The 52226-nt window shown below is 32.9% G+C and overlaps 1 protein-coding gene across 2 annotated transcripts; it reads right to left on the bottom strand.

The window, feature by feature from the left end:
- Positions 1–3931: 3931 nt before the first annotated feature.
- LOC132744008 (E3 ubiquitin-protein ligase RFWD3-like) lies at positions 3932–27595 on the bottom strand. 2 transcript variants are annotated; one of them, XM_060732612.1, is made up of 16 exons: positions 27548–27595; positions 24043–24185; positions 23312–23408; positions 21845–21923; positions 20245–20355; positions 19211–19310; positions 16918–17198; positions 16208–16293; positions 15557–15659; positions 11773–11951; positions 10620–10737; positions 9968–10069; positions 8998–9161; positions 7958–8161; positions 5886–6261; positions 3932–5166 (listed from the first exon to the last, which is right to left on the bottom strand). In XM_060732612.1, the coding sequence occupies exons 2-16, from the start codon at positions 24164–24166 to the stop codon at positions 5017–5019; spliced, it is 2274 nt and encodes a 757-aa protein (XP_060588595.1). In that variant the 5' UTR covers positions 24167–24185; positions 27548–27595; the 3' UTR covers positions 3932–5016. The 2 variants fall into 2 exon arrangements, with proteins under 2 accessions (XP_060588595.1, XP_060588603.1); XM_060732620.1 differs by having other exon boundaries at positions 27511–27588.
- Positions 27596–52226: the final 24631 nt, after the last annotated feature.

Raw genomic sequence — 52226 nt, 5'->3', positions numbered from 1 at the left:
ATTCCTTTCTAGATTTTTTTTCTTTCAAAATTTCATTCCATTTCTCTTTTTACTGATATCAATCAGTTCAATTAACTGGTATTCAATGACAAGCAATCAACTGGTATAATTAAAAACAATTTATTTCTTCTAACAAAATTGCATATGAAGCAAGGAATATTTACTTTTTACAACAATGTCTCCTCTGTGAATTTACAATAAATATTTTGGCAAGTACATGTAATAACATACTCTTCTTCACCCTCTCTTAATAATCCAAATTAAGAAAGATCAAAGTCCATTTTTTACTGTGCACTGCATAAAAATATTTAAGGACGTTTTTGGGAGTTTTCATATAGGCAAAATTAAAACTGTTCAATAGAATTTTTTTAAACTTGGCATGTTATTAGAATATGATAACAGAAACATTTTAAACGGAAAATAAAGGGGTTACCGTTCTCATTTTCGAGTTATATGCTCTTGAATTGGACTTTTTCGTTGAATTCAAGGGCAGATAATTTACAATGAAGGAAACAATGCAATTTTTTTCTATTTTCATGAAGCTTACCTCCGTTTAAGTCGATATGCAGTTTCAAGAAAGAATTTAAAGTGGATATTTTTTTCCCCACTTCCTTTTTACCTGTGCATTTTTTCTTAAAGAATGGCCTATTTTTTAAGAATTTAAAGTATCTTTATTTTCATTGAAAAAAAAATAACAGAAACGATATAAGGAATTGCATGTTGTTATCTATTGTACTCAACAATAAAAAGAAAAATATAATCCAGAAGTAAAAAGAAGAATTCATTTAAATATGTTAATATAAAGTTATCTGCCCTTGAAGAGACCTAAAATAAGAAAATTCTGATTCAGGGGTAGATAACTCAACAAGAGCTGTCCGTAAGACAGCGCGCTCGACTTTTTTATTGCTTGCCAATAAAAAAAGTTTTTGCAGTAAAAGGCAATACAAGAATCTCTGTATTTTTAAAGTGAACAATGGCCATGAGCATTAAGATATTTAGTGAAGAATTATTTTACTGAATTGTGTGATACCCTTACAGCAATGTTTATATGACATAATTTATGGTAAAGTGAACAAGTGGATAGGAATGAATTTTTTTAGATTTTTTAAGTTTTTTAGTGCTTGCCTATAATACAAAACATTGACAGTTAAGGGCCATAATTCAAATAAAATCTTTGACAGAATTACCTTCTCCTGGACATGTTTGGGAATCATGATTGTAAACAAGTATTCCAACTTTCAAATTAATATCTCAAACAGTTCAGTCAAAAAGTGGACTGGTACTAAAAACTTAACCAAGATTCTAAGTCGATAAAAGGCCTTAATTTTTAAAACAAATCCTTGACAGAGTTACCTTCTCTTGCGTACAGATGGGGGTAATGATGTGAAATAGCATTAAAAGTTTCAAAGCAATATCTCAAAAGGGTTAAGGCAATAAGTGGATTTTACCCATATTCAATGTATTTTCTAAGTCAAAAAGGGGCATAATTCTGTCAAAAACCTTGACAGAGTTATGTCCTCTTGTCTGTTGATGAAGGTCGTGATGGTAAACAAGTATGGTCAGTTTCAAAGCAATACCTCCAATGGTTTTGAAATAAAGTGAGGTGGTACAAAAAACTTAACCAAGCTCAATACACTTTCTAAGTCAAAAAAGGGCCATAATTCTGTCAAAAACCTTGACAGAGTTATGTACTCTTGTCTGTAGATGGAGGTTATGATGGTGAACAAGTATGGTAAGTTTCAAAGCCATACTTGTAATACTTCTGAAATAAAGTGGGGTGGTACGAAAAACTTAACCAAGGTGTGACGCCGACGCCGACACCGACGCCGACGCCGGGGCGAGTAGGATAGCTCCCCTTTTCATAGAAAAGTCGAGCTAAAAACGAGACGGTGATCCCAATTTTTTTCCCCGCACATTTCCTGTTAAGTTTACTAAACAATATACGACAGGATTGGGTGGCAGAACAAAATTATGGATTATTTTTATTTTCTAACAGCACCAATGAAAAACAAACAAAAATGCCTATAGATCTAGTCAACACCAAACATGTATATGTAAGCTTTCCAAAGTAATACAGCATGTCAGCAGTTTTAAAAGGGTACCCAAATTCATAAATTTATTTACAAATGTAATAATTCTTAAATGAGTAAATATTATAATAATGTTATCAATCTGGAAATGCCACTTTTATGAATTTATTGAAATTAGTCACACAAATATGTTTTAACCCTATATTTTTATAATGGACTGGCCTTGGATTTTGTCTAAGGCAGCCCGTTATTAATTAAAGGGATTTTGGTATCAAAATGCTTAAACAGGGCAGGTCACCAAATAGAACCTTGGACAGGTTACATACAAAGTGAGGGTTTAGTGCTAAACAGCTGTATCTCATATTACATAATGAAGGAGTTACGTTCCTTTCACACCAATCCATCAAAATGTATTATTGCAGGGCATGTCTAGTTGAATACTAGTGGCATTGGGCAGTGGTACATGTAAGCCATTTCTGGAACACACTTGAAGTCAAAGAAATAAGTAATTAATGAATCAAATAAGTAAATATTGATATTTAAAGTTAAACACTACTAAAAAGTTAATCATAATTATGCCATTAGAATTCAGGCAATTTCATATGAGGTAGCTATAAAACTATTTTTCAATTCATTTTTAGGAACACAAACCTTTAAAAATTACATCAATGAAATTATACCTTTGGCAAACAAGAATCAAAGTACTGTTATCACCCAAAAAAATGAGCACCATGGAACACACAGAACTGAACACATTAATTAAATTTACCCAATGTTTAAGAAAGTTCGAGCATATATTTAATACTAATAAGTTTGATAATTAAAATCTGCCTATCAAATATGCACATGCATTCATTAACAAAAATCTTTAACTTCCATTAAAGTGTACTTCTTTCATGACAAAAATGGACTACTATTCTAAGTGTATACCTTTTACACCTAAAATGGATGATGAATATGAATTCCACCAAAATGTGCACCTTCACACCAAGAATGGACTAAAAATATGTAGTCCTGCATCAAAATGTGCACCTTAAAGCAGCAGGCCTCCAGATGAGCGAAAAATATTTCAGTAATTCAAACTTGTGAAAAATGTACAAAGTAGAAAGATACAAGATTCAAGTAATAATTTACATGTCAAGATCGATTAATGGTGATTTTTTCATTATGTGTAACTATATTTCTACTGCGTTACTAACGCAGTAAGGACATTTTTTTGCATATTATGACCTCTTTTTGTAATAAACGTGGGTTGTAAGTGCCACTGATTATGTATAAAATGATTCCTTTTGGTTAATAAACAATAATATACATTTAATTTCATTTTCAAAATTTTCATGAAAAGAAAATTATAAATTTGGAGACGTGCTGCTTTAACACCTTAAATGAACTACAAATATGTATTCCATCAAAATGTAAACCTTTCACACTTAAAATGGACTACAAATATCACCGCATATAAACCAGTCTACTTCCTGTCCTTGCAAGAAAGGTACAAATTAAAATACATAGGCTCCCAAGAAGGGTACAGTGATCGGAAGTAACATGTGCTTGAACCCCCAAGACAGGGTCCTTATTGAATTGTATAGGCTTCCACGATAGGGTACAGTGATTTCGTTTAAATGCTGTGAATATGTATTCCATCAAAATGTGCACCTTTCACACTTAAATGGACTACAAATATGTATTTCATCAGAGTTCACCTTCCACACCTAAAACGAAATACAAATATGTATTCCATCAAAGCACACACATTTTTCATACCAAAAATGGACTACAAATATTTTTTTAATACATTCCATTAAAAGTGAACACTTCACACCCTGGGAATATAGAATATCAATGTAGACCGTAGCAATTCAATTCAATGAATATAAATTTTCTAATATATTCATTAAATCATAAATGTTCAGTTTATAATGAATGCATCAACTAATAGACCCCACTTCCCTGAAAGAACCATGGTATAAAAATTTTGACACAGTATTTACAAAGCATGCCTCCAACCTGACAATTTTATACAAAATATATGTATATACTTTACATGTATAATGTATATACTTCAGGCATAAATGGTCACCCAAGTAGAACCAATGACTGTCCATAAGCTAGCTGGGTGAAATAATCCAAAGTTCCTGGTGGGACTTTAACCCACAACAGTGAGACTGAAAGGCAAGTGATTTGAAGTCAACGACCTAAACCACTCTGTCACGAACACCACTATATATTACTACACAAAGGTAAAGCCCTCTGGATTTCTTATATGGCTAATAAAGCAGTAAGTTGTATTCTTTTTCCAGCAAATCTACTTGAACACTTTCAATTTTCTTTCTTAACACTTTCACTTAACAAGAGCATACATGTATGAGTACAAAGTATTGTAAGTTCTGAATATTTTCCAGGAACACATGTTCAAAGATATTTCTCCCTCTTAAGCTAGTCTCTTCACAGTTACTCCCCTAGTTTATAATTCTCATTTAGAAAATAGTCTGACTACAAAGCTTTTCAACAAGTCTATTTCTCCTTTCAATTGCTCTCCTGTAGCCGGAGGTATCCATGTTCATTGAACATAGTCCACAGTTTCTTCCCCTGCTATCAGTCTGATTAGAGTAACTTCCCTTGTTTGTTATTCTTATTCTGCTGATGAAATCTTGTTTTTAGGTCCATTTGTAGACTTTAAATTGGACACACAATTCATCAGTTACTTCCCCTGTAATACAGACTCTCACTAACATATGCAATAGTTACTTCCCTTGTTAAAATGACATTAACAATTGAGCACATAATGTATCAAGTCCATTCGTAACCTTTAAGTTGTTTATCTCTTAAAGCTACAGAGTATTCTGAGGTAATGTTTAATTTCCTTGAACAAATTTCCCTCATTCACTAATATATCCAACAGTTACTTCCCCCTGTTATATAGTTTCATTCACTAATATATCCAACAATTACCCCCCTTGTTAAAAGGCACACCATTTTATGTTTATCAGGTCCATTTATAAACTTTTAATTGTTTATCGGTTAAAGCAGCCAGGTATGAGGTATTGTTTATATTCATTGAGCACATGTCTACAGTAACACCCCCTGTTATAAGTCTCTGTGATAGCTGACCTGTGGCAGAGTCCCAAAGATGGACCTGAAAGAGAGGGTAAAATATATCTGCATTACTAGGTATATAATAAAAAATTGTCCTAAGCACTATGGAAGCACTGGTCACATAAAGACATGATTCCTACAAAAGAACACAATCAAGGTATACTTAATTGTCATTTCAACAGAATATTCAGGTTAAAGATTGACAGAACTATTCACTTCATTTCTACCAGTGATTTTTTTTAACTTCCCTGCTAACAACATAAGTGACGACATGGCAAAATGGTTAGGATATCAGAATAGTAATCTAAGGATTACTGGTTCTGTGTTGGTTCAAACCCAATCAGGGGAATGTCTTTGTTTCCTTGAGCAAAAAACTTCATATATATTCATTACTTGGTAATGGTTGGTTTTAGGAGCAGATTTGTGAATGTATCAATAGGCTTGTAGCTTCCTACACCATCAACAAAATTTTATTTTGTAACTGTCAACATAAGCACTTTAAATTTGAAAAATTAAACAACCATAAAAAACTTTTAAGCAATTAAAACATGTTTTTATTCATATGATGATACACATTTTAAATGTACTTTTTATAAAATGACATGATCCAATCTGCCTAAAATATACAACTGATTAGAGCAAATCTGCACAATCTTTGTGATTTCTAACGGCTAAATATAGAATTATCAACAGCTTGTCATATTGAGAAAGGCCTATTTTGCCCCTTCTGTTACATGCAAAAATTCACCGCCTACTTACACTATTGTTAGTTTCATCTCCAGCACACACCAGTAACCTGCTCTTATCAGCTGGATGCTGCTGCACGATTGTCTTTGAGAGGACGGTCTGGGTACGACCCCCGTGGAACGTATGTATCACATTACAACTACAAACATTATCTATCACAGTAGGCTCCGTGCTAATATTTCTCGAGATCAATTCACACAGCTGATGCCGTATCGTCGGGTGGCGGACAGTCGGTCGATAACTGGCGAGAATATGCCGGGTGTTCGGCTCGATGTGTAAACTAGTCAGACTGCCCTCTAGTGGCAGTAAATGAAGTCTATGCTGGTTGTTTGGCAACTTTTCAAAGAATGATAACTTATCCAATTGTCCAATTAACAAACCACCAGATCTGAAGAAAAAAATACTAAATATTAAAATACTTGTATGTAATTTATTATTTTATCAACCACTATAAAGATTCCTAACAGGTGGAATAAAATTAGTTTGAAACTAGATATTTTCATCAACAGTTGAATGTCTTCAGGTTTATTAAAAAACTTTCAATCTTTGGGAGATTATAACTTATTTAAGAAATGTACAACTACTAAGAAATGTATAACTATTCAAGAATTATTAATAAGCCTAAATTCAACATTTATCACCATTTTATCTACACAATTACTAAAGAAGCTTTTCATTCTGAATAAGACTCTTCCAGGTACCATTTTTAGTACTCTCCACTATAACAATTTGGGATATCAAGAGCAAATTTTAATTTGTCACATAAATTAAAAATTATAGAGCTTGGGCAGATAAAATAAAAGCAGTATTAAATTTGCATGTATCTATTCATACAGGGAAAAACCCAATCCGCCTTTCAGGGGGAAAAATAGGGAAAATTCAAAAAAGACAAGGCCATAATATGAAACCAGATAACTAGTAGTGTTCTAGTTACATCTTCATAAATGTCAAAATATTTTCAATCTTTCATGGAAATAATTCCAACTATTGTCAAAGGGAGGCAACTGCTTAGTTTTCAAATTGCCTTTAAAACTTAACTTCCAAAGGTAAAATTAAAGATACTACTATCTTAATGCTCTATGAAACAAGGTGACAACTGTCCTGCTTTTTTATGAGGCAACAATGCTTAAATACAAACCAGTTACATTCATAATTTCTGTTACAGGAATGAAAATGTTGCAAACAATTTGGTACAACACAGTAATAAATATTTTTACTCCCTTTGATTTATTCTCAAAATTTGATTTTTTTTACAGTTTTTGACTTCAATGAATAGCAGACGACACAGAGCATGGATATGCACGGCCTGTCTGATTCTTCATTGGTTCAAACTATTAAAAATTATTTTTTTCTGCGGTGACTTTATTTCTGCGTTTTCTGCGGTCAGTTTCAGCACCGCAGAAATAAAAACCGCAGAATATTTCTCCATGTTTTTTGTAACGATATGTGTCCTACATTATGACCTGTTTCCTCTAAAGTAATAACGACTAACGGATTATAACGGTTAGCGGGTCATCAAGTTATATAAAATTGTTTTCAGCAAAGTATGTAATCTGTGCTTGTAAGGATGTACCTATTGTTAACTATGTCAAGTTATGAATAAAGATATTTAAACATCATAGTGTTTGCCTGTACGCTAAAAGGTTTGTTTACCCCTTATACTGCTAAATAATCGTCGTATACATTAATTGTTGTCTGATTTACAATAAACTTCTATCAATTTTATTGAATTAAAGATACTACCAGGGTATATTTTTCACACGTCATTTCACACTGATCAAAAGATGCATACTGTCTTATTGTTGCGCATTATATTTGTTTGCAAGCAAACAACTATAATTGTTTGTAAATACTATGTAGTTTTGTGGTGACAACGATAAACAAAATTTTAATGCGAATGTGTACATGCAAATAAATTAGGTAGAGTAATTGACTTAGACTTTGATAAGATGAGCCGCAGAATTTAAATCATGCTTTGTCCAAAGAATGTGCCGCAGAAATAAAGCCCGCAGAAATAAAAACATGCCAAAATTTGGAAAAAACGCAGAATTTGGAGCCCGCAGAAAAAAACACTTATACTGTACCTGAAATCTGCACTCATATCTTCTGTCATATAACACAGTGAGGCAACTGGAGATCGGCTACCCTCGCTGTTAAATTCTTGGACTGGACCCTCGGTATTTCGGATATCAAACTCTAGAACGAGTCCATTTTGTTGACCGGCATAGAAATAGTTCCGGTCTTGAGCGTTCCATACACAACTCCATGCTGGCATAGCAGTCTCGTATCTAAAATATGCCAATATATTATATAAAGTTTATCTTCATTTGAAAATTCTTTACAAATGAAGTTATACGCTATGAACCCTTACTTTGCTTAATTTATTAAATGGGCTATTTTGGTTTTTGGTTGGACATTTACATCGCACCAACACAGTTAAATTATATGTCGGCTTTCCACCTTTTTCGGGAAGATAACCTCAAGTGCCTCTCAATACATAATTTGAGGCACTGGCATTCATCTGTTGTTCCTTAAACTAGCTGGATAGCTTACTCACATGGAAGCATTAGAACCTACAGTGGAGAGGGACAAGTGGTCTGAAGTCAACAACTACAATTTTTCAGCCATGGTTGCCCTTCAGACTATGAATCTGGAACAATCTGCTTGTAGTTTTAAGATTTCACTCTCATAAAATTTACAAGCAGTTTGCAGCAGTTAATTGGGAATTTATACAAGCCAAATAGAAAATCTACCATCTTTCTGCTGTTGGGGGTCGTGCTAAATTTTAACCACTGATTTATCTAAATACTCAAACATAATTATGCCAACAATAGCATAGATACTGCTCAGAAAGTATGGAATTACTGGCTAGTCTTGTTCTTTTGATCACATTTGGTGTCGGATTCTAGCATGTAAAAGTGTAAATAATATTATGATAATGATAATAATAATGTCACATTGATGTTACCACCTGAGTGGATAATACATCAAGTAGTGATCTATTATCCTTTATGAATATACAGCTTTAAAAAGATTGTAAGACTCATTTAGAGTAGATCTGTTTGTAATTACCACTTGTGTAAGGTCCTAAATATATATAACCTATACTAAAACAACAACTTACGTTTGAACGACAGCGTTACTAAGCAGACTAGTCATCTTCACTTTTTTATCCAGCCCACACGATAGCAACATGCCGTCTTCCACAGTGGGATGAAATGCCACATCTCTTATTGCTTTATTGTGAATCGTTATGTACTGAGATGTTTTAAAATCTAACGTGCATATCTGTTGAAAAGATCAATAATATTTTGGTAAACAGTAAGCAACTTTTTTTGTAAAACTATAGTAAAGTAATTGGACACAATTCCATTTTATTTATTTTTTTATAAAATCAATTTTGGTCAACTTTTAATCATAAAGGGAGACACAGGCAAAAATTTTCATTTCCTCCTTTTGAATTTTTCATTCATTATTCTGTAAATGATCTAAAAATGAATATACTAGGCAGTCACAGGAACAAAACTTTTCTCCTTATAAAAATAAAATGGTTGTTTCCTAACTTGACCCACATGGGTCAGGTTGGAGACTTAAGATTTCACAATAGTTGTCACAGTGAACTCTTGAAACGTTAAAGAACATGTCAAATGAATTACTTACAATTGTTTCAATCATACAATATCCATAATATCTGTTATTGTAACTTCACTGGTTTGTTCAAGTCACATGATTTGTTTTAAAACTTAACTACTTGGTGATTCTGTCGGCGTCTAAATTTCATTCAACATGTATGGATATATTTACTTTTCAAACCCAAAATATATAGAATATATATAAAAATTCATGCTGGGACTTTACAAAATGTCATTTTAGCGTGATTTCAGTTTTACTTCATGAAATGTAAATACCAAATATGAACGTTCCAATAGTCTGCAACAATAGTCTGGATAAACATCCAATTCCAAGGCATTTAAATTGAAAATCACGTATGAAATATAAGATGGGAAGCATGACATGCAGTACAAACAGAACTTCACATAAAATAAAATTTCACCCGTTATGAATACTGTAAAATGGTTAAAATCTGATATTACCTTTTTCACACCAAACCCTGGAAATAGTGGGCTGGAAGATGGCTGTGAAGCAACTATGGTGGCCAGTGAAGGACAGTGTGCCATAACACGACAGTTACCAGCCTGAAAAAAATAAATTAACATCGGTGAACTTTATGGTTGAAAGAAATAAATTATATCAGGTACATCTGGATACCAGAATAGAACCATCAAACTGTCTTTAGCGATCTGGAAAGCTTCCTCATATGAGAAGATCCTTCATCCCTGTTGGGAATCACACAGCAAACATAGCAGAAAGAGGGAAAACATCAAACAATGATAATATTTCTGTGCAACTATGCTTTGTTTCCCTACATCAATTTTAACACATATTTTTGGTCCTATCTTGATCCACATAAATGGCTTTCCTTCATAATCAGTTTTAATCAGCACTAAAAACTAGTATTTAATTTACCACAGCAGGTTTTCAACAACCCTTTGCGTTTTCTCATTTAATTTAAATTCAATGATAAAGACATTGTTAAGGAGGTATAACTATTCAAGTTCTATAATGTCAAGCTTTTAAGTACTTTGAGTACAAAATTGTCATCATAAATTTAAATTCTCAAACATTAGTATATTCTATAAATATAACAGCAAAATCATTTCAATATTTTCTATATCATAAACTTACATCCCATATTTTGATTGTTTTGTCTAGCACAAATTGTCCAGCAACTTGTGACAATTTCAACCCTGTAAGAACACTGTCAACTTTCTTCCCTACATTCAATCCCGCTGCACCGGTACCACTATAATGAGATAAAATATAAAACATGTTAATGACGTGTTCCTTACAACATGTATATGAAAGAATTTACTAAAACACTTAATTGTTATTGAAACTGTCAAATATTAGAACACAAACATTGGTAACTTTGATGGATGCTTCACAATCAAGCTTTGACAAAACAATTACAAAAATATGAATGTCAATTTTACAAGACCTTGACCCAATTTTGACCCAAGATCCCAACACAAAGGTAGCTCACAAACAAAAGACGGTATCAACACAAGAAATATCACAATTTTTTTTTATGCAGTTGAATTTTAAGCCACAATGCCACTGTAAAGGTCATAAGGTGACTTTCAAGCTGAACTGGTGGATGATGATATATAAAATAACTCTTAGTTGATTATTTCAAGGACAAGTTGGTACTGAATAGAATCATTGTCCTTCCGTAAACTAGCTGGATAATTTCCTCTGACATTATAAAAGAATTAAGAGTTACTGACAGGATTCAAAGGCACAGCTGTGAGGGAAAGTGGCTTGAAGTGGCAACCATGTCCACTTGGTCATGGAGAACCACTCAAATATCTTAGAATTCACTCAATAAATGAAGGTCATACAAAAAAGAGCAATTGTGAAGTGTATTTAATATTATAGAAATCTTTAACTCTTACCCCGCTAAATATCTTAAATGGACTTGTCTGTCTTGCAATCTGGACAAAACCATTCATCATTTTTAGGGAACATTGTTTAAATACTGATTGAGAAGTGAACAGTGCAGACCATGATCAAAGAGCACCGAAAAGCCTGCAGTTTTTTTGTCTGCACTGTTCGCATGGGTATATTTAGTTTCCACCAGAACGCCAAAGTTTAAGCAGCTACTGGTACAAAGCAGACTATCTATCTCCAAGGTAACTGTTTAAGGCAATAACTAGGCTTGATCTGATATGCAACAAAAAGAAAAGTTTTAAATCAAAGCCATCATCATTCTATCAGCCTTGTGTATTTAATCAAACTAAATATTTTCATAAGATATTGAAATAATGCAGTAAAGTACCCAGATTTTCGGAGTTGTGACTTCAACATTTCTATTTCCAGCTTGAGCCTGTTATTTTCCTCTATGGTCATTTGGTACTGTAAGCGTATTTGTGCCCCTTCCATTTCTGCTTTACGTTTTGCATCTCTCTCCTTCTCTAGGTCCTTCAGTGCCCTGTCTCTCTCTGATGTGTCCAAAGCCTGTAACACATTTTTTGTTAAGTTCAAAATTATCCATATAATTATAAATGGGGTTGTGATAATATACCTATGGAAATCTTGAAAAATGATTGCTCCGTGTCTTTTCTTCATATTTTGTATAATATCTGTTTTTCAAAAGGAATTATTCCTTCTGCATGGAATAAGATAATAATAAGCCCTATACCGAAATCAAGTACTGCCGATCCAAGAGATCCATTGTCATATAGGAGGCTTGTCATTGTCTTGCACCATGTATAAGATATACTGTACAATTTTTGAATAACCGTTTATCAAAATGGGCAGAATCTAACAATATACTCAGTGATGAGCAAAATAGTTTTAGGAAGGGTCGCAGTACCATTGATCATTGTATCATCTTTAACTAATATTGTAGAAACTAGAAAGAAACAGAAATTATCAACCTTTTGTGCATTCATTGATTTCCGTAAGGCATATGACTTTATCGACAGATCATTGTTATGGAACAAATTAGATAGTAAGGGTATCCATGGTAATATGTTACAGGCAATACAGTCATTATATAACTCAGTTTCATCTTGTGTAAGGATAAATAGCCTTACAACAGAATGGTTCGATGTTAAATGTGGGCTCCGACAGGGTGTTTCGTTATCTCCTTTATTGTTTAATTTGTTTATAGATGATCTTGTTGTAAAAATTAAAGCTATTGGGTAAAGGAATTGATATAGATAATGATAAGGTTTGCATTTTATTATATGCCGATGACATTGTTCTTGTAGCTGAAACTGAAAATGATCTTCAACTTATGCTTAATGTTTTGTCAAATTGGTGTACATCAAATGCTATGATTGTAAATCATGATAAGAGCAACATTATTCACTTTAGGTCGCAGTCGGCCAGCAGATCCTCATTTGTTTTCACATGTGGCGAGCATAGTCTAAAAACTGTAGGACAATATACTTACCTTGGTCTGTTACTTGATGAGTTTCTTGATTATAATAAGACCGCTAAATGTATAGCTCAAAGTGCAAGTAGAGCACTGGGGTTACTTATTGCCAAATCGAAAGCATTAGGGTCCATGCCATATGATGTATTGTTAAATTGTATGATTCAATGGTTTGGCCAGTCATTTCATATGGTGCTTCTATTTGGGGTAATAAGTCATTCTCCTGCATTGATGCGATACAGAATAGGGCAATGCGTTTTTATCTGGGGGTAGGGCGGTATACACCTACAGCAGCTTTATATGGAGAATTAGCTTGGCAGCCTACACATGTGAAACAATGGAGATCTGTATGTCAACAATGGCATAGATTGTTAGAATGGATGTAAATAGAGTTAATTATAAGATCTTTTCTACTTGTTTGCGCAAGAGCAGCAATAGGTGTAAAAACATGGCAATTTATATTTAATAATTATATGGAAAAGTTAAATTTAGTAGAGTATGCACGTGGTTTGTGCAACAGTCTCATCTAAGTCTTTTTGTGAAAAAGTTGTTCAAAAATGTATGTCATTATATAAAGCTTAATGGAGGAATGTTAGTCTAAATGGGAATGGTGGTAATAAATTGAGAAACCTATAAGTTGTTAAAAAATGATTATAAAACTGAAAATTATTGTAAACTATATTTGCCACGTAAACACATGTCTGCACTAGCGAAATTCAGATGTGGAGTAGCTCCCATAAAGCTTGAAACTGGTAGATATGAAAACATTGCTGTTGACAGTAGGATATGTCCAATATGTAAAATTACAGTTGAATGTGAAAAACATGTATTATTATCTTGTAATGCATATGAGCACATTAGGTTACCTATGTTAGAAAAAGCACGTAACATAAGGCCAGAATTTGTTGACCTCTCTGATGAAGATAAACTTGTATTTATTCTCTCTAACAATGATATTGTTAAAGTCACAGCCAAAACCTGTTACAATATTCTTCAACTCCGCTACAATATATTGTACAAGTAAGGTTTTTCAGACCACTTAGTGTTTTAGTTTCTTTTTAAAATTAATTTTAGTATAGTCTTTTAACATCTTTTTCAGATGACAGGTGCTTATGGTACACGATAGTAAATTTTATTGTACAAATGTGATGATAGTAATTTGTATGATACAAATGAAACATATCTGTTTTAAACATGATAAGTTGTTTTACCTACTAATGTATAGAATATCACCACTGACCAATCATCCATGGTCTGACCATGGGTGATATAGTTTTATTAAATTTGTGGAATAGTGCCACTTTTTAGAACACTTTGAGATGCCACTTTTTAGAACACTTAGAGATTTATTATCAAAATATCTTACAGCATTTCTTCATTTATTTTTTTTTTTTTTTTTATTGAAGGTCAGTGGGGATAATCTAACTTTTATGATGTAAAATGGTCTTATAATGTATCTTTACTGTTAACAATAGGAACTAAATATCAATTGTAAATGGATAATGATAAGTATATATATGATATAGTCTCTTATAATTCTATTGTAGAATGGTCATATGTATTTTTTATCAATTTTTAATATGTTTTATGTATATATGTATGCATATGAAAGAGACTGAAATAAACTAATAAACATATAATTAATTGTTTAAAATGGTCAGCATAAAATGAAGTACAAAGAGTTTTTTGATAGGCTAAAACTGGACATATTTTCACATGATTTGTATACCATTTGATCTAGGTCTGGACCAATAACTTGTGTGCGAAATTTCAGAGCATTCACTGACTATGAATTTTCAGAATAATCATTTTTTGTGTTAAATGCAGTGTTTATATTAGGACGCGCGATTGCGCGATTCACCCTAGTATTTCAAAGATCGCACACAATTCAAAATCATGTGCATGAAAATCGCGCATCTATAAAAAAAAGTTAATAAAATCGTAAAACTTCCATCCTGCATTATATTTGGTTGTTTTGTTTACATTTACACAGGAAACCGAAGGGAGGTAACTGTAAGCTAATTATAATAATTTAGTACCTTACAGGAGTTGACGGAAATAAATGGTACCCACCGGAACTAGTGTGCTGGGTCTGACAGTTGGGCGCCATTTTAGTTTAGTAAATAATTAAAGAAAAATTAAGCAATTCCTAGCTTAGCTACGATCTAGACGTGAAAGGTAGGTCGATTGTTTGTATTGTCAATCCCTTTATAATCAATCGCAACAGTTCTATAATAATTTGTTTTCGTTTAAAAATTAAGGGGGGACAACTTCTGCTGCCTTAAATAAATATTTTCGTTTTAATTATTTCATCGGTTGAATGCCTCGGTGTTAACTTAATGCAGATGATTTAGCATTGGCAGTTTATATTGGCACCCCTTGATTTTGAAAATCCCCCCCCCCCCTTTTTTGAAATAAAGGGGGGAAAATCACCCCTATTTTTGAATTCCTAGAACAGACACTGTTAAATGACCTAAAAATAAAAAACATTTTTTAGCTTCTATGTCAAATTCAGCCAAGAATTGCTCAAAACATCAATTTTCAATATCATCTTCAGTATATTATTACTTTTGAACAGTTTATACAGTAATAAAAAGAAAATAACCATCATTTAATCTTGATCATGGGGTTTTTTATGTGAAAAAAAATGTGATTTGTAATATTGAGATATGTAAATTACCTTTATAGATTTTGCATACAACACTCTGATATCTTGTCGTTTCGCCTTGGCATTACATTGCGGACATTTTCCACCTTGACCTTTCAACCACTTCTCTATACAACTGTAAGATATGAGTAAAACATTCAACAATATACCAATGGTCAAATGTAGAGCAAAAATATTGGCCTTTGATCCCACAATATTCTTGCATTATTTTCATTTACATCGTAAATCATATGTAAAATCTTCAAATGGGCAAAAATGAAGCATCAACATTTCAAAACACTTTGAAGTCCTTTAAAGTTTGTACAATTATCAAAATTTTTCATACTGCTGAATTTTAGAAATGTTGTTGCTTTGACCTCAGGTTCCGTATGTACATTGTTTCAGGCACAAACGGGCACCTGAGTAGAACAACGGACATTTTGTATGCTAGCTGGATAGTAAGAGGCAAATGATATGTAGTCACAATCTTATCCACTCGGCCATGGACGCCCCTTTGCTTTGCATTTCAAGTGTCTGCTGTTGTCTTATTAGATTTTAATATCAATTCAATATTTTATGCTGCCTAGAAACTTGATATAATTCTTTTTGTAAGTCCTAATTTTCTCATAGGAACAGTAACAAACTTGGCATCTGTATAACTGTATGAGAACCATCATTTCTTACCTTTGTCCAAACAGATGACCACATCTTAATGAGCATAACCTGTGAAGACCAGATGTTGTCCATGTATCAAAACAAATAGGGCATGTCTGAAAATAGTAGAATTACATTTAACTCTTTAAAACCATTTGAACTTAAGAAAATGGTTATATCTCTGGAAAAAAACAATACGCCAACATCCTGGCCTATGTGGGATTCAAACTAGAAATTTCCAGTCTACAATACTCTATACCATTGGGACAAAAAATGAAGTTATAAAACATTTTATTTATAGAAACTGAGACGTAAGTGCACATATAACAACAAGCATACATTGTATATCCTTCGGTCTAAAAATATTTTTTAAAATAACATAGCCAATGGAGCTCTCCCTATGCATACCAGGTAGATCCCTGACCTGTCTTATTCTAATTATCAGATTAGTGAAAACAATAAGAATTTCACCACAACATATTTGTTAACAAAAGAGCATGTCCATGTTTGTGGTTAAATCTATTGTTATTCAAATTAAGGGTCAGAGTAGGGATCCATCAATTGAGCTAAGCAGGCAGGCAAGATAACATCACAAAAACTCAGTTAGTAACATTATACACTTAATTCAGCAGACTGTTGAATTAGCCTCAAAAACAAATTTCGCCAAATTTAACAAGTAAAACAAAGTAATGATTCAGCCAAAGCAATTTGGCAAAAAAAAACTTTTTATTCAAACTTACTTCTCCTTCATCTTCATCCTCTTCTACTTTCTTATCTCCACTTACTGAAGATTTTTCAGGGGAGTGAACTCTCTTCCGCTTAGGGCTTCTAAAATCAGCGGGTGACTGCCCTTGACCACCAAGAACTTGTACAATAGGTAGAGGAGTAACAGTACTAGGTCCAGGTGTAACTGGGGTAACAGTTGATGGTTCTGTCACCTGTGCAACAGCTGGGGCAACATCTGATGTCTGGACTGATGTGTTTGAGGGATAGGCGTGATCTTCAAGGCTTATTTGACCAGCTGTAACAGTGTAAGGTAAATAATTTATATATTTGATCTACTTATAAACTTTGATTGTATACATTGTACTTGTTAAGATATTGCATAATTCCAGTTCATGTGCAAATCACTAAAATACAAAAATTGCGGGCATGAATGACTGAAAAGCCTTGTGCAATATGAATTTAATCACGCACAAACAATGGATTTTCATTATAATCTCATTTTGTACAAAAATCAATATTCCATGGAATATGGGAATATGAAACATTCTTCAACCAGAGAAGAAATTTTTTTTTATGAAATACCTAACACATCAACTTCCCAATTTCAACACCATGCAAATATACATATGCATTTAGACACTTAATGGATAAGTCATTGTATTTCTAATAAAATATTTAGTGATATCTCTATGTGTGGAATAACCCATGCACTGCATATGAATTATTCATTAATCACAAATTATAAACCATAGAAATATCTCAGAAAAGAGTCAGAACTGTAGCAACAGCATCATTATAAGCAGTTTATGGTTATAAGCAGTATTATTATAAGTGGAGTTTTCTGTATTAAATTTATCAACCTTTCAAACACGAGTGACATTATACACACAATGTTTCCTGGACAATACAAAAAGTGACCAACATCATATTTTTTTCTGGAAAAAGTATTTAAAACATAGCTTTATACCCTTAACGTTAACCCTTAATATGTGTAATGAAATTTGCCCCGTTTTGAATTTGGCATAGTTCAAAAATATTATAATATAATGAATGATTTCACTATCAACAGAGCTCCAGATAGCGTGCGTATAAGCGTAAAATACGCATGGAAAATCTAAAATACGCATCACTTTCAAAATTTGTGCGTCAAAGTTACACACAACAAAATGAAAATACGCTTGTATGTCAAAATTTAAGCGTAAAAGAATAGAAGTGTAAACATTTGATATTCAGATAGAGGATGTTTTGAGCATAAAAATACAATATATATTTCCATTTTATTGCATTGAAAACTAAAAGTTCTGTTGTCAACAACGCATGTTAAAAACGAAAGTAGCAGGAAGTACAGAAGAGTGTAACCTGTGAAATTATTGATATAAATTTTTGCCAGATAATCATCGTAGGAGTTAAGTTTGTTTAGGCACCTATTGAAATGCTTATGTCTCAATATAAACAAAAATATATTTTAATTTCTTTCACTTTTGTTGTTGAAACAAAATAACATGATTTTCACCTGCAGTTTTGTACTCAATATTTTCGTACCCAGTCTACAGTTTCGGACAATTTTCTCTCAGACCAATACTTTTTTTAAGGAAAGATAAAAAATCTTGTTTTTTTTTTAATTCTAATTTCAACTATAATTGTTCAAACTGGAGCATATGATAAGCTACATGCCAACAGAAATAAAGAAAGAAAAATATTGACTCCTAGAAAATATATTTATTTCAGGGCTTCCAATAGTGGAAGTTTGGGAGTCATTTACTCCTTCATTTTGGCATGTGACTTCCGAAAATCTAATACTTTTCCTTCTTTACCAATATAATGTGACTTCCAATATCAGAGATTTTGAAGTCTTTGACTTCCAAATTTTGAAAATGGAAGCCCTGATAATTTTGCTGTGTATCCTAAACTTGAGTTCTAGTATACTCTGGAAGTCTGACTTTACAGGGCACGTTTTGTATTGCTTCACATTGAATTAGTATTTTAGTTTTAAAGGTTTTTCTAAAAAAAGAAAATAAACAAAGAAACAAACAAAAACAATAAGTTAATTTGTTTATAAAAAATGCAAAATGCTTTTTTGACAGATTTTACCCCTTAAGTTTTTTTAAATTTTACCCCTCACTCTAAATTTTGAGGGGTAAAAACCCCTTGGCCAAAAAAATTATTTGGAGCTCTGTATCAAAATATAAAATTTGAGCTACCAACAGTATAGAGCCTCCTCAGACTACATGAATGTGTAGACTGGCCTGTCTTTATACTGGTGGAAAAAGACTAATATAACAGTTCCAGTAGCTTAAGGTTTTATACCTGGCTCTCCTAGCTCTTCTGGAGGTTCAGGGTTGGCTGGTCTGTTTACAACTGTGTCATCATTTCTATCACCATCTGCTGCATCATCACCAGAATCACTCTGAGCAAAAAGAATGATAACTACATATCAGATAATTTATTACATGCTTTTCAGTGGTTTATAGCTGCGCCACACATGAAATATACCTTAACTTTTGGTGCTTCCTTGTTGAAATATATTTCGATCTTACACTGAACTAAACAAATAGCCTCTATATACACTACTGTAGTTAACTTAAGATTGTCTCCTGTTAGATGTCACAGGTACATCTCCAGGGTAGGAAGTGTTTGATTTAACTCAGAGTTTTTTTTAGAAATTGATGAGGATCAGATCCAAAAATAGAAGTATGACAAATCAACTGAAGAAATTAAATATTTGAAAATAAATTATTCTAAAAACTTGGCAAGTCATTTAATCTTCTCATGCCTAACTGCACCCCCACTCCCATTATACACATATTTTCAATGACATCATGCTTTCAATTTTATAAATGAAGTTGTCACCTCATATGTTACTTTAAGAATATTTAGTACGAAGTAAGTATGTAATAAGCATTAAGAGTAATCAAACACTGGCTGCCAACACAGATGGGAGTAACTCAACACAAGTCTCATTTCTACCCTAAACATTTAGTTTATAGACAGATCCTCCAACATGTATGGTAGCAATTGTAAAATCGTTTACATTGTTTTATGTTATTAAGACCTGTAAACTACATTGTATATGGCAATTTTTTTTCTTTTGGTTGGGTTTAAAGTCTAACTGACACATTATAGATCATATGGCGACATTCCAACTATACTGGTGGAGGAAGACCTCACGTGCCCTTTCTTGCATTGCATTATGTCAGGCACGGGCACCTGAGTAGAACCACCAACATTCCGCTTGCTACCTGGATAGCTTCCTCACATGAAAGAACCAAAGTCCCCCGTTGGTATTTGAACCCACAGCGATGTTGGGCAAGTTTGTTTGTAGTCACCGACCTTACACTTACAATATGTTCTATATCTGACGATCCATCAGCAATAGATATAACCTCACTGTTGACAGAAGATGGTCTGGAATTGTCATCATCTATTAGTAACTCAATAACATGGTCAACAGCCTGTAATATAAACAATGATTATCATATTGAGGTCTTAAAACTACAAACAATATCTTGAAAATGATGGTACTAACTTATTAATGCAAGCTTTATAAAAAGATAAACTAAATAATTTTTTATTACAAAAAAAAAAGAAATTTTTTCTAAACAAGGAAAAACAGCAACAAAACTTACAGCTATATTATGCTCAAATTTAATATTTGAAAACACTGATAATTACTAAGTAGCAATCTCTTTTGAAATGTAAAATAAACACCCTTTGAATACACGCAGAGAAGATATGTTACGTTTTAAACTCTACACACTACAGGTAATCACAGTATGATTACATGGTGTCATTAAAAGTCTGGCAGTTTTTATAAGCATAGACCAAATTAATTTGACAAGTATTAAGGAATGCAGCTTCCCCAACATAGTTTGTACATTCACTTATTCAAATTAGACATATTCTGTAAGAATTTACTAGATTTCAATAAGTTTCTGAAATAAAAGTATTTTACCTAAAGATGAGGAAATTAGATAAACATTTTTCACAGATTTAAATATTATGGAGAAAACAATATAAAGTATGACATGGAAATTTTGAAATTGTAAAGGCCTTTTTAAAAGCTCCTTTATCCCCAAAAGACTTATCTGAAACTATATACAGTGCACTCTGGATATAACGAGATCGTCGGGACTTTGCAAGATTCCTCGTTATAACGGGTCTCGTTATAACCGGGACAGAACAAATTGAGAAATCTGACACCGTTGAACATCATTTATTTCTACTTTCGCTTTCGCATATCTTCTTTTTGAAGAGTACATAATGGGAGGTAACTCTTTGCACTCAGTAGTTTTTTGTTTTATTAAAATATACATGTAAATAAATATATCTAGCTATCATAGAATTTGAACAAAACATATGAAAACCCATACTACGTCAAACCGCTAGTGTTTTTATTCATATGCACATTTTAAATTATTTTTTTTCAAAAGTCATGCAGTGTATTTCTCACGATCACCGAATAACACTGCAAGAAATTAGCTGCTTCCTTTGTGCTAATCACTTAATGAAATTGTTTTGTTATAAGATTTCGTCACCTAAAGGACAATTTAGCCCAGAGCGCTGACAAAACAAGACTGACACATTTGATCGCTAATTGCTCAATAATTACTTCCTAAGATAACCTTTGTTTTTGGTCACCATTGTTTATCTCAAGGTGTCAAACTGATGCAGACGAAGTGCCAATGATGTGACCTCGTTAAAATTATGAAAATTATGCATGGGAAGGCGAAAATATGTACGTTGTTACCGATATCTCGCTAAAACCGATCTCGTTATAAACGATATAAAATGAAAGGAAAATAGAAGGAAAAAGGCCGGGACACAGTAGAATGTACGTTAGAAGCGGTAACTCATTAAAACCGATCTCGTTATAAGTGGAGCAGACTGTATCTATGTCTTGAATATCATTTAAATTTTCAAGTTTGATATATAACAGTTTACCTGTCCGGGTTGCACGTCTCTACTATTAGGTTCTCGTCTCTCTCTAATCAGCCAATCACTGAGATCCGATCCACTTGTACTACAAACAAAATGCAATTAGCAAATTTATCTCATTAACATATTTGCAATGTCAATACATCAGAACCTATGCTTACCTAAACGCAGGTATAATTTTCTAGAAGCAATAATATATCTGTACATTAACAGTTACTTAGTCACTAAAGCAGGTTTTTTTTCACAGGATTTTGGGAACATAACCCATACCCATGGCATTGGAAATTTCAGCAATGTTTTGTTAAAAATTGGGAAAAATTGCGTGACTTAAGTTTTGTAGTGATTAAATGAATGCAAAGAATCACTGTCTAGGATGGTATCTTAAGGCATTTAAGCACCATATCAGTGGAGAAGCCTTGATTTTCAAAGATTTTAGAATTTTATTCAATATTTTTAATTTTTTATTTTGTAACTTTCAATTGGGATTTGTTTCCTTGGATTGGGAAAATAATATACTATTTTCAATTGGGAATATGACCGAATATCGGCTATAAAATAAGCCAAAAAAATCCCTGCTAAGTAACTGTTGATGTACAGATATATTATTGCTTCTAGAAGGAATATTCCCAGATGTCCCTTTGGACAATGCTAACAATATGGCCAAACTATGAGGTACAGAAAGAGCACCTCATGATTGTGGCCATAGATACACCTGCCATTACATGTACCATATGGATAGTAGGTCCATTAATCAGTTCATTCAGTGTCTATTCTAGGATTCAAAAAACAGGGGGGATTTTTATCGAAAAGTGAGAATTTATTTATTTGTTGATCTTTCATCTTCTTTCTCTATGTAAAATTTTCCCCCTGCCTCTGAAAAAATAGGGGGGTATTCTTAAAAATATGAGTGAATCCCCCATCCCCACTCCTATAATAGACACTATTTATTTATATTTTTGATTGGAAAGCTCTAATTCTATGTATAACTACTTGCATCTTTTTTCTTTCCACTTTCAATATTAAATTAAATTAAATCTTGATGTGTTTGCAAACTTAAAACTTGAAACTTTGTGGAACCCATTGTCAGCATATATAATTCACAAGCAGTGACAAACCAGACAGATGTGCAAATAAAACTGGAAATGGCCATTTCGCTTTTTTTTCTTACACTGTTGTATTCTGGGGACATGGCCTTTTACTCTAATGCAGTGATTTTCTTTTTTGACATACTTATACAGGCTGTTTCCCCCTGGCCAAAATATTATATTTTCCCCTTAAAATGGAGTCATGTTCAGTAAAAAGGTTTTGTAACTGCAGTAAAAAAAAGTTAAATTACTAAATCAATAGCTCTTGATGGGGAAAAATCAAAATTTAAAATAAAAAATTTGAGTAAACTAAATGTAAGGCCAAGATAAAAATCTTAGTTGTTTTTCTAACACTTGGCTAAATGTGATACACATTAATAACTATTACCTGTGAGTTCTGTTGCCGCTATTATTTTGATTTCTTTGACCTGCATACACAGTTGCTATGGGCGATAATGGCTCTACATCTACTTCACTAATATCCACTAAAATTCAAAAAAAAAGATTGTATAAACGATTATGAAATTTTATTCATACATAATAATTGTGCAAACAAAAGTATTGGAAATGATACAACATGCAAAATTTACCAAAACATATAACTTTTAAATCAACTTCTCTTGTTTGTTTGTTTTTCAATTCTTTTCGCCCATTTTAATACATCTTTTAGCATATTTCAGCAGTTGATCCACCTAGCAGGCTTTCCTAGATAACTATCCAGTAATTACCAATTTCTCTGCAAGTTATCGACTACTTATAATCTAAATCTACAGTGAGAGACAAATGACTGTTAGAGTAGACTGTCAATAAATGTCAGAGATCAATTATAACAGAAAAATTTATGTTTTAAGTACATTTAAAAATCTGGAATGAAAAAAACAAACCAAAAAAAACATTTTTTTTGTAAACATGTAGCATAGTGTCACATAATAACAATAACTTTAATTCCACCTCTGTATTTGTTGTTTTACCTTTGAAATGGGAATTTTCTACTTTTCTTGAGACTGGGGAAAAAATATTACTTTAATAGACTGGGAACATGACCCAATATTGGTCACCAAAATACATATTAGCGGAAAAAAAGCTTCTGTTTTGGAAAAAACAACAATTTTTTCCTACATTCTAGGTCCAAAGACGGTAGTCTAGGAAATAATGGAAGTCTACTTGTTCGCTGCGAGATCTGTGTGGATGTGTTAACAGGGGACGGTGGCACAACTTCAAAAAGGTCCACATTGTCTGCCATTGCATGAACTCATTTTAAACTGAAAAAAAATAATCATGTGGCAAGTGATATTAGTTACTGATATATCTTGTATATTATATATATATTTATATTATATACTGACACAAAAAAATTAACTGTAAACTTGCCTTTTACTAATTTTTTTTTATTGAACAGTTATTACATATAATAAATTAATTTTATCATATTTAAATGCGCAATACAAAATATTATTCATTCATTTTGAATAAACTGTTGTTCAGTCAGGTAATTTTCACAAAAAAACCCACAGGTCACATCTCTGTTGTTTCTCACATGATCAGATGATGTGACTTCGAGATTAAATATCTCCTGAATTTAACTTGAAATAATACTAAAATTATTTATAATAACAGCTTTATTTCCTTTAACAGTAATCAATTCAAATTAAGTCTGTTTGTGGGCATTTTCTTGATATATTGGAAATAAAATTATCAACAACTCCCAGCATTAAATTACTATATGTTTACATGTCTAGTTTCTTAGGGGTAGGTTAGAGCGAAATACCATATCTCATTATCTGTCCTGTGTTTTCATACTATTGTGTTTGTGGCCCTTATCCTAAGACTAACGGAAAGGGCAGAAAAGTTGCGATTGAGTTTTCATGTCGCTGTTTAAAGGTAAGCATTCATGCAAACATTGTTACCTCTAATTAATAGCAAGCTTGAAGAGCTGCCCCGAAGGGCCTGCTCGCAAAGCTAGCATTAGAAACGAGAGTACCTGCTAGATAGTGATGGTTTTGAAAACTCTCGTCCGAAGTACTGAATTGACACATCACAACTTTTCAAATTACAAGATGACAATAAAAGCCAAGGTATTCTGATTGGAAACAGAAGCGTAGACTGGTATCCTGCACACTTAAATGGGAACCATAATAGGACAGAGAACCAGAATAAACAGAAGCAGTGTATAAAATACCAAATGACATTTTAAAAACGGAAAATGTAAAATAAAAATAAACAATTGTTTTATACTATTTCATGGTAAAAGTAAATCAAGCTCACTTTGAGCACAGATATTTAAACAACAGATAGGACACTCCGAAAATAGAGGAGAGCCCGATTCAGACCCCCAAACGTTTGCGCGCTTTGGTGATAATTGTGTTTTCTGCTAGTCTCTGATTTTTATGCTATCGTTTAACTTTGGCGACATCCTTGAATTATTGCTGACATTGCCGACATGGATTTTATCGGAGAACTACTTGTGTGGAAAAGTGTGTTTTGTACGTTTTAGAATAAATAACTATATAACTATTGCTTCTTATAGAAGTAAAAAATGTTTAGTCTTTTCCGTTGATGTACCTCCGGGAATTCAATATGGCGGTATTTTGGCTACTTTTACCCAGGATGCATCAATTCTCACAAAATCTCGTGACATATGATAACTTGCGGTAACACAAACCCGCTGATACTGAGTTTAACTGTGTGACGTCACAACTCTCCTCCATCTTATATTTAACGCCATGCTTTGAGGCTTAGACTTTTTCATATAAATTTAAAAAGACAAAATGCCACATACTGTTGGGGGTCAGATCCTGCCCCCCCCCCAAAGGTGATACGCCCCTGTAAACACTCTATCAAAACTATTTTAATATTTAAACACGAATGGGACTTCTATAAAAATAATTTACATTACAACTAGGGCTGTGCATTGCCATTTTTTCTGTCACAATACATATCACGATACTTGCATTTCCAAACGATGCAATTCATGATATATATTGCATACTTTGATAAAATGCGATGCATATTGCGATTCTTATGTTGCGATGCAATACATATCACAATACTGACTTTCAGACTTTATCTAATATAAAAAACTTGGTCATTTGTTCACAGCATATTTACGAATGTAATGTAAAACTATTTCAATAACAAAACAATAAACTCTTCGACTTGTTATTAAAAATTAATTTTAAGTTTTGATCTTTCAACAATTTACATTACTAATTACTTAATGATTTTTACTTGTTACTAAAGGATTTTTCATTATACCATACCTATTAGTGTATTGCGATACTTTGCCACTATATCGATGCATCAGGTGGTGAAATATGTATTGCATCCTGATATATTGGAATTCATAAATTCATTACCATGCATACATCGAGGATATGGCAGATCGCGATGTATCGATGCATCGATGAATCGTTACACCTCTAATTACAACGATAAAAAATGGTTTTCAAACAATTTTTTAATACATAAATATGAAAATAATACTGTATCAAGTCTCATATCAAGTCTGAGATATAGTAAAGATTGCAGACTCCAAAATGTAAACACGAAAAGTATGCAATACATATCGTGAATCGCATCGTTAGGGGTGAGGCAGGATCTGACCACCAAGCGTCTGTGCAAAATGCGAGTCCGTAATTTTTTGCAGATGTAAGGAATCCGGGTCAGCTCGGCCCTAAAACGTACTCGGCCACCGAGTCAGCTCGGCCCTATACCAACTCGGCCCACTTTTCAATTATTAATATTTAGGTTTGTGTTATCATTGTTTATTGTAATTATTGTAATCATTTATAATACACGGATTGACAGTTTCCACAGGCTTTTCTTACCAGTAGAATTGCAAGTAAAGATAACCGATTGCGTATCTCACTGTATTTCTGACTCGTGATAGGTTTAACCGTAATTTTTTATACTTTCAGTGTCAATGTGTTGAAATATACACTGAGACAGAGAGGAAAAAAAATACGGAAATAAGATCTGTATTTAGCCTTTATTGAAATAAAAGATAATTGAAAACTGGGTCGTTCAAATAGAAGTTACTTTGATGAAAATAAGTCTATATGAAAATATCTATAATATTAACATGAATTTTCGCAAGTATATTTATACATATTAAACTTCTGTTCTTTATTACTTTAACTAGATAATGCACAGACAATGTATTTCTGTTAGTATTTGATAGAAAAAAAAACGTATGACACGTGCATTCATTTCGGCAGCAATCAATGCTCTTATACGGTGATTGGACGTTATATATATTTTTGTAAAGTGGGCCGAGTTGACCCGTGCCGAGTTGGTATAGGGCCGAGTTGACTCTTTTCCGATGTAAGGGAAGCATTTTGAGCAACAAATTTTTATTGAATACTTAACAAACTGTATTTTGCAACCTTAAAACCATCATGATCTCAACATCTTTCACCAATAATGCATTTATTGACATCGTTTTCGGATATATATTTTTTTCGGACGATGCTGTATTTATTTTTAACATAAGCTGCAATCAGTAAATATATTAAGTAGCAGAAACTTGATAATCAACAAAAAAATCAGCAAATCCAGTTCAGTTTCAGCCATTTGATTCTAACATACTAGTATAACACCGTTTGAAAATAAATGCATTTTTTACTTTATTTTTTGGAACTTGCGCCAAATTTTACCCGAACATTATGAAATGGTGGGGGGAAAATCCCGGGATCCGGGATCCGGGACGCCCGGGATCCGGGATCGTATTAGATATATAGGGAAAACTCATAAACTATATTTGTGTTGATTATTGTCGTTATGAGAGGCGATTAAACGTTAACTATTTATTTCTTTAATTGTATGTAATGAACAGTAAATGAATTTAACTTAAGATTTAAATATATTTCGAGTTATTTATTAACAAACTTAAAATGCGGAAATCACAATACTTGTAATTATAGTATAATTGGAAAAATCAAAGTTTTTGTTTCTACACTATTTGGCTTAATTTTATGTTCATGTATTTAAATATTATTTTTAGAAAAGATCAGAAGATATACTTATATGATAACAAAAAAAACTTTTGACGTGTATGACAGGTGGTCAATTCCCGGGATCTCTGAAGTGTTTAATAGATTCCGGCTTTTCTGAAAGCAAGATGGTAATGGTCAATTTCCCGGGATATATATATCTTATACGATCCCGGCTTTTCTTAATGCGATTATCCGGGATCTCTTAAATCTAATAAGGAAAATCAACTATTTTTCGTGACCATTATGGTTGAGTATTTATACATTATTGTAAATACAAGTTCGACTTAATTGGCATGCTTATTTTACGTAAAAGGCGTGTAAAATACTATATAAAAATGCTGATTTATCTGCAAATTAACAAATGTGTTGTTGTTTTTCTAATGATATATACTATACCAGAAGGCTTTCACGTTGAAGAAAAAAAAGAAAGAATACAAATGTAAAACATAAGGTATATATTACAGATGTTTAACAAGTAATCAAGTTCCATGGATCGTATAAAAATAACATGTTTCACTTATAAACAGATATGAATGTCTAAAATGAATATTTTTAAAAGAAAAACAAATTATTTGTCAATTTTTAATATAAAGTGAAAAAGAACTGTAGCGGACCTCATTTTCCTTAAAAAATATGTCCAGTACAGGACCCTAAACCTATCGTCCCTGGTGTTAATTAACATTGGTGTATTAAAGGTGTTTAGTGACACTTCCGACTATGGCCAATAGACCGAATGATAATTTACTCTTTATCTGTACGTCTAATACGATCCCGGTTTTTCTGAAAACTATATTCTTGAACTGGTCAATACCCGGGATCCCTATGTGTTTTAATACGATCCCGGCTTATCTGAAAAATATCTTCTTGGACTGGTCAATTCCCGGGATCCCTATATGTTTAATACGATCCCGGCTTATCTGAAAAATATATTATTGGACTGGTCAATTCCCGGGATCCCTATATGTTTTAATAGGATACCGGCTTTTCTGGCTGCGGTTCGTATAACATTGAAAATAGTAATTCACGTTACATAACTTGATGAAAATTTATATGTGCAAGATCATGGTAAATGAAAAATTGAAAAATATAATGATGAAGCAATTAAAAATTTCAAAACCTTAATTCGATTTAATAGGTGTTGCATTAAAGATTAATTATACTTAAAATTGATATTTTAAAATACTGATAATTTCTCTTTCTGAATGTAAAATAAACATTTTAGTGCAGACATGTAAGATATATTATCTTTATACACACGATATCAGTAAACACAGTGTGAAACACGGTCCATAAAAGGCAATTTAAAAAAAGACCAAATAACTTGACACTGTAAAATGCTTTTGCCAATAAAAACAAGTTTGAGTCTTGCAACATCAAAATATTGTTTCACAAAGCGAATTAATTGAGAAAAGATAAAAAGGCATTATCATAAAATTATACTTCACGCCAGTTTAATTAATGCACTGCATATTTTATGAAAGGTACAATGAATTATATTAATTTTGTGATATTTTCAACTTAAATTTTTTATATTTTTCATATTCTGCTTATTAGATAATGTAAAGAAAATATTTTCCTTCATTTAACGTATTTATAAACAAGATGACAAACGTACACAGAAATTTCGTTAATAATTGAAAAATACTTATTTCTGTTACAACTGTGTTTATTGATACCAGTTGGAAGTCATTCTTTGGGATCAAATCAGTGAGACATGGCCAATGTCATAAAGCCCCTAGGATGATCATTTAGCTAAAGTCGGATCATAATTAAATAACTGGCACGAGTGACGTTATCCGATGTAATGTTATGCACCCTGTTGATTTATGATATCATGGCCCTGTGTCGCTTTTATTGTAATTACAACATATGCACCCTGTTGATTGGCCCAGCGTCGCTTACAGATACAAATCTTTGTATTAATGAAATAATTTCTGTGACAGAAAATATTATATTAATTGACATTTTACTCTTAATCACATTTGCAAAATCTCTTGGAGTCAATAATACTTATATAATATATATTTAGAAATTAATTACGAAGCACATATTAACCACGTGCATTTTTAAATAAAATTGTGAAACTGTATGTACTAGGCAATGTTATTTTACTTGTATAATACTTTTTATGTTTTACTATTACCACGGTATGTGTTCTTCCTTGTTAATTTGTGTCATAATCATATATAATACTTTTTTTATTATTTTATAAAAATAGATTTGTAATATCAACAATAATCTTATTTTCGTCTATTGTGAATCCTAATATTTGAAAAAAGTTATTGCCACATGGTTTTCGATTTTTCAGGAACGTTTATATATATTATATACATCCCTGGTTCTTTACCGCATAATGAAATAAAATCAATATGTAGTTATAACAGGTACGTATATTAACGTTATAAATACGACAAAATCAGGCATAAATCGCGTATATCATGTAAATTATTACCTGAAACTTCTATTTTTTTTACTTTTCTTAAAATCTTGGTACATTTTTCGCGAGTTTGGTTTTCTTGAAATATTTTGGTTTATCAGGAGGCATGCAGCTTTAAAATGAATTATCAAACTGAAAAATGTGTTTATTTACATGTCTGTATATGTGAAGTTTTGTAACGAAAGATATTTAGATATATTGCCTGAACATTTGAGACGATTTGTAACTAGATTACGAACTTCTGCACACAACCTAAGAATACAAACTGGCAGATATGCTAGAAACAGAATGCATACAATACAATAGAAATGAACGCTACTGCCAATGTTGTTCTTTAAAGCTGCATGCCTCCAGATGAGTCAAAATATTTCGATAAAATCAAACTTGAGAAATATGTACTACGACTTTAGGAAACGTAAAATGGTTCAAGATTCAAGTAATATTTTACATGTTATGTGCAGTTAATGACTGATTTTTTTAAATGTACAACTATATTTCTGCTGCGTTACTAACGCAGTAAGGTCTATTTATGCATATTTTGACCACTTTTTGGTAATTTACATGGCTTGTAAGTGCCATTGATAATGTATAAATGGCTTACTTTTGGTTATTTCACAATATAAAACATTCAAAAACATTTTCAAATTTTTTATGAAAATTAGCATGAATCTGGAGGCGTGCTGCTTTAAGAGACTTAGAAGACGAATTTCATTTTGATCTTATATGCCCATGTTATACAAATGTTCGTAACCTTTATATTAAAAGATATTATTTTGTTAACCCAAGTATGTACAAATTTATTGCATTGGTGCAAAGTAATAATAGAAATGAACTATGTTAATTAGCATTTTATTACAAAAATGTTATGACTGTTAGAACTTCACTATTAAATAATGTTCAATGATAGATCAAAATTTTTTATTTTAAAGTTTTGATATTGATTTTCTTCCTTAAATATGTTCATCCTCAACTGAGGCTTAATAACAATCAACGTAAGTTTCATTACAATTATTGATTTCTTTATATTATTTATATCATGATTTCTTTACATGGATTGCACTGAAAGTACATGTTACTTGAATATTATTATGTATGTGATGATGTACTATGTATAAATCCGAAATAAAAGTTCTGTTCTGTTTTGTGTTTGTTCAAAATGAACTAGCTACTTCTACCTCACTGATATATGATTTAGATACATGTATATTATCATAGAATTAATTGATTGCCAACTTGTATTGACCATCGTTATATACACATTATTATATTGCCGCATGCCACTCAATAATAATTTCCCCTATATTATAATAACTTGATTTATTAGTGATGACGATAATGGTGATGATGACGACGATGATGAAGGTGATGATAGACACTGCTTGTCTAAAACGATCCCGGCTTTTATATATGTGATCCAGCATGGATCTCTATATATCTAATACAATCCCGGCTTTTCTAAATGTGATATGGCAGACAGTCAATTCCCGGTATCTCTCTTTGTTTAATACGATCCCGGCTTTTCTGAATGTGACATGGCAGTGGTCAAATCCCGGGATCTCTATATATCTAATACGATCCCGGCTTTTCTGAATGTAATTTGGCAGACGGTCAATTCCCGGTATCTCTCTTTGTTAAATACGATCCCGGCTTTTCTGAATGTGACATGGCAGTGGTCAAATCCCGGGATCTCTATATATCTAATACAATCCCGGCTTTTCTAAATGTGATATGGCAGACGGTCAATTCCCGGTATTTCTCTTTGTTAAATACGATCCCGGCTTTTCTGAATATGACACGGCAGGGGTCAAATCTCGGGATCTCTATATATCTAATGCAATCCCGTCTTTTCTAAATGTGATATGGTAGATCAAAGATGTTCTAAAAATATTGTACAAATATCGTAATGATTTAATAGAGAAAATGATAATTCGTTTGTTGTGATTTTTTAAAGGTCTAATATACTAATTTATTGATAGGAGTAAAATGCTTTGAACATTACAAGTCTGATTCTGTTTGACAAGCGGAAATCACTAAAAAATTAAAAGATTTATATCTAAGTAGGAAAATCAAAATATTTATATAAAAGGTCATCTTTTTCCGTGACGAATCAAACAAAATGTATTTAAATAAAATTTAAAAAAACCCGGCTTAATCTTACTTTACGTAGCAAACACGCTTTGGTTCACCAGACAGGTGTCTCTCATCTCTCAAAATATATTTATTATAAAAGTGCACGTGTCATTTGTGTCAATATCTCGAAACCAATAAACAATGACTTCCACTGCCAGTACATGTACTTACAATATTAAATAAGATTATGGGTGTGTGACATTCTGAGGTCAATTAAGGCTCTCATCTGTGAAAAACTACGCTAAAAGATTTTTTCATAACTAGGCCTACTACAAATAAAACTTATTCAAAAGCTGCAAAAACATTCAAATAATAATAATAATAATAATAATAATAATAATTATTATTATTATAATAATAATTAAACAACAATTATAATAATAATAATCTAAACTTTATTTTCGTACAAATTGTAGTATTAAATTAGTACGGCTGTTAATTAAACGTTTCCATTATCAAACATATGAAATAACCAACCAAGACACATGTATAAAGAATTACAGTACATGCGAGTCTCAACGAAAATCATTCAAATACAAATATATATCATAGCCATCAACGATAAAAAAAAACATCATTAAAATTGTCAACAAGCATATCACAAGCATATCTTTGACAAATAGGCATGAAATAATCGATAATTTATCGATGACGGGTGGTCAATTCCCGGGATTACTATATGTTTAATACGATCCCGGATCCCGGCTTTTCTATAGGCGATCCCGGGATTTTCCCCCCACCTTATGAAATGAAGTATTTCCGGTTCCGGTTATTTCTCAACTAACCGAAAGTTTTATATTTGCATAAAAGTTATATCTCTAAATTTTGCATTTACAGGTAAATGCATATTTAGTTAAGAAGAATATACATTTGTATAACTATAAGTTTCTTAACTTGCAAAACTTGACGAGATTTTATAGTAAGCTCTTTATTTTCTTAAACAAATTAAATGAAACTAGCCAACATTAATTGGAACTGGGATGTACTATAACGTATCGTATGTTCCAGATTGGAACGAAATACCTTTAAAAAAATCAGGGTCTTTCTATTTGGAAGACCAGAAATATATGCAAATTTAAAGTTGAAAAAAGAAAGAAAAGAGAATGCATTTACTTACCAGACATATTCCTACAGTATACACTATGTATCAACAACTTTTGTAACAAACGGACAAGTTTTAGAATATGTACTGTACATTGCAAGTTCCAACATGTTAATTATCCTGTCCCCAACCGATCCGCTTACATAATCGTATTAGTTTGGGAGGTTTAACATAGAAACACATTTTCTATTTAAAGACTTACAGATTTGTTAATTTCAAGTTATTTAATACGTACATACAGAAAAAAATATTGTTATAATAGTTAATTATATATTGCCATAAATGAATTTATAATGAAATTACATGTATTTGTATATAGAACTGCACAATGCAATATTGTACTCGTGAATTCATCTTAAGAAAAGACATCAGATAATATATGTACATGTACCTTACATTACATTACATAACATTCAGACTTTAGAAAATGTATAACACGGATTCATCATATTTATTTCAAATAAGTGACATTTTCAAGAAAAAATCCAAACAAACAAAAAAAAAACATTTTCACGGATTTTTCAGAAGTTGTTATTTTTAACCCGCTCAAAACATTTTATAAAACGGGGAAACGAGTCAAAAATTACCAAACAATGGACAGTGAGTCCAAACAAAGTACAATGTATAATTGTCCTTATTTTCGTAACATAAATGCATACTAATCAAGTTTATAATCAACCTATATAGTAATCAGTATATTTTTTTTCGATTTCTGTCATCACTGCAGTAGGCTAATATGCCATCAGTTGCGCCGGTTATACGGTGTGGGTCTTCTTTTATAACTTGAACGGTACTTGATAATAATGTCATTTCTCAGGAATGATATAAATGGAAAACTTCCCGATCATTATACATTTTTTTTAATATAATAAATTACACAGGTATATAATAGTTATAATATATCCGAATCATAATAGTAGTTTATTCTTTAACAAAAGATCCTGGTATGCCATATGTACTTTATACATGTATAGCTCGTGTGTTTTGAATCAAAATAAACACTTTTGTCTCATACATGTATCAAATACATGTACATATTTTACTGCGTTATCATGATTTTGTTTCATACCATTTTTATTATTTGATGAAATTTAAATTTCCACATGTCCGGTTTTCAACAGACGTATTTTGATATGTTTTGAACTAGTCAAGTATATGTCAACCACCATATATGACTGATAGAAGTTCAAATAAACTCTGAGAGAAAGCCTTAAAGGTCGTCTGGACAGCACGACCCAATTAAAAAGATATTGCAGCCACACAATGTGCCCTAGTTATGCACGACTCCGGGAGGTAAACCGAAGCACCGGTTACGAAAAAGTTTTTTTCCTCATGAAAATGATGTTTTGTTTTAAGAATCATTAAACATCCCAATATTTGACAAGAGATGCTTAAAATCTGTGACCCACTCATCAATTCAGAGTTCAATACTTGCGATCAATACTTGCAATCAATACTTGCAATCATGAATACTCGTCAATGTTAAATTAAATAGGTTCCACTGTACCATATCAGCTAGTGCAAATGCAGAAATCTTCTACATGCATGTGTATACAAAATACAAAGAAATAACTGCAATAGTTTATGGCTTTATAATTTGTGTGTGGATAATCATCATTTTATGAACTAACATTTTTTTATTCATTATTTGCAATACTATAATTTTGTCTTTACGCTTATGCATGTAAACTTGGAAAATCTTTACAGAGGCGGATCAATACACTTTTGCATATTTTATTATCCTACTGAAAAGGTTTTTTACGATATTCAAATAGTTGAAACAGTGATATATATTGAAAAAGATGAAAACAAAGTCCTCTGACTTGGAATGATTCAGGTACACGATTTTACTAATCTGTTTAAAATTATTTTGTTAAATCAACATCATTTTTAGCACTTTAGCACCAATTATGAGATAAATTGATTTGTTTCATCACCAAATTTATTGGGTTTTTATTTTGGTTTTGTATTTTCTTTGTAGGTTTTTTTTTTTTTTTTTTTTTTTTTTGTAATTTCCTAACATACTGTATGACTTTATTATTTTAGATTATTTTATTTAAAGACAAAGAAATGAACGTTGCTGTTGATTAAATGTTCGGCTTATATGATGTGTTCTCAAAGCAGATCAAATCAACTCGATCAAGCACGATCATAATCCGATCGCAACCCGATAAGCACGGGCTCTGTTCGATTTATTGTCCAGAATAACTAAACTACTACCAGGTCAATACACGACAGCACACGATCGCTTCCCGATAGTAATTCGACGAGACAGTGTTCACGTGACCAAAACAATATATGAATGTAAAACCAGGAATGTTTGGAAATTTTATTTTAAACTATTCGATACATGACCATTTACGACTACGATCTGGTCGGGTTTAACTCTGGCAACGACCAAGCAGATGTCCAGATCATGTATGACTCGTGTATAGGTCTGGGTGATTGAGGAGTAGTTTGGGATGTTGGTCCGTTGTCATTGTGAAGAAGTCGTAAAGAGATGGTGTAGGGTCGACTTCACGTCGTGTAGGAGTCGTGAATGTGCATTCAATCGAGATTTGTCGGGATCCATCGGGGGAATTTATGTAATCGGGACAATCAAAGTGATTTGATCGGCGGTAAGACATGATATCAGACATTAAAATTTGTATATTGAAAAAAGTAGCCGTCGACCTTGAGAAATAAATTGATGTATGCAAAATGCGCCAAATTGATTGAAATTGAAAGATAACAATTATTAAATGATAACCGACATCATAATTATTGGTGTTTAACCTGTACCCACTAAGATAATACTGTCTTTGAACCTTTTTATCGGTCAAAAACGTCAAAACTTTATACAGTGTTTGATTTACAGATTTACAACTTCGGTGTATAAAGGGCAAAGGAATAAAATATTTAACTGCGCTTGAGTTACAGTGTTACTCGATGTGTAAAGGGCAAAGTAATCAAATATTTAACTGTGCTTGATTAACAGTATGACTCGGTGTATATATATAGGGCAAAGTAATCAAATATTTAACCGCGTTTGATTTATAGTGCGACTCCGGTGTATAAAGGGCAAAGTAATCAAATATTAAACTGTGCTTGAGTTACAGTGTTACTTATGGTGGCTGATTTGTGCCATTCGTGTTTTCGCCCAGCGACCCCGCCAAGCGAAAAGTCGAAAATTAACGGGGGCGCGGAGCGAAAACTCGCTAATTAGCGAGGGCTCGGGACGAAATTTAAATTATATAAAACTTCGCGCGGCGCGAGATTTAAGAAATAAAACGGCGGGGTCGCGGGACGAAAACACCAGTGATACTCGGTGTATAAAGGGCAAATGAATCTAATATTAAACCGTGTTTGATTTACAGTGCGACTCTGGTGTATAAAGGGCAAAGTAATCAAATATTTAACTGTGCTTGTGGGTTTAACATAGAAACACATTTTGTATTGAAAGACTAACAGATTTGGTAATTTTACATACAGAAAAAATATTATAACAGTTATATATTCCCATAAATGATTTTATATTGAAACTACATGTATATAGAACTGCACAGTGCAATTGAATCCATCTTAAGAAAAGGCACCGGACAATATGTGTACATTACATAACATTCAAACTTCTTTAGAAAATGTATAACACGGATTCACATTATTAAGTTCAAATTTGTGACATTTTGAAAAAAATCCAAACAAACCCAAAACAAACAACAACAACATTTTCACGGATTTTTTTTCACGAAGTTGTTATTTTTAACCCGCTCAAAACATTTTATGAAACAGTGAGTCAGTAACAAAGTAATTGCAATTGTCCTTATTTTCGTAACATAAATGAATGTAGGGCAAAACACTAGCAGTCAAAACCCCACACCTTAAAATTTTATAGAGTGGACAAAACCCCACACCTAAATTTTATTACAGAGTGGACAAAACCCCACACCTCAAGTTTTATGCATATGAATCAAGTTTATAATACACCTGTAGTACTAGTAATCAGTACTTTTTAGAATGCAGTACAGTATGCCAATCTGTCATCAGCTGCGCTTGTTAAACGGTGTGGATCTTCACGGTACTTGATAATTATGTTAAGTTAAAATGTTGTACATATCTCAGGAATGCTATGAATGGAAAACTTCTCGATCATTGTACAATGTATTTTTCTTAATATTATAGATTACATGTAATAGTAATAATATATCCGAATCATAATAGTAGTTTATTCTTTAACTAAAGATCCTGGTATGCCATACACGATATGTACTTTATATAGCTCGTGTGTTTTGAATCAAAATAAACACTTTTGTATCATACATGTATCTAATACATGTATTTACCTACTATATCATGATTTTGTCTCATACCGTTTTTATTATTTGATGAAATTTAAATTTTCCACATGTCCGGTTATCAACAGAGATATTTTAATATGTTTTGAACTAGTCAAGTATATGTCAACTACCATATATGACTGATAGAAGTTCAAATAAATTCTGAGAGAAAGCCTTAAAGGTCGTCTGGACAGCACGACCCAATTAAAAAGATATTGCAGCCACACAATGTGCCCTAGTTATGCACGACTCCGGGAGGTAAACCGAAGCGCCGGTTACGAAAAAAAAAATTGTTTTCCTCATGAAAACGATGTTTTGTTAAGAATCAATAAACATCCCAATATTTGACAAGAGATACTTAAAACCTGTGACCCACTTATCAATTCAGAGTTCAATACTTGCGATCAATGCTTGTGTTCATTACTTGCAATCAATGTTAAATTTAATAGGATCCACTGTACCACATCAGCTTGTGCAAAAATCTTCTACATGCATGTGTATACAAAATACAAAGAAATAACTGCAATAGTTTATGAATTTATAATTTGTGTGTGGATAATTATCATTTTATGAATGAACATCTTTTTATTCATTATTTGCAATACTATAATTTTGTCTTTACGCTTATGCATGTAACTTGGGAAATCTTTACAGAGGCGGATCAATGCACTTTTTGCATATTTTATAAGCCTACTGAAAAAGGTTTTTACGATATTCAAATGGTTGAAACTTGAAACAGTTATATATATTTTTGAAAAGGTGAAAACAAAGCTCACTGACTTGGAATGATTCAGGTACACGATTTTACTAATCTGTTTAAAATTATTTTGTTAAATCAACATCCTCTTTAGCAACAATTATGAGATAAATGTCTTTGTTTTATCATCAAATTTATTGTTGTGTTTTTTTCTTTGTAGTGTTTTTTGTTGTTGTTTTTTTGTGTGTGTTTTTTGTAATATCCTACCATACTGTATGACTTTATTATCTTAGATTATTTCATTTAAAGACAAAGAAATGCACGTTGCTGTTGATAAAATGTTCGGCTTGTGATGTGTTCTCAGAGCAGATCAAATGAACTCGATCAATCACGATCAAGCGATCGGGTACCGGTCTAGCTAGGTCTGCATGCGTTGTCAGGGGTGATCGGAGTGGTCTACCTTGGTCGGCATGGCTGGTGCTTCCTACCCGAATTAGAGTAGCAACCGAGTAGCCAAGCGGTCGAGAAGCGATCGTATAGTGATCGAGTAGAAGATCTATTTGATCGAGAATCAATCGTGTAACGATCTAGTTTGGTCGGGTCGATCTGTACACGATCCTCTCGACTTCTACTCGAGCATCATCCGATCGCAACCCGATCAAAACGGGCTTTGTTCGATTTATTGTCCACTACCAGGTTAATACACGACCGCACACGGTCGCTTCCCGATAGTAATTCGACGAGACACGTGCTCACGTGACCAAAAACAATAATTATGTAGAATGTTTGAAATTTTTATTTTAAACTATCCGATACATGACCATGCACGACTACGATCTAGTCGGGTGGAAATCTGGCAACGGTCGAGCAGAGGTCCAGTAATTAGTCTAGTTGATATCGTGTATGACCCGTGTATAGGTCTGGGTGATTGAGGAGTAGTTGGGATGTTGGTCGGATTGTCATTGTGAAGAAGTCGTAAAAAGATGATGTAGGGTCGACTTTAGGTCGTGTAGGAGTCGTGAATGTGCATTCAATAGAGCTTTGCCGGGCTTCATCGGGGAATTTATGTAATCGGGACAATCGAAGTGATTTGATCGGCGGTAAGACATGATATCAGACATTAAAATTTGTATATTGAAATAATGGCCGTCGACCTTGAAAAATAAATCGATGTATGCAAAATGTGCCAAATTGATAGACATTGAAAGATAACAATTATTAAATGATAACCGACATCATAATTATTGATGTTTAACCTGTACCCACTGAAATAATGCTGTCTGTGAACCTTTTTATCGGTCACAAACGACAAAACTATATACGTGTTTGATTTACAGTGCAACTCGGTGTATCGAGGGCAAATTGAATAAAATATTTAACTGCGCTTGAGTTACAGTGTTACTCATTGTATAAAGGAAGGGCAAAGTAATCAAATATTTAACCGCGTTTGATTTATAGTGCGACTCGGTGTATAAAGGACAAAGGAATCAAATATTTAACCGTGTTTGAGTTACAGTGTGACTCGAATTAATAATTTACCCGTGTTTGATTTACAAAGCAACTCGGTGTAGAAAGGGCAAATGAATCAAATATTTAACCGTGTTTAATTCGAGTGCGACTCGGTGCATAAGGGCAAATTTTAAGGCATCAAATATTTCACGGTGTTTGTTTTACAGTGCGACTCGGTGTATAAAGGGCAAAGGAATCAAATATTTAACCTTGTTTGATTTACAGTGCAACACGGTGTATAAAGGGCAAAGGAATCAAATATTTTACCGTGTTTGATTTACAGTGCGACTCGGTGCATAAAGGGCAAAGGAAACAAATATTTCACGGTGTTTGATTTACAGTGCGACTCATTGCATAAAGGGCAATTGAAACAAATATTTAACTGTGTTTGATTAAAAGTGCGACTCGGTGTATAAAGGGCAAGGGAAACAAATATTTCACGGAGTTTGATTTACAGTGCGACTCGGTGTATAAAAGGCAAAGGAATCAAATATTTAACCGTGTTTGATTTACAGTGCGACTCGGTGTATAACTCGGTGTATAAAGGGCAAAGGAATCAAATATTTAACCGTGTTTGATTTACAGTGCGACTCGGTGTATAAAGGGCAAATGAATCAAATATTTAACTGTGTTTGATTTACAGTGCAACACGGTGTATAAAGGGCAAATGAATCAAATATTTAACCTTGTTTGATTTACAGTGCGACCCGGTGTATAAAGGGCAAAGGAATCAAATATTTAACTTTGTTTGATTTACAGTGCGTCGGTGCATAAACGGCAAAGGAATCAAATATTTAACTGTGTTTGATTAACAGTGCGACTCGGGGTATAAACGGCAAATGAAATCAATATCTTAACGAAAACAGGATCAACAGAACCATTTACTAAAACCCCATTTTGTCTTAGAAACTGCATCTGATGTAGATAAAGAAATGTAATACAGCAGCTGGGTACTCGTTTGATCCGATTTGACTTCAATAAAATAAAATAAATACATGCATTCTTTTTCCTATTAATATATTGTGTTATGGTATTTTGAATGGATGTCAAAATTCTACCAGTGTTAAAATTTACCTTTTAATCTTCAGGTTTTTCAAATTTTGAAAGTGTACGTAGCGGCGAACCTCAGTATTTAAGAAAGACATAAATAGAGGATATTAAGTTAAAATGTTGTACATATCCCAGGAATGCTATGAATGGAAAACTTCTCGATCATTTTACAATTTATTTTTCTTAATATATTAGATTACATGTAATAGTTATAATATATCCGAATCATAATAGTAATTCCTTCTTTAACTAAAGATCCTGGTATGCCATATGTACTTTATATAGCTCGTGTGATTTGAATCAAAATAAACACTTTTGTCTCATACATGTATCTAATACATGTATTTACCTGCGTTATCATGATTTTGTCTCAAACCGTTATTATTATTTGATTTTAAAAGTTAAAATAATATTTAGACGTCGGTTTTCAACAGAGGTATGTTTAGAACTTGTCAAGTAAATGTCAACTACCATATATAACTGATAGAAGTTCAAATAAATTCTCAGAGAAAGCCTTGAAAGTCGTTTGAATTTAAAAATATTGCAGGCTCGGTTTGGTTAACAACCATTCACCAATGCCCTAGTCATGCACAGTCCTGGGAGGTAAACCGAAGCACCGGTAACGAAAAAAACAAACTTTTTTCCTCATGAAAATGATGTTTTGTGTTAAGAATCCATAAACATCCCAACACTAAGTCTTGACAAGAGATACTTAAAACCTGTGACCCACTTATCAATTCAGAGTTCAATACTTGCGATCAATGCTTGTGTTCATTACTTGCAATCAATGTTAAATTTAATAGGTTCCACTGTACCACATCAGCTTGTGCAAATGCAAAAATCTTTTACATGCATGTGTATACAAAGTACAAAGACACAACTGGCATAGTTTATGACTTTATAATTTGTGTGTGGATAATTACCATTAACAAAATATTTTATAAGTATTATTTTTAATATGTTAGTGTCTTTACGTACATGCATTGCATACAAATGATGTAATTAACATGGGAAATCTTTACAGAGGCGGATCAATGAATTTTTGCATATTTTATAAGCCTACTAAAAAGTTTTTTTACGATATTCAAATGGTTGAGACAGGGATATAATATATTTAAGAAGATGAAAGCAAAGTTCACTGACTTGGAATGATTCAGGTACATGATTTTACTAATCTGTTTAAAATATTTTGTTAAATCAACATCATCTTTAGCAAAAATTATGAGATAAATGTCTTTGTTTTATCCTCAAATGTATTGTTGTTGTTTTTTTGTTTCTTTTCTTTTTTTGTAGTGGTTTTTTTTTTGTTAGTTCGTTTGTTATTTTTTGTAATATCCTACCATACTGTATGACTTTATTATCTAAGATTATTTCATTTAAAGACGTTGCTGTTGATAAAATGTCCGGCTTATTATGAGTTCTCACAGCAGATCAAATGAACTCGATCAATTACGATCAAGCGATCGGGTACCGGTCTAGCTCGGTCTGCATGCGTTATCAGGGGTGGTCGGAGTGGTCTACCTATTGTCGGCATGACTGGTGCTTCCTACCCGAATTCGAGTAGCAACCGAGTAGCCAAGCGGTCGAGAAGTGATCGTATAGTGATCGAGTAGAAGATCTATTTGATCGAGAATCAATCGTGTAACGATCTAGTTTGGTCGGGTCGATCTGTACACGATCCTCTCGACTTCTACTCGAGCATCATCCGATCACAACCCGATCAACACGGGCTCTGTCAGAATAACTAGACTACTACCAGGTTAATACACGACCGCACACGATCGCTTCCTGATAGTAATTCGACGAGACACGTGCTCACGTGACCAAAACAATAATTATGTAGAATGTTTGAAATTTTTATTTTAAACTATTCGATACATGACCATGCACGACTACGATCTAGTCGCAACGGTCGAGCAGAGGTCCAGTAATTAGTCTAGTTGAGATCGTGTATGACCCGTGTATAGGTCTGGGTGATTGAGGAGTAGTTGGGATGTTGGTCGGATTGTCATTATGAAGAAGTCGTAGGGTCGACTTCAGGTCGTGTAGGAGTCGTGAATGTGCATTCAATCGAGCTTTGCCGGGCTTCATCGGGGAATTTATGTAATCGGGACAATCGAAGTTATTTGATCGGCGGTAAGACATGATATCAGACAATAAAATTTGTATATTGAAATAGTGGCCGTCGACCTTGAGAAATAAATCGATGTATGCAAAATGTGCCAAATTGATTGACATTGAAAGATAACAATTATTAAATGATAACCGACATCATATTGGTGTTTAACCTGTACCCACTAAAATAATACTGTCTGTGAACCTTTTTATCGGTTACAAACGACAAAACTATATACGTGTTTGATTTACAGTGCAACTCGGTGTATAAAGGGCAAATTGAATAAAATATTTAACCGCGTTTGATTTATAGTGCGACTCGGTGTATGAATGAATCAAATATATTTAATCGTGTTTGATTTACAGTGCGACTCGGTGTATAAAGGACAAAGGAATCAAATATTTAACCGAGTTTGATTTATAGTGCGACTCGGTGTATGAATGAATCAAATATATTTAACCGAGTTTGATTTACAGTGTGACTCGAATTAATAATTTACCCGTGTTTGATTTACAAGGGACTCGGTGTAGAAAGGGCAAATGAATCAAATATTTAACCGTGTTTGATTTACAGTGTGACTCGAATTAATAATTTACCCGTGTTTGATTTACAAGGGACTCGGTGTAGGAAGGGCAAAGTAATTAAATATTTAACCGTGTTTGATTTACAGTACGACCCGGTGTATAAAGGGCAAATGAATCAACTATTTAACTGTGTTTGATTTACACACAGACACTTTGGGTTAGGAGCTCAAAACGCCTTTAAAATCCAAATAAAACGCATATTTGTCAATCCCAGCACATGTACTGATCATATATATATAAATAAAAACTTAATATTAGCCGTTTTGAAAAAATTTCATATGTATTATTATAGACGTTGAAATGTGACTTTTTTCAAAACGGCTTATATTAAGTTTTTTTTTTATATATATATGATCAGTACATGGGTGTAAAAGGCAAATGAATCAAATATTTAACCGTGTTTGATTTGCAGTGCGAATCGGTTTATACAGGGCAAAGTAATCAAATATTTAACTGTGCTTGCGTTACAGTGTGACTGTGTTATAAAGGGCAAATTAATCAGAAATTTAACCGTGGGGGGGGGGGGGGTGAGGGGGCGCTCCGTGGCCGAGTGGTTAAGGTTGCAGACTTGAGATCACAGGTTCCTCACCGCTGTAGGTTCGATCCTCACTTGGGTCGAAATCTTTCATGTGAGGAAGCCATCCAGCTGTTGATTTACAGTTCGACGCGGTTTATAAAGGGCAAAGTAATAAAATATTTAACTGTGGTTGAGTTACAGTGCGACTCGGGTGTATAAAGGGTAAAGGAATAAAATATTTAAATGTGGTTGAGTTACAGTGCGACTCGGGTGTATAAAGGGTAAAGGAATAAAATATTTAAATGTGCTCGAGTTTACAGTGTTACTCGGTGTATAAAGGGTAAAGTAATCAAATATTTAACCGCATTTGATTTACAGTGCGACTCGGTGTATAAAGGGCAAATAAATGAAATATTTTAAAGAAAAAAGGTATAACCAAACCATAATAATTGTAATGGTATTTTGAATGAATTTCAAAATTCTACCAGTGTTACACTTAACCTTTCGATCTATTGGTGATTCAAATTTTAAAAGTGTACGTAAAGCGGCGAAGGTCTTTATTCAAAAGAAGACATAAATAGAGGATATGAATGAGTGTTAGTTCAATTCTGAATTTATTGAACAAGTTTAATTAAATCATATTATGTAAGTCTAATACCATTTTTACGGAGTCGCAAAAACGGCACGCCTCAAGTTTATAGAGTGGACAAAATCCCACCACCTTAATTTTTTCGGAGTGACATTGATGAAATGTATTTGACATGAACTCCATTTGAATAATAATTAAATCTTTTTCATTTGAATGATTTTTTAATTCATTTTTTTATATTTTTTATATGTACATATTTTATAATGACCTAATTTGATAAAAACAAGTAAAAAAAAACAATTAAATAAAACTTGTTATATACAAATATAAAGTTGAACATGCATTGTTAATAAAATTGTTCTTTCTTATATTACACACATGTTTTATTGACTGCATTTGAAATAAATAAAATGTAAAAAATAAAATAATGTGTTATAATATATTTAGATATTTGTATATTAATTTATATTTATTTTAATCCATCAAATCTTGCCCAATAATTAAAGGTTTTGGGGTTTTGTCCACTCTGTAAAATTGAAGGTGTGGGGTTTTGTCCATTGTGTGGGGTTTTGTCCACTCTATAAAATTTTGAGGTGTGTGTTGACTGCTGGGGTTTTGTCCGTCTTCCAACATAAATACATACAAATCAAGTTTTATAATCCACCTGTAGTAATCAGTACTTTTTAGATGCAGTACAGTGGCCAATCTGTCATCAGCTGCGCCTGTTATACGGTGTGGGTCTTCACGGTACTCGATAATGATGTTAAGTTAAAATGTTGTACATATCTCAGGAATGATATGAATGGAAAACTTCCCGATCATTATACAATGTATTATTCTTAATATAATAGATTACATGTAATAGTTATAATATATCCGAATCATAATAGTAGTTTATTCTTTAGCTAAAGATCCTGGTATGACATATGTACTTTATATAGCCCGTGTGATTTGAATCAAAATAAACACTTTTGTCTCATACATGTATCAAATACATGTATTTACCTGCGTTATCATGATTTTGTTTCATACCATTTTTATTATTTGATGAAATTTAAATTTCCACATGTCCGGTTTTCAACAGATGGATTTTGATATGTTTTGAACTAGTCAAGTGTATGTCAACTACCATAATTATATGACTGATAGAAGTTCAAATAAATTCTCAGAGAAAGCCTAGAAGGTCGCATGGACAGCGCGACCAAATTAAAAAACATTGCAGCCCTACAATGTGCCCTAGTTATGCACGGCTCCGGGAGGTAAACCGTAGCACCGGTTACGCTAAAGTTAAAAAAATCCTCATGAAAATGATGTTTTGTTAAGAATTCATAAACATCTCAATATTTGTCAAGAGATGCTTAAAATCTGTGACCCACTCATCAATTCAGAGTTCAATACTTGAGATCAATATTTGTAATCAATACTTGCAATCAGCGTTAAATTTAATAGGTTCCACTGTACCACATCAGCTTGTGCAAAAATCTTCTACATGCATGTGTATACAAAATACAAAGAAATAACTGCAATAGTCTATGACTTTTTAAATTGTGTGTGGATAATTATCATTTTATGAATGAACATCTTTTTATTCATTATTTGCAACACTATAATTTTGTCTTTACGCTTATGCATGTAACCTGGGAAATCTTTACAGAGGCGGATCAATGCACTTTTTGCATATTTTATAAGCCTAATGAAAAAGGTTTTTACGGTATTCAAATGGTTGAAACTTGAAACAGTTATATATATTTTTGAAAAGGTGAAAACAAAGCCCACTGACTTGGAATGATCCAGGTACATGATTTTACTAATCTCTTATGAGATAAATGTCTTTGTTTTATCATCAAAGTTATTGTTTTTTTTTCTTTGTAACGTTTTTTGTTGTTTTTTTGTGTGTTTTTTTTGTAATATCCTACCATACTGTATGACTTTATTATCTTAGATTATTTCATTTAAAGACAAAGAAATGCACGTTGCTGTTGATAAAATGATTGGCTTGTGATGTGTATGTGTTCTCAGAGCAGATCAAATTAACTCGATCAAGCACGATCGAGCGATCGGGTACCGGTCTAGCTCGGTCTGCTAGCGTTATCAGGGGTTGTCGGAGTGGTCTACCTTGGTCGGCATGGCTGGTGCTTCCTACCCGAATTCGAATAGCAACCGAGTAGCCAAGCGGTCGAGAAGCGATCGTATAGTGATCGAGTAGAAGATCTATTTGATCGAGAATCAATCGTGTAACGATCTAGTTTGGTCGGGTCGATCTGTACACGATCCTCTCGACTTCTACTCGAGCATAATGCGATCGCAACCCGTACAACGGGCTTTGTTCGATTTATTGTCCACTACCAGGTTAATACACGACCGCACACGGTCGCTTCCCGATAGTAATTCGACGAGACACGTGCTCACGTGACCAAAACAATAATTATGTAGAATGTTTGAAATTTTTATTTTAAACTATTCGATACATGACCATGCACGACTACGATCTAGTCGGGTGGAAATCTGGCAACGGTCGAGCAGAGGTCCAGTAATTAGTCTAGTTGATATCGTGTATGACCCGTGTATAGGTCTGGGTGATTGAGGAGTAGTTGGGATGTTGGTCGGATTGTCATTGTGAAGAAATCGTAAAAAGATGATGTAGGGTCGACTTTAGGTCGTGTAGGAGTCGTGAATATGCATTCAATAGAGCTTTGCCGGGCTTCATCGGGGAATTTATGTAATCGGGACAATCGAAGTTATTTGATCGGCGGTAAGACATGATATCAGACAATAAAATATGTATATTGACCTTGAGAAATAAATCGATGTATGCAAAATGTGCCAAATTGATTGACATTGAAAGATAACAATTATTAAATGATAACCAACATCATATTGGTGTTTAACCTGTACCCATTACAATAATACTGTCTGTGAACCTTTTTATCGGTCACAAACGACAAAACTATATACGTGTTTGATTTACAGTGCAACTCGGTGTATAAAGGGTAAATTGAATAAAATATTTAACTGCGCTTGAGTTACAGTGTTACTCATTGTATAAAGGGCAAAGTAATCAAATATTTAACCGCGTTTGATTTATAGTGCGACTCGGTGTATGAATGAATCAAATATATTTAACCGTGTTTGATTTACAGTGCGACTCGGTGTATAAAGGACAAAGGAATCAAATATTTAACCGAGTTTGATTTACAGTGTGACTCGAATTAATAATTTACCCGTGTTTGATTTACAAAGCGACTCGGTGTAGAAAGGGCAAATGAATCAAATATTTAACCGTGTTTAATTCGAGTGCGACTCGGTGTATAAAGGGCAAAGGCATCAAATATTTCACGGTGTTTGTTTTACAGTGCGACTCGGTGGTATAAAGGGCAAAGGAATCAAATATTTAACTGTGTTTGATTTACAGTGCGATTTGGTGTATAAAGGGCAAGGGAAACAAATATTTCACGGTGTTTGATTTACAGTGCGACTCGGTGTATAAAGGGCAAAGGAATCAAATATTTAACCGTGTTTGATTTACAGTGCGATTCGGTGTATAAAGGGCAAGGGAAACAAATATTTCACGGTGTTTGATTAACAGTGAAACACGGTGTATAAAGGGCAAAAAACTCAAATATTTAACCGTGTTTGAGTTACAGTGCGACTCGGTGCATAAAGGGCAAATGAAACAAATATTTAACCGTGTTTGATTTACAGTGCGATTCGGTGTATAAAGGGCAAGGGAAACAAATATTTCACGGTGTTTGATTTACAGTGCGACTCGGTGTATAAAGGGCAAAGGAATCAAATATTTCACGGTGTTTGATTTACAGTGCGATTCGGTGTATAAAGGGCAAGGGAAACAAATATTTAACTTTGTTTGATTTACAGTGCGACTCGGTGCATAAAGGGCAAAGGAATCAAATATTTAACTGTGTTTGATTAATAGTGCGACCCGGTGTATAAAGGGCAAAGTAATAAAATATTTAACTTCGTTTGATTAACAGTGCGACTCGGTTTATAAAGGGCAAAGTAATAAAATATTTGACCGTGTTTGATTTACAGTGCGACTCGGGTGTATGAAGGGCAAAGGAATCAAATATTTAACCGCATTTGATTTATAGTGCGACTCGGGTGTATAAAGGGCAAATAAATGAAATATTTTAAAGAAAAAAGGTATAACAAAACCATAATAATTGTAATGGTATTTTGAATGAATTTCAAAATTCTACCAGTGTTACACTTTACCTTTCGATCTATTGGTGATTCAAATTTAAAAAGTGTACGTAAAGCGGCGAAGGTTTTTATTCAAAAGAAGACATAAATAGAGGATATGAATGAGTGTTAGTTCAATTATGAATTTATTGAACAAGTTTAATACAATCATATTATGTAAGCCTAATACCATTTTTACGGAGTCGCAAAAAAGGCACGGGTAAAACCCCACACCTCAAGTTTATAGAGTGGACAAAATCCCACCACCTTAATTTTTTCAGAGTGACATTAATGAAATGTATTTGACATGAACTACATTTGAATAATAATTTTTTTTTCATTTGAATGATTTTTAATTCATTTTTTTATATTTTTTATATGTACATATTTTATAATGACCTAATTTGATAAAACAAGTAAAAAAAAAACAATTAAATAAAACTTGTTATATACAAATATAAAGTTGAACATGCATTGTTAATAAAATTGTTCTTTCTTATATTACACACATGTTTTATTGACTGCATTTGAAATAAATAAAATGTAAAAAATAAAATAATGTGTTATAATATATTTAGATATTTGTATATTAATTTATATTTATTTTAATCCATCAAATTCTTGCCCAATAATTAAAGGTTTTGGGGTTTTGTCCACTCTGTAAAATTGAAGGTGTGGGGTTTTTGTCCATTGTGTGGGGTTTTGTCCACTCTATAAAATTTTGAGGTGTGTGTTGACTGGTGGAGTTTTGTCCGTCTTCCAACATAAATACATACAAATCAAGTTTATAATCCGCCTGTAGTAATCAGTACTTTTTAGATGCAGTACAGTGGCCAATCTGTCATTAGTTGCGCCTGTTATACGGTGTGGGTCTTCACGGTACTTGATAATAATGTTAAGTTAAAATGTTGTACATATCTCAGGGATGATATGAATGGAGAACTTCTCGATCATTATACAATGTATTTTTCTTAATATTATAGATTACATGTAATAGTTATAATATATCCGAATCATAATAGTAATTCCTTCTTTAACTAAAGATCCTGGTATGCCATATGTACTTTATATAGCTCGTGTGATTTGAATCAAAATAAACACTTTTGTCTCATACATGTATCTAATACATGTATTTACCTGCGTTATCATGATTTTGTCTCAAACCGTTTATTATTATTTGATTTTAAAAGTTAAAATAATATTTAGACGTCGGTTTTCAACAGAGGTATGTTTAGAACTTGTCAAGTAAATGTCAACTACCATATATAACTGATAGAAGTTCAAATAAATTCTCAGAGAAAGCCTTGAAAGTCGTTTGAATTTAAAAAATATTGCAGGCTCGGTTTGGTTAACAACCATTCACCAATGCCCTAGTCATGCACAGTCCTGGGAGGTAAAAACCGAAAGGGCCCCCCACCCCGGTAACGAAAAAAACAAAAAACTTTTTTTCCTCATGAAAATTGATGTTTTGTGTGTTAAGAATCCATAAACATACCCAACACTAAGTCTTTGACAAGAGAATTACTTAAAACCTGTGACCCACTTATCAATTCCCAGAGTTCCCAATTTACTTTGCGATCAATGCTTGTGTTCCATTACTTGCCAATCAATGTTTAAATTTAATTAGGATCCACTGTACACATCAGCTTGTTTGCAAAAATTCTTTCTACATGCCATGTGTATTAACAATAATACAAAGAAATAACTGGCAATAGTTTTATGAATTTATAATTTGTTGTGTGGATAAAATTATCATTTTTTATGAATGAACATTTTTTTAATTCATTATTTTGCAACACTATAATTTTGTCTTTACGCTTATGCATGTAACTTGGGAAATCTTTACAGAGGCGGATCAATGCACTTTTTGCATATTTTATAAGCCTACTGAAAAACGTTTTTACGGTATTCAAATGGTTGAAACTTGAAACAGTTATATATATTTTTGAAAAGGTGAAAACAAAGCTCACTGACTTGGAATGATCCAGGTACATGATTTTACTAATCTCTTATGAGATAAATGTCTTTGTTTTATCATCATATTTATTGTTGTTTTTTTTTTCTTTGTAACGTTTTTTGTTGTTTTTTTTTGTGTGTTTTTTTGTAATATCCTACCATACTGTATGACTTTATTATCTTAGATTATTTCATTTAAAGACAAAGAAATGCACGTTGCTGTTGATTAAAATGATTGGCTGTGTGTATGTGTATGTGTTCTCAGGAGCAGATAAAATTAACTCGATCAAGCACGATCGAGCGATCGGGTACCGGTCTAGCTCGGTCTGCTAGGCGTTATCAGGGTTTGTCGGAGTGGTCTACCTTGGTCGGCATGGCTGGTGCTTCCTACCCGAATTCGAATAGCAAACCGAGTAGCCAAAGCGGGTCGAGAAGCGATCGCTATAGTGATCGAGTAGAAGATCTATTTGATCGAGAATCAATCGTGTAACGATCTAGTTTTGGTCGGGTCGATCTGTACACGATCCTCTCGACTTCTACTCGAGCATCATCCGATCGCAACCCGAATCAAAACGGGCTTTGTTCGATTTATTGTTCCACTACCAGGTTAATACACGACCGCACACGGTCGCTTCCGCGATAGTAATTCGACGAGACACGTGCTCACGTGACGCAAAACAAATAATTATGTAAGAATGTTTTGAAATTTTTATTTTTAAACTAATCGGCGATACATGACCATGCACGACTACGATCTAGTCGGGTGGAAATCTGGCAAACGGTCGAGCAGAGGTCCAAGTAATTAGTCTAGTTGATATCGTGTATGACCCGTGTATAGGTCTGGGGTGATTGAGGAGTAGTTGGGGATGTTTGGTCGGATTGTCAATTGTGAAGAAGTCGTAAAAAGATGATGTAGGGTCGACTTTAGGTCGTTGTAAGGAGTCGTGAATGTGGGGGCATTCAATAGAGCTTTGCCGGGCTTCATCGGGGATTTTAATGTAAATCGGGACAAATCGAAAGTTATTTGATCGGCGGTTAAGACATGATATCAGACAAATAAAAATTTGTATATTGAAATAGTGCCGTCGACCCTTTATTTTTTTTTT

Source organism: Ruditapes philippinarum, unplaced genomic scaffold (assembly GCF_026571515.1).
Source record: "Ruditapes philippinarum isolate M1 unplaced genomic scaffold, ASM2657151v2 ctg1608_1_1_1_1, whole genome shotgun sequence".
NCBI classification, from domain to species: Eukaryota; Metazoa; Mollusca; class Bivalvia; order Venerida; family Veneridae; genus Ruditapes; species Ruditapes philippinarum.
Note: the sequence above shows the minus strand (reverse complement) of the source record. Positions and strands in the feature narration are given on the sequence as shown.

Excerpts from the sequence above, each read along its gene's own strand:
- LOC132744008 (XM_060732612.1), bottom strand. The coding sequence starts at position 24,166 with ATGGCAGACAATGTGGACCTTTTTGAAGTTGTGCCACCGTCCCCTGTT. Across the intron at positions 15,660-16,207 it reads GGTCATCTGTTTGGACAAAG|TTGTATAGAGAAGTGGTTGA; the intron begins GTAAGAAATGAT and ends CATATCTTACAG. Across the intron at positions 9,162-9,967 it reads CAGGGTTTGGTGTGAAAAAG|ATATGCACGTTAGATTTTAA; the intron begins GTAATATCAGAT and ends TCTTTTCAACAG.